The sequence below is a fragment of the Macaca nemestrina genome, chromosome 8 (genome assembly GCF_043159975.1).
Source record: "Macaca nemestrina isolate mMacNem1 chromosome 8, mMacNem.hap1, whole genome shotgun sequence".
In the NCBI taxonomy this organism is placed as follows: Eukaryota; Metazoa; Chordata; class Mammalia; order Primates; family Cercopithecidae; genus Macaca; species Macaca nemestrina.
Genome location: NC_092132.1, coordinates 146607888 through 146679230, shown reverse-complemented (window position 1 = coordinate 146679230; position 71343 = coordinate 146607888). Strand labels below are relative to the sequence as shown.

At 51.0% G+C, this 71343-nt stretch overlaps 1 long non-coding RNA gene and 1 pseudogene across 1 annotated transcript; both read left to right on the top strand.

The window, feature by feature from the left end:
• Nucleotides 1–19582: 19582 nt before the first annotated feature.
• On the top strand, nucleotides 19583–37430 carry LOC139355939 (uncharacterized). The gene is made up of 5 exons (XR_011607275.1): nucleotides 19583–19764; nucleotides 33227–33414; nucleotides 34153–34346; nucleotides 34760–35499; nucleotides 36160–37430. It is a non-coding gene; the product is annotated as an uncharacterized lncRNA (long non-coding RNA).
• A 5764-nt stretch (nucleotides 37431–43194) lies between these two features.
• LOC139355711 (uncharacterized) lies at nucleotides 43195–44577 on the top strand (annotated as a pseudogene).
• Nucleotides 44578–71343: the final 26766 nt, after the last annotated feature.

Below are 71343 nucleotides of genomic sequence, written 5' to 3'. Positions count from 1 at the left end.
AGGAGTGAGCAGCTGCACCCGGCCAGAGTAGCCATTCTTTTATTCCTTTTCTTTCCTAATAAAGGTGCTTTCACTTTATGGACTCACCCCGAATTCTTTCTTCGTGAGATCCAAGAAACCTCTCTTGCGGTCTGGATTGGGACCCCTTTCCAGTAACAAACTTTCTTAACCTCTCAGACCCCTCGTGTCTTCATCTGTAACCAAAGACAAAGCCTCCCCCGAGGTTGCAACAGTGAGGAGAGAACACATGGGAAACGAGGGGCAGAGAGTTGGTGTGCAGAACCAATATCACAGACTGGGTGTCAAGCCACTGTCATATTGGAAGTAATATCATGCTCTCCCCTACAAGTTATGAGGAACAATATCACAGGGGGTGTGTGCCTTCTCCGGTAGTGGGAGTAGTATCGTCATCTCTTCCTTTAGATGACAGGAACAATATCACAGGGTGGGTGTACACCCCGTGTGTTTTTGGAAGCAATATCATTCTCTCTTCTTCTAGGTTTTATGATTCATATCACAGGTGGGGTGTACACATCATCCACTCACCCCTGGATATCAGCAACCATATCACAGAAGAGGTGTCCACCCCCTTCGATATTGTCAGCCATATCATCTTCCTCCGCCTGGATATTAGGAACAATACCCCGGGGTTGGGGGCGGTGTACACCCACTGTGATATCGAAAGTAAACTCAGCCTCTTTCCCGTTGGATATTAGGAACTATATCACAGGTGTGTGTGCACCTTCTGGGATATTGGGAGTACTGTCAGCCGCCAACCCACTGAATATTAGGGATAATATAGGGGGGACAGGGTGGTTACATCCCCTGCGATATTGAGAGCAATATTCTTCTCTTTCCCCTGTACATTAGGAACCACATCACAGGGGTATGTACACCTTCTTCGATATTGGGATTAATGTTATTGTCTCCCCCAACTGAACGTCAAAAACGATATCACAGAAGGTATACACCCCCTGCGATATGGCCAGTAATATCATCGTCTCTACTTTTGGATACTAGGAACAACATCACAGAGGGTGTGTATACTCCCCAGCAATATTGGGCATAATGTTATCCTCTCTTCCCTGGATATTAGGAACGATATCCCTGGTGGTGGGAGGTGGAGTACATTAAGAACAACATCACTGAGTGGGTGTCCACCCCCTGTGGTATTGGGTGTAATATCATCCTCTCTTCCCCAGGATATAAAGAAAAACATCACAGGAGGGGTGTACAGCCACAGCCCCTGCGTTATTGGGAGTAATAGCTTCTTTTCCCACTCTCGATATAAGGAACAATATGCTAGGGTGGGTGTACATCCCCTGCGATATTGGGCATATTGTCATCATCTCCCAACGTGAATATTGGGCGTAGTGTCCCAGGGGAGGTGTATGCCTTCTTCCATATTGGGAGTAATATCATCCTCTCCCCTCAGAATTGTAGGCAAAATATCGAAGGGGTTTTACACTTTGTACGATATGGGCAGTAACATCATCCTCTCCCTACCTGGATGTAAGGAACTATATCACAGCCGGCTGTACACTTCTTGCCATATTGGGAGTCTTATCATCCTCTCTTATCATGGATGTTAAGAAAAATATTACAAAGGAGGTGTACACCCCCTGAGATATTGAGAGTAATATTATGCTCTCCCCTTCGGGATATTAGGAACTATATCGCAGGAGGTGTGTACAACCCCTGCGATATTGGGAGTCATATCATCCTCTCCCCCTGAATATAAGAAACAATATCACAGGAGGATGTACCCCCCCGTGATATTGGGAGTCATATCGTGTTAGTCGGAACAATAGCACAGTGGGTGTGTACAACCCCTGCGATATTGCCACTAGTAACATCGCCTCCCTCCCAGGATATAAGGATCAATATCCCAAGGGGGTGTACACCCTGCGATATTGGCGGTAATATCTTCCTCTCCCCGGCTGGCTATTAGGAACAATGTCACAGAAGGGGTGTACACCCCCTGCTTTATTGGAGTAATATCATCCTCTCCATCCCTGGATATTAGGAACAATATCACCAGGGAGTGTACACCTCCTGCAATATTCAGACTGATGTCATCCTCTCGCCATCTGGATATTAGGAAACATATAACAGGGTGGTGTACAACCCCTGCGAAATCTGAAGAAACATCACCCTCTCTACCTTTGGATGTTAGGTAAAATATCACAGTGGAGGTCCACGCCCACAGTGATATTGGGAGTCATATCATCCTCTCCCACCGTGGACAGAAGGAACAAGATGTCCGACGGGATATACCCACACTGCGGTAGTTTTAATAATACCTCTACCCCTGGCTACTAGGAATAACATCATAGAGCAGTGTACACTTTCTGCGACACGGGGAGTAATATCATCCTATCCTGGCCGGATACCAGAAAAAAGTCTATTAATTACTAATATTAATAAATATAAATAATAAATATTAATTGTAGATATTAAAAATCACAATTAAGATACTAAAATTAATACTGATTTAAAAAGTTGATGATGAGTATTAATAATTAATAATTAATAATATGAACACAATTAATAATAAAATAACATCAACAACTAACGTTACTTAAATCAATAATAAGTGGTATTGGCTATAAAATAATAATTATTAACAAATATTAATATTAATAAATGACATTGATATTAAAAATTAATCCTTGGAGTAGATCATAACCTATTCAAACAATTATTAATAATTAATGGTAAACTATTAATTGATAGTATTATTGATAATTATTAAAATGGAACCTTGATGTATAATAATTAACTATATGATTGTCCCCGACGCAATACACTGACAGTGTACACCCGTCTGTGAAACAGTTCATTATTTCAGGAGAGGGAGACGATACTACTCAGAATAGCGTCAACCGGCTGTGAGTCCACAATGGCTTCCAATAGCCAAGGGGGGGAGAGGGGGTGGCTATTGGTCCCCACCTCGCGGGGGTGGCTCACCCCCCTGCGAGGTGGCTCCCAATAGCCAAGGGGGGGAGAGGGGGTGGCTATTGGTCCCCACCTCGCGGGGGGTGGCTCACCCCCCTGCGAGGTGGCTCCCAATAGCCAAGGGGGGGAGAGGGGGTGGCTATTGGTCCCCACCTCGCGGGGGGGTGGCTCACCCCCCTGCGAGGTGGCTCCCAATAGCCAAGGGGGGGAGAGGGGGTGGCTATTGGTCCCCCACCTCGCGGGGGGTGGCTCACCCCCCTGCGAGGTGGCTCCCAATAGCCAAGGGGGGAGAGGGGGTGGCTATTGGTCCCCACCTCGCGGGGGGTGGCTCACCCCCCTGCGAGGTGGCTCCCAATAGCCAAGGGGGGGGAGAGGGGGTGGCTATTGGTCCCCACCTCGCGGGGGGTGGCTCACCCCCCCTGCGAGGTGGCTCCCAATAGCCAAGGGGGGGAGAGGGGGTGGCTATTGGTCCCCACCTCGCGGGGGGTGGCTCACCCCCCTGCGAGGTGGCTCCCAATAGCCAAGGGGGGGAGAGGGGGGTGGCTATTGGTCCCCACCTCGCGGGGGGTGGCTCACCCCCCTGCGAGGTGGCTCCCAATAGCCAAGGGGGGGAGAGGGGGTGGCTATTGGTCCCCACCTCGCGGGGGGTGGCTCACCCCCCTGCGAGGTGGCTCCCAATAGCCAAGGGGGGGGAGAGGGGGTGGCTATTGGTCCCCACCTCGCGGGGGGTGGCTCACCCCCCTGCGAGGTGGCTCCCAATAGCCAAGGGGGGGAGAGGGGGTGGCTATTGGTCCCCACCTCGCGGGGGGTGGCTCACCCCCCTGCGAGGTGGCTCCCAATAGCCAAGGGGGGGAGAGGGGGTGGCTATTGGTCCCCACCTCGCGGGGGGTGGCTCACCCCCCTGCGAGGTGGCTCCCAATAGCCAAGGGGGGGAGAGGGGTGGCTATTGGTCCCCACCTCGCGGGGGTGGCTCACCCCCCTGCGAGGGTGGCTCCCAATAGCCAAGGGGGGGAGAGGGGGTGGCTATTGGTCCCCACCTCGCGGGGGTGGCTCACCCCCCTGCGAGGTGGCTCCCAATAGCCAAGGGGGGGAGAGGGGTGGCTATTGGTCCCCACCTCGCGGGGGGTGGCTCACCCCCCTGCGAGGTGGCTCCCAATAGCCAAGGGGGGGAGAGGGGGTGGCTATTGGTCCCCACCTCGCGGGGGGTGGCTCACCCCCCTGCGAGGTGGCTCCCAATAGCCAAGGGGGGGAGAGGGGGTGGCTATTGGTCCCCACCTCGCGGGGGGTGGCTCACCCCCTGCGAGGTGGCTCCCAATAGCCAAGGGGGGGAGAGGGGGTGGCTATTGGTCCCCACCTCGCGGGGGGTGGCTCACCCCCTGCGAGGTGGCTCCCAATAGCCAAGGGGGGGAGAGGGGGTGGCTATTGGTCCCCACCTCGCGGGGGGTGGCTCACCCCCCTGCGAGGTGGCTCCCAATAGCCAAGGGGGGGAGAGGGGGTGGCTATTGGTCCCCACCTCGCGGGGGGTGGCTCACCCCCCTGCGAGGTGGCTCCCAATAGCCAAGGGGGGAGAGGGGGTGGCTATTGGTCCCCACCTCGCGGGGGGTGGCTCACCCCCCTGCGAGGTGGCTCCCAATAGCCAAGGGGGGGAGAGGGGGTGGCTATTGGTCCCCACCTCGCGGGGGGTGGCTCACCCCCCTGCGAGGTGGCTCCCAATAGCCAAGGGGGGGAGAGGGGGTGGCTATTGGTCCCCACCTCGCGGGGGGTGGCTCACCCCCTGCGAGGTGGCTCCCATAGCCAAGGGGGGGAGAGGGGGTGGCTATTGGTCCCCACCTCGCGGGGGGTGGCTCACCCCCCTGCGAGGTGGCTCCCAATAGCCAAGGGGGGGAGAGGGGGTGGCTATTGGTCCCCACCTCGCGGGGGGTGGCTCACCCCCCTGCGAGGTGGCTCCCAATAGCCAAGGGGGGAGAGGGGGTGGCTATTGGTCCCCACCTCGCGGGGGGTGGCTCACCCCCCTGCGAGGTGGCTCCCAATAGCCAAGGGGGGGAGAGGGGGTGGCTATTGGTCCCCACCTCGCGGGGGGTGGCTCACCCCCTGCGAGTGGCTCCCAATAGCCAAGGGGGGGGAGAGGGGTGTCCTATTGTCCCCACCTCGCGGGGGGTGGCTCACCCCCCTGCGAGGTGGCTCCCATAGCCAGGGGGGGAGAGGGGGTGGCTATTGGTCCCCACCTCGCGGGGGGTGGCTCACCCCCCTGCGAGGTGGCTCCCAATAGCCAAGGGGGGGAGAGGGGGTGGCTATTGGTCCCCACCTCGCGGGGGGTGGCTCACCCCCCTGCGAGGTGGCTCCCAATAGCCAAGGGGGGAGAGGGGGTGGCTATTGGTCCCCACCTCGCGGGGGGTGGCTCACCCCCTGCGAGGTGGCTCCCAATAGCCAAGGGGGGGAGAGGGGGTGGCTATTGGTCCCCACCTCGCGGGGGGTGGCTCACCCCCCTGCGAGGTGGCTCCCAATAGCCAAGGGGGGGAGAGGGGGGTGGCTATTGGTCCCCACCTCGCGGGGGGGTGGCTCACCCCCCTGCGAGGTGGCTCCCAATAGCCAAGGGGGGGAGAGGGGGTGGCTATTGGTCCCCACCTCGCGGGGGGTGGCTCACCCCCCTGCGAGGTGGCTCCCAATAGCCAAGGGGGGGAGAGGGGGTGGCTATTGGTCCCCACCTCGCGGGGGGTGGCTCACCCCCCTGCGAGGTGGCTCCAATAGCCAAGGGGGGGAGAGGGGGTGGCTATTGGTCCCCACCTCGCGGGGGGTGGCTCACCCCCCTGCGAGGTGGCTCCCAATAGCCAAGGGGGGGAGAGGGGGTGGCTATTGGTCCCCACCTCGCGGGGGGTGGCTCACCCCCCTGCGAGGTGGCTCCCAATAGCCAAGGGGGGGAGAGGGGGTGGCTATTGGTCCCCACCTCGCGGGGGGTGGCTCACCCCCCTGCGAGGTGGCTCCCAATAGCCAAGGGGGGGAGAGGGGGTGGCTATTGGTCCCCACCTCGCGGGGGGTGGCTCACCCCCCTGCGAGGTGGCTCCCAATAGCCAAGGGGGGGAGAGGGGGTGGCTATTGGTCCCCACCTCGCGGGGGGTGGCTCACCCCCCTGCGAGGTGGCTCCAATAGCCAAGGGGGGGAGAGGGGGTGGCTATTGGTCCCCACCTCGCGGGGGGTGGCTCACCCCCCTGCGAGGTGGCTCCCAATAGCCAAGGGGGGGAGAGGGGGTGGCTATTGGTCCCCACCTCGCGGGGGGTGGCTCACCCCCCTGCTGAGGTGGCTCCCAATAGCCAAGGGGGGGAGAGGGGGTGGCTATTGGTCCCCCACCTCGCGGGGGGTGGCTCACCCCCCTGCGAGGTGGCTCCCAATAGCCAAGGGGGGGAGAGGGGGTGGCTATTGGTCCCCACCTCGCGGGGGTGGCTCACCCCCCTGCGAGGTGGCTCCCAATAGCCAAGGGGGGGAGAGGGGGTGGCTATTGGTCCCCACCTCGCGGGGGGTGGCTCACCCCCCTGCGAGGTGGCTCCCAATAGCCAAGGGGGGGAGAGGGGGTGGGCTATTGGTCCCCACCTCGCGGGGGGGGTGGCTCACCCCCCTGCGAGGTGGCTCCCAATAGCCAAGGGGGGGAGAGGGGGTGGCTATTGGTCCCCACCTCGCGGGGGGTGCTCACCCCCCTGCGAGGTGGCTCCCAATAGCCAAGGGGGGGAGAGGGGTGGCTATTGGTCCCCACCTCGCGGGGGGTGGCTCACCCCCCTGCGAGGTGGCTCCCAATAGCCAAGGGGGGGAGAGGGGGTGGCTATTGGTCCCCACCTCGCGGGGGTGGCTCACCCCCCTGCGAGGGTGGCTCCCAATAGCCAAGGGGGGGAGAGGGGGGTGGCTATTGGTCCCCACCTCGCGGGGGGTGGCTCACCCCCCTGCGAGGTGGCTCCCAATAGCCAAGGGGGGGAGAGGGGGTGGCTATTGGTCCCCACCTCGCGGGGGGGTGGCTCACCCCCCTGCGAGGTGGCTCCCAATAGCCAAGGGGGGGGAGAGGGGGTGGCTATTGGTCCCCACCTCGCGGGGGGTGGCTCACCCCCCTGCGAGGTGGCTCCCAATAGCCAAGGGGGGAGGGAGAGGGGGTGGTGGCTATTGGTCCCCACCTCGCGGGGGGTGGCTCACCCCCCCTGCGAGGTGGCTCCCAATAGCCAAGGGGGGGAGAGGGGGTGGCTATTGGTCCCCCACCTCGCGGGGGGTGGCTCACCCCCTGCGAGGTGGCTCCCAATAGCCAAGGGGGGAGAGGGGGGTGGCTATTGGTCCCCACCTCGCGGGGGGTGGCTCACCCCCCTGCGAGGTGGCTCCCAATAGCCAAGGGGGGGAGAGGGGGTGGCTATTGGTCCCCACCTCGCGGGGGTGGCTCACCCCCCTGCGAGGTGGCTCCCAATAGCCAAGGGGGGGAGAGGGGGTGGCTATTGGTCCCCACCTCGCGGGGGGTGGCTCACCCCCCTGCGAGGTGGCTCCCAATCCTAGGGGAAGGGGGGGCTTGCCCCACCCGCGGGGGGCCCCCCTGCTCCCCCTGCGCTCCCATGCTTGGTCCCCACCTCGCGGGGGGTGGCTCACCCCCCTGCGAGGTGGCTCCCAATAGCCAAGGGGGGGAGAGGGGGTGGCTATTGGTCCCCACCTCGCGGGGGGTGGCTCACCCCCCTGCGAGGTGGCTCCAATAGCCAAGGGGGGGAGAGGGGTGGCTATTGGTCCCCACCTCGCGGGGGGTGGCTCACCCCCCTGCGAGGTGGCTCCCAATAGCCAAGGGGGGAGAGGGGGTGGCTATTGGTCCCCACCTCGCGGGGGGTGGCTCTACCCCCCTGCGAGGTGGCTCCCAATAGCCAAGGGGGGGAGAGGGGGTGGCTATTGGTCCCCACCTCGCGGGGGGTGGCTCACCCCCCTGCGAGGTGGCTCCCAATAGCCAAGGGGGGGAGAGGGGGTGGCTATTGGTCCCCACCTCGCGGGGGGTGGCTCACCCCCCTGCGAGGTGGCTCCCAATAGCCAAGGGGGGGAGAGGGGGTGGCTATTGGTCCCCACCTCGCGGGGGGTGGCTCACCCCCCTGCGAGGTGGCTCCCAATAGCCAAGGGGGGGAGAGGGGGTGGCTATTGGTCCCCACCTCGCGGGGGGTGGCTCACCCCCCTGCGAGGTGGCTCCCAATAGCCAAGGGGGGGAGAGGGGGTGGCTATAGGTCCCCCACCTCGCGGGGGGTGCTCACCCCCCTGACAATATCACCGTTTGCGTGTGCACCACCTGTAGTTCAATGAATGACATTATCTTCTCTCCCTTTAGCCCTGATGACAATATCACATGACAGAGGACACCCCCAGCAATATTGGGAGTAGTATCATTTTCTCTTCTTCTGGATAGTTGAAAAAATATGTCCGGCGAGTTGGACAACCCCTTTTATTGAAGGTAGTATCACCTCTCCCAAGGTAGGTATTTGGAACCATATCACAGGGGGCGTTTTGGCTTCCTCGATATTCGTCGCGAAGTCATCCTCTCCTCACTGGGTGTAGGAAACAATATGACAGCCGCGGTAGACACTCCCCTCGACTTGATGGTGTAATATCTGTGCCTGGTTATTAGAATCCAAGATGGACCCACAGCGTTTTTACGATTTTGTTGTAATGTCATGTCCCCCTCTAGACATCACGAACAGTATCAAAGACGTGTGTACACCCTCTCCAATATAGGGAGGAATATCATCCTCTCTCTGTCTGGCTATTAGTAGCAAAATCAAAGTAGTGTTTATAACCCCTGGGATATTCTGAGTAATATCATCCTCTCCCAGGTGGAAATTATGAACAGTATCACCGGTGGCCTGTACACCCCGGCGATATTGAAAATAATATCATCCTCTTCCCTCCCGGGTCATGGGAACAACATCACTGGGGGTGTACACTTTCTGTGATATTGGGTTTAACATCATGTTCTCTGCTTGGAATATTAAGGACAATATCACGGGGTGAGCGTTGTACATCTTTTGCAATATTGGGAATGAAATTATCCTCTCTCCCCTGCAAATTAGGAAAGATATCACAGAGTGAGTGTTCACCTCCTGCGATATGGGGATTAATACCATCTTCTCCCCTTCCGGATATCAGGAAGAGTATCACACGGGGATGTACAGTGTCTGCGATACTGGGAGTAATATGAACCTCTCGGCCTTGAGATGTTAAGAAGAATATCACAGGGTGAATGTTCACCCCTGCCATATTGGGAGTAATATCAGCCTCTCCACTCCATGGATATTAAGAACAATATGCCAGGCTGGGTGTACGCCTCTGCTCTATGGGGAGTCATATCATCCTCTCCCTTCCAGGATGTTAATAACAATATCACAGGCGGATGAACACAGCCTGCGATACTGGAATTATTATCATCCTCTCCCCCTCCGGATACCAGCAACAATATCCCAGAAGAGTTGTACACTCCCTGCGATATTGGGAGTGATATCATATGCTTCTTCCGTGAATATTAGGAGCAATATCACCAGGTGGCTGTCCATTCGTTGCTATGTTGGGAGTCATGTCATACTGTATCACCCTAGATATTAGGATCGGTGTCACAGCGTGAGTGTACACATTACTATGATATTAAAACTAATATCATGCTGTCCGTCCCTGAATATTAGGAACGACATCATAGGTAAGTGTACACCCCTTGCGGTATTAGGAGTAATAATATGATTAATTATTAAACATCAATGATTGATTTTAATAATTATCAATGACACTATTAATTGGATACCATTATTACTTATGGATAATTATTTTACATACATGATTATGCGCACTTAAAATTAATTATTAATATTAATGTCATTTAACAATATTATTAGTTCTTAATATTAATCATTATTTTATTACCAACATCTCTTACTATTGACTTAAAGCAATATTAATTGCTGATATCATTAATTATTAATAGTGATATTATGATTATTATTAATACTAATTGTTAACATTTTAACCAGTATTAATTTTTACTATCTTTATTATGATTATTAATATCAATGATTATTATTAATTTTTATTATATTTATTAATATTAATAATTAATAGATTTGTTCCTGATATCTGGCGGGGGAGAGGATGATATTAGTCCCAACATCGAAGAGAGTGTACACCCCTCTATGATGTTATTCCTAATAGCCATCGGGTAGAGGAGAACATTATTGAAACTATCACAGTGGGTGTATATCTCCTCGGTCATCTTGTTTCTTATATCCTGGGTTGGAGAGGATGATATGACTCCCAATATCACAGGGGTTGTAGACCTCCCCCGTGATATTTTCCCTAACATCCAAAGGTGGAGATGATGATATTTCTTCCAATTTCGCGATGGATGTGCACCATCCCTGTGATATGATTCCTAATATCCAGGGGGCGAGAGGATTAGTCTCAGTATTGCAGGAGATGTACACTGCCTAGTGATATTGTTCCTAATATGCAGGGAGGGAGAGGATATCACCCCCAATAGAGCAGGGGGTGTACACTCCTGTGACATTGTTCGTAATAGCCAGCGGGGGAGAGGAAGACATTACTCCCAATATTGCAGGGGATGTACACCCGCTTGGGATATTGTTCCCTATATCCTGGGAGGGAGACGATGATACCAGTGGCAATATCGCAGGGGGTGTGCACCCTTCTGTGATATAGTTTTTCACTTTCAGTGGGGGAGAGGATAACATGAATCCCAATACCGCTGAAGGTGTACAGGCCCCTGTGATGTAGTTCCTAATGTAGAGGAGAAAGAGAAGAATATTGCTCTCAATATCGCAGGGGGTGTAACCACCCTGCCCCCTGTATATTGCTCCTAATATGCAGCGGGGTGGAGGCTGAGAGTACTCCCAATATCCCAGAAGGTGCACATACACCTGTGATATAGTTCCTAATATCCAGCGGGAAAGAGGATGATTTTACTTTCGATATCGCAGGGGGTATTCACGGCCACCAACCCTGGGGTATCGTTCCTAATATCCAGGCAGGAAGAAGATGACATGGCTGACAATATCGAAGGGGGTGGACACCTCTTCAGTGGTATGGTTCCTCTTATCCAGAGGGTGAACGGATGATATTACTCGCAATAAAGTAGGAACCGTACAGCCACCCTGGGATTTTTATCCTTAATAACCACAGGGGAGAGGTGATATTACTACCAACGTTGCAAGGGGTGTACACCCCTCCTGTGATATTATTTCTTATGTCCAGGAAAGGAGAAGATGGTATTAGTACCAATATTGAAGGGATGGACAATATTGTTCCTGTCATCTAAAGGAAGACATGATATTACTACTCCCACTACCGGAGAAGGTACACACCCCCCTGTGATATTATTCCTCATAACTTGTGGGGGAGAGCATGATATTACTTCCAGTATGACAGTGGCTTGATACCCAGTCTGTGATATTTCTCCTAATTTCCAGTAGGTAAAGTATGATGTTCCTGCCAAGAGAGTAGTGGGTGTACAACTACCCTGTGATATGTCTCCGAATATTCAGGGAAACACAGGGCGACATTACCCCAAATCTCCCAAAAAGTGTACCCTCATTTTGTGATATGGTTCCTAATATCCGGAGGTGCAGAGGATGGTGTTCGTTCTCCTGTCGCAGGCTGTGTATACACAACCTGTGAAATTGTTCCTAATATCCTGAATAAAAGAGACTGCCAATAATGGACACACATTGCAGGGGGGAGTAATTGGCTATTACGATCCACATCGCAGGGGGTGAGGCACTCCCCATGATATGGGGAGTAATAGCAACCCCCTCTCCCCCCTGGCTATTACGATCCACATCGCAGGGCAGTCCAGGACACCACCCCTGCCCCAACCTTGACCGAGACAGTGAGTGTCATGGGACCACCTCAGGGCGGGTGGCAGCTCAGCTTGAAGGTATCCCTGCTGCCAAAGACCAACTGCTCCTGCTAGTTTGAATCTGGCCACAGGGTCTCTGTTGGTGAGACAGGTGACCATGAGGCAGACACCCTGAAATCTAGCATGACAGAGCTCAATGCCCCCATGAGAGGCACCATAGCACGCAGAATTTGCAGACATACTAGCGAAGGCCACAGCAGGCCCTGAGGGAGGAACAAGCTGACCAAGATCCTGGGGTCCTGCCATACAGCCTTTAAACCAGGGACTGGAAACTGTTTCCCTAAAGAGCCAGGAGTCAGTATTTTCAGCTTTGCCAACTGATCTTTGCCTCAAGAATGCAACTCTGCCATGGCTACACCACAGCAGCCTTCTTCAGGGGGCCTGTGAAGAGATGGGCATGACTGCACCCACATCAAACTTTACTTATGGACATGGAACCTTCTCAGTGTCATGAATTGTTATTTTTTTTTTATTTGTTCAGCCATTTGGAAATGTAAAATCCATTCTTGATTCACGGGCCACAAGAGCAGGCAGGTACGGGCTGCCCCTGGCCGACCTCTGGAATGAGCTTAGAGAAGGAAATGACAGGCTGGGCCAGCGCAGCCTCCTCACAGCAGATTCGCTGCAGGAGGGTCCGGCGTAGCAACCACTTCTCATCCTTCATCTTGGCTTCAAGTGCAGCTCAGGTGGAGAAAGAGAGGACAGAACAGGCCTCAGCAACAAGAAGGAAGGAGATGCAGGGTCAAGCAGCCATGTGGATCCATCACACTCAACATTCACACCAAGCAGAGCACAGGCAGGACCAGCCCAGGGGGTGCTGAAGTGGAGGCTCTCTGGGGTGGGGGCTCTCTGGGTGGGCAAGATTCTCTACCTAAAACTCAAATAGAAGATCTACACAGCAGTAGTTACAGAAAACACACACTAAGAAAAAGGCCAAAATAAAAATAGGACACCAAGTTTGGCCAACCGGGTCTCACAAGCCAGTAGGTAAGAAAACCCAGGAGGGCCCACCAGAGGGGCTGGGGGTGGGTTCCTGCCTGCAGGGGGCCTGGGACACCCCATTCCCATAGAGGAGGACCCAAGCTTTGGGGAGGAAGCTGTCGGAGTCATCAGTGAGCTGTTCAGAGCTGGAGCCACAGAGCAGGGGAGGAGCCCTGGCCACGTCCCTGTGCAGGCTCAGAAGCTGGGGTAGGGGCACACCCCCAGGGGCCGATGCAAACAGTGGACCGCGGGCCCTCCTCCTGCCCAGAGGATACTCAGCTCCCAAGGGACCACCAAAGTCTCGAAACCAGGGACACACCACCTGACCCTCATGCCCAGGCCTCCTGGACCAGGCAATGTCCAATACAGGCAGGCAGTCTGGGCTTGGGGCCAGGACAGGGGTGGACGGTCCTGCTAGGCAGGCCACCTTCTCCCTACCAGCTGGGCTGTTTGCACTGTAGTTTTGTTCTGGCAACATATTGCTACCCACTTTGGCCACACCAGTCCCCGGCTCCCTGGCTAGGCCCAGTGCTGTCCCCCGAAGTATCCGTGGGAATCTGCATCCCACAGGGACCCACAGCTCAGGGCCAACCTCCATGGGGACTCTTGGTTGTGGTGGTAGAGGTGGGGGGAGTTGACCTCCAGCCCTCCCTTCCTGGCCACTGTGATTTGTGGGGATCATTCAGTCCTGGCAGCTTCCTAGGTACCCCAGAAGGAAGAGAACAGGGTGGTCATGGTGGCCTCAGCCCCAGGCTCTGGGCCCAAGTGCAAGAGTCTTTCGCTTCTGGTTTGATCTGGGCGGTAACAACAGGTCAAGTCATTCACACAAGGATTGGCTTCAATATAACGCATCAAGGGACTGTGGAGGACACAGATCAGCCTCCAGGCCAGTTACACCTGGTGACTTCGCCAGTGCAGGCTAGGGAGTGGAAAAGCTGAGCCCTGACCTCCCCACCTACCCTGCCCACCAGATGCCAGTAGCGGCCAGGGATCCCTGACTTCAGGCAGAGGCAGACAGCACAGTTGCTGTCTCCTTTGATCCCATCCTAGGGCCCACAGGGCCTGGAGAAACCTGGCAGGGGCTGAGTTGGGAGAATCAGGCAGGGAGATGCCAAGTGAAGAATGTGAGGGACTGGGTATGAGGGGCACTAGGGCACAGGGTCTGTTTCCCCTGGGGAGGTGGCAGTGAGACACAGAGTAGCCAAGACTCCGCAGGCACCACCCTGCTGCCAGGCACGTGTGGTGCCCATACCCACCCCAATCGCTGCAGGAAGGTTCCTCATCAACAAAAGGGGAGGACGCACCCACACCCATATTGGCATTGGTGCCCACACACATCAGAGAAGAAAATTACTGCTGTGCTCAAGGTGTGGGGAAAGGGGCAATGTCCCCTTCCTCCCCATGGTGGGTCCAAAGTTACCCGCTCCTGCCAGCACCCCCACCCCCAAATCCACCAGCTGCTGACCTCCACCACAGTGCCATGCCACGTGCCAGGAACAGCTCAGCGGTACATCCCAAAGGGTGCTATCCTGGAGCGGCTGTGCTGGGCAAGTGACACGTTTTCTAGTCACAGAGGTTTTCTTTCTTTACCGCTCCTGGCCCTGGGCCTCGGTTTCCCCCACTGTGGCACACTGTAAAAATCCCATCTTAAAGGCTAGGAACCCAGAAAGGTCACGACACCTGGTGAAATGGGGGGTGAAACTCCCTGCCTTGGACTTCTTGCTCCAGGACTGATGTCCATTGGGACACGGCCAGGCCAGCATCCTGGGGAGGACTGCATTCCTTGCCTGGGGAACCTTGCTCCCAGTTAGGAATCACTGGAGTTGAGGTCCCTAATGGATTGGGGGAGGCACAGGGGTGGAATGGAGGTAGCCCCATCATATGGTCCTGTGTAGACCCCAGAAAACAAGCATTGAGTTCAGACTCTTGTCTGAAGCTGGCCACATGAAAGTATTTGGGCTTTGGGGTTTGATGAGGTCCTGGGGTCAGGGAACAAAGTGTTCTGGTTTGGACACGCAGGATATTCTCTGCAGCTCCCTCAGGTACAGAGTGTGTTGCTAAGTATATGCTTTTAAAAACCCTAGGAGGAGGGGAACAAAAAGGGCCCTGAAGTCAAGGGCATGGTCCAGTCTTTCCACCTCCCCAGCTGAAGACAGGCTGGAGGACAATTCTCTGAGTTTCATAACAAAGAAGAGAAAAAAGAAATCAAAAAGACCTGGAGGATAGGCAAGCCAATGAGGGCTGACTGGGATTACCCTGCCTAATCCTCAAAACAAGCTTTCCCTATCTGTCCTCTGGGCCAGGTGAGGAAACAGATCACAGTAGGACATTCAGACCCTGGGCAGGCAGCTGGCAGCCTGGAGCCCAGGAAGTGCAAACACATTTTTACTGAGGCGCATCCTGCACAGCCCTAAATCCATTAAAACTTGAGGCAATACAGCACATGCTTCTGTGAGCACAGGGTTGGGGCTGGGGTTACAGATTAACAGCATCTCAAGGCAGAAGAATTTTTCCTAGTACAGATCCAAATGGACTTTCTTATGTCTTCATCTTTCTCCATAGACACAATAACAGTCTGATCTCTCTTTCTTTCCCCCACACAGAGAGTGTCACCACTGTATGTCAGCCACTAGGGGACAGGCTTCGGCCACGCCATGCAGGAGACCTTTCAGGACAGACCTGAGGAAGGTGGGCAGAGTGGGTAGGGAGAGGAGGGCCTGGCCTGAGGAAAGAGCAGGCTGGGCCTGAGGTTGTCGGGGGCCTGAGGTTGTCGGGTGCCCGCATGGGCCTCTGGACAGCACCAGGATCTTATGGGACCAAAGGACAGGCCAGTGGGCCGTGTGGGGCCTGTGACTCTGAGTCAGCAGAGAATATGCCTGAATTACATCCTGATAGATGCACCCTGACTTTGAAGCTGAGGACACCTAAGGCATGGAGGTGGGGTGGAGGTGGGTGCAGAGCAGGGGATGGGGAGGGAGCCTGTGCCGGTCCAGGTCAGAGGTGGTGGCTTGGCCCCAGTGGCTCCAGATGCAATGAAGAGCCAAGAGGGACTTTCCTGAGGGACTTAGATGCCGGGGTGGAGGAGCACTGCAAGGTTTCAGCCTGAGTCCCCGGAGGATGCAGTCACCAGGAGCTGAGGTGAGGAAGACTGAGTGGTGGGGGGTTGTGCGGGGGTGCAGAGGCCTGAGCTCAGTTTGGCCCCTGCAGATTTGAGACGCCCACTCCATGCACAGGCAGAGACGGCAGGGGAGGGGAAGAGGCTGCAGCTCAGGTAGCCCTGGAATGTGCAGCCCGACATGCTGGGGCACTGGGTCCTGGTGCCCTCATGGCTGGGAGCTGCTTCCCTCCTGGGATGCCACAACTCCTTTAGGGCACATCTGCAGCTCCTGTGCCCACCACAGAGGGGAAGTGGGAAAGACTTCTGTGCCTATGCATGTTCTCCTTCACCTTGTCCTAGGCAGGTCCCAGGCAGCACCTCCCCTCCCAAGTGGCTCCCCTTGGCCCCTGCCCCTAGTGTTCACAGACAGACTCTCGAAGAGGGCTGGACTCAGCGGCTCACTTCTAATGCATAGAACCAGGCAAAAGAGATGGCAGTCTCTCCTGAGATTGAATTGGGGGTGGGGGGGCGCTGCAAGTTCTGTCCACTGGAACTCTCCCCCTGGCTCTTGAGAGGTGCTAGTTCTGGCAAAGCCAGTCACCTGCCCAGGGCAGAGGGCAGCCTGAAGCTGATGCCACGGAGAGACTGGGGCCTTCAGTCCAACATCTTGTAAGCAACAGAATCCTGCCAGCAACACAGAAGCGAGCGTGGAAGCAGCTCCTCCCCTGATGAGCCTGAGCCTTCAGAAGACACGGCAGCCCTGGGCAGACACCTGCTGCAGTCGCAGAGAGCCCCTGGGGCAGAGGGCTCAGTGAAGCCTGCACTCCTGGCCCCAGGAGTAATCATTCCTGTGGTATAACTGTGTGCTGGTGTGGCTGGGCCACAGTTTGGAGTAATCTGTCAAGGGACAATAAAGAACAAACACACACCTCAGGTCCTACTGGGTGGAAGCTGTACGGTCAGCACGGCATGTAATATCTTCCTCTTGAATTAGAAGATTCATTGCTAAGGCCAACGATTAAAAAAAAAATACCTCTAGTTGTAGCACCATTAAAATACATGACTTGCAAAAAACAAAACAAAACAAAAAAACTAAAAAAGAGCCATAGCTATTCTCTTCCATCTTAGCTACAGGAATATATTAATATATGTTAATTCCTTGACTGACTGAGCAGTGGGCCAAACGCATGAGAACAGATGTGTGAGGACCGTCAGTGACCACCCTGACCCCAGTCCTTACATACAGACAAACTGTTCAACATAAGCCGTAACCTTGGGGGTCTTGACACTCTAAATTTTATTGTTTTTAATTAACTATTTCTATTCCCTAAACAATACCTGTTCATCGGAGAGAAAAACAGCATTACCTATACTAAGCAAAAGAAAGGAAATAAAATGCTCAGAAACATTTACATGTGTATGCAGACTCACACACACACACTCACACACACACGCACAGGCTCACACTGTGTCTAGGACTGCCTTTTCACTTATTTGTATGTCCTGAACATATTTCCACGTCAGTAGACATTTATCCTCGTAGCAGTAACAGCAATTAAATATTATTACAGCGTCTATTTTTACCATCATTTTTTTAACTCATCATGTTTGAACTGTTAGGTTGTATCTATCGTTTTTTGTAATACAGGCAATTTGATGACAAATGACCCATCCCCTAATGTTCAATATAAAATATCAATTATATAAGGAGATAAGGGGTATTTGGCTAAAATAAAATTCAGCGTGCCCCACCTTCTCCACATGTACTATGCTCTAAAAAGGCATGAGTAATTAAATTACCCCTTCTATTCTCCAGCACAGATCCTGAGCCCAGCGGTGGGTGCGGGTGCTTAGAGCACCGGTCTCCTCTCCTACCCGCCAGAAGGCAAAGGCCACTCAACTGCCACCTTAAGACACCCAGGATTCTCCTCTTCTTTTTATTAATAGAATAAAGCTCAGGCTCAGTGCATGAGAGCAGCGCTCTCCGACTTTGCATTCATCAGAGTAACCTAGGTGGCCTGTTTAAAAATACACATTCCCTGGCTGCGCTCGCAAAAACTGGACTTCAGTGGTTTAGTGGGGGTGTGCATAGGCCAGGTGATTCTGAGGACCACGAGGGGTTAGGAATTGCCCCGTTAATTCTGGCCAAGGGAGAGATCAGACCATCCAGCATAGTCCGCAGCATATTTCTTTTCCCTCTTTTGCAATGAATATTTGATTGTCAGCGGGATGAGCCCCAGGATGAGGCACACATCCAAGAAAAATCCATGCCTCTCCATCTTTTCCCCAGGATTGCCCTTTGGCGAGACTCTCCTTTGCGACTGCTTCACTTTCCCCGGTTCATAGAACAAACCTCTTCTTAGTCTCTTTTGTTGTCTCTTATCTGTTCAACAAACACCCACTGCGCAGGACCATCCTCCGGTAAGCCGTCGAGTGGGGCCATTTGGGAGCCCTTCTTCGTGGGGTGAGCCCTGAAGGAACCGGGGCCCCATAAGCCCGTGCTTTTGTGGGGGTTGCCCCCTCTCCCATCTCAGGGTATCTGGCACCAGGCTGTTAAGCTGTGGATGGGCAACCGCACATCCCATTGGGTGTGCGTATTTCAGCACGTGGAGTTGGCCAGTGAAGCCGGCCGAAGTCGGCACAGCGTACAGCAGCGGGCCTGTCCGTGGGGAGGAAGGGTCGTCCCGCCTCCCCTCCAGGCTAGTCCTGTTGTGCCTCCTCCTGCCTCACTCTGACTTTCGCGCACCCAGGCGTCTCTGAGGGTCGCGCCCCGATACCCTCCTCCACCCCAAGGCTTCTTCTCCCCAAGGGCCAGGTTGGGGGCCCAGGAGCCCCACAGCCTCCGTAGACCCGGGAAATCGCAGCTTCGTCAAAGCTAAGCCCGCCGTGCTCAGCTTTTCCCACCACCTGGAGGATCCACTCTCCCTCAGTCCTTCCCGACCTCAGGCTGCACAGAAAACTTGGGGGCGGGGATCGAGGAAGCCGCGCCCCGAGGTTCCCAGCGCAGCCCCAGGAGGAATCCTGCCGGCAACAAGAAGCTGTGCGCGCGGCCGGGCGCGACCCTCCGCGTCCAGGTGGGGTCTCCGCGCCCCAATTCCACCCCGCCCCGCCGTCGGCGCTCCCCGCAAGTGCGGGGTTTCCACCCGTCCTGGCGTTCGCGCCCACTCAGGGTCTCCCTCGCCCCCCCGGGAGATGCTCCCCGCGTTCTATCCCGCCCCGCCCTGGCGCGCCAGGTAAACGATGTGACCCTGCCCCCCTGCAGTCTCCCCTCCCCAGGACGCTGCCCCTGCCCCCACTTGTGGTGCTCGGGGCATCTCTAAAGCCCCCAACCAGAGTCCTCCAACCCACCCGAGAGGCTCGCGCACCAGCAACGCGGCCCCACCCGCAGGGACCTCGCCCACCTGTGGCTCTACCCCTGCCTCTGCGGCCTCCCCCACCGCTAGCGCGGCCCCCACCTACGACGACCCCCGCGTAGGTCCTCCTGCCCACACGTGTCCCCCCGCCAGCCCCTGCCCCTAGCCGTGCCCCTGCCCCTAGCCGCGCCCCAGCCCCAGCAGCCGCTCCAGTGCGCTGGGGCCCAGCCCACTGGCGCTGGGGCGGAGCAGGGGCGCGGGCCTGGCGGCGGTTCCGAGTAGGGCGTGCGCGGGCAGGGTTCCCACTGCCTGCTGCGCAGCCGGACTAGCGGCTGCCCTCGGCCTTCTCGCCATGGACGCGGACGACTCCCGGGCCCCCAAGGGCTCCTTGCGGAAGTTCCTGGAGCACCTCTCCGGGGCCCGCAAGGCCATCGGCGTGCTGACCAGCGGCGGGGATGTTCAAGGTGCGCGCGCCCCTACCGGCGGCGAGGGAGGGACGGACGGAGAAGGGGAGAACAGGGCGAAGTGGATGTGGCAACGGGGCAGAAGAGGGGGGAAGCGATGAGAGGACCCGGGGAAAGGTGGGTAAGCGATGGGAAGAACCGAGGAGACGAGCGGGGAAGCGATGGGGAGAACTGGGGAGAAGCCCGTGACCCGGAGCGGCAGGGGTACCTGCGGGGCGGCCTGAGCCGGCAAGGCAGCCCCAGGGTCCTTGCCGGGTGGGGCGGAGGAGGAAGGGACATGGCAGTAGGAACCTCCATCCGGGAGAGAGTGAGCTTTCCAACCCCTCCAATTTATGTTTTAAATTGAGCCTGGCAGAGGGGGTCGCCTGGAACGCCCTCGGGGGTCGTTCTCCCTCAGAGCTGTAGGAAGGGGCTGGGCTTCCCTTCCGAAGCGTGGGTACAGCGCTATCACTTCCTAAGTGGCCCCCGCCCCCTAACTCCGCCCCACGTCACCCCCCAGCATGTCGAGGAAGAAACGGCCAGGTCCCCGCGCGCCTGCTGTCGCCTCATGCCCCGCGCGGCGTGGGTGGGGTCCCGGCTGGCGGCGGGGTTGCTCTGGGTTCCCGCCTGGCGTCTCCGAGGCGGTCCCGCAGCCCCTCGCTTTTCCGCTGGAAGAGTTTTAAAAAGGGTTTCCTGCGCTCGCATGTGCTGTCGCTTTTCGGCTCGTGACAAAACCGAAAACTAAAATGGGTCCCAGGCCCTCCCCGCCAGCCTCCGCGGACGGGAAGGACCAGGAAGCGGGGACTCCGGGACGTCAGCGGCGCCACGGCGCGGGCTCTGGGCTTCCCCTGCCCTGCAATGTAGAAGCGGCTCTCCAGGAGGGGCCCGAGTTTGGGCCCACGACGCGGGCGCGCCGGGAGGACATTTAACATTGACCGGCGGGAGGTGGTGGAGACTGCGTGCCCCAGGCCCCGGCTGCACGTGGGGGCGCCTGTGCCTGGACGGTGGAGCGCCCCGATCCTTGCAGCCCCTGGAGGGTAGATCTGCGCTTCCCAGGCGAACGCTACCTGGGAGCCTTAGCGATCGCACCGGCTGGAGACGCGACGCGCCCCGAGCTGGGTTTTGATTTTTATTTTCCCGGTTCCTCGTGCCATAGATGCGTGGAAAGGCCCGGATGGCGGATTTCCTCCCATTTCGGGACCGCGCACTGCACAAGGATGGAGCGGGGATGGGCCCCCAGCCCACGGCCCCGGTGACCTTCCCTTCACCCTTGAGCGCGCGGGGCGGGAGCGAGTGCTGTAGGTTGGGGCGCTGTGGGCGCCGCCCCGCCCGCCGCGAGCGCCTACGTGATGCCCGGCCCGTCGCCTCCTTGCGCCCAGGCCGGGACATCAGTATGCCTGGCGCTCCGCGAGCCCGCAGCGCAGCCTCCCCAGGCCCAACGCCCCCCGCGGGAGACCCCGGTGGCACCGCCAGACCCCGCCCCGCAGCCCGACCCCCAGCGCCCCTGGGAAGTGCTCTGGCGTTAGCGTTCTAGTGAAAGGACCCCCCAGCATCAGCATTCCTCCTGTAGGGTTGGATTCTCAGAGAAAGAAAAGGTGATGCAGCAGACGCTGGGATTGGAGAAATTACCAGAGTGAAGTGGAAATAGCCTGGCCAGCATGACTTAAACCGGCCCGGAGATGTGCGAGTACAAATGGAACCGCCTGGGGTCGGGATAGGACCCAGAGTGGCTTCTCAGTCAAAGGCCTTCAGAAGCAGAGGGAACATCTTGAGTGACCTTAGCCCGGCCGCGAAAGACAAGAAACCTTTTGCACGGGAAGAAGAACCGATCTCTGGAAGTCACCAGGGCGGGTGGAAGGTCAGGGGTTCAAGGTTATTTTGGAATTTAGGTGCTGTGCTTCCTGCACGGTGGCTCATGCTTGTCATTCCAGTGCATTTGGAGGCCGAGGCAGTAGGATCGCTTGAGCCCAGGAGTTCCAGAGCAGCCTGGACAACATAGTGAGACTCTGTGTCTACAAAAAATAAAAAAAATAAAGAAAAACACATTAAGATGCTGTATGTATTGGAAAATATTTATAGGTCATTCTTTTGAGCTCCATGTCCAAAAGCTTGCTAAAATGCTTGGGAGTTTGTATACAGGCATGTGAGATTAGGATACATTGGCAGAATCGCGGTGTTCTCTGTTACCCTGGTTTTGCCACCTGGGAGGAGTTACACATATTGAAGGTTAGTAAGTCCATGCCTCTTCTCTTCTGGGGAAAAAGGTACTTTGGAAACCAATATTATGTGGGAACGTGGCTTGGTTGGTACAGCCTCGGCTTAATAGGAGACAGCTGCCCTCAGCTCTGCAGGTGGCCTCAAATACGGTGGCCTCGAGCCCACATGGGTCACACCTGGGCTGTCCCTGGGGAAGCCCACCACGGCGGGTCACCTGGGCATTCTTTCCCTGGCAGAGTTGAAGTCACAATTTTTTTGTAGACTCTGTAAAGAGCTTTACCCTTCCGAGATATGATCTTGAACCTGTTGGAGCATTTGGACGCATTTCATTTAAGGAAGTTCACCTCCAGATGTGCTCAGAGGGCCTGGTCTTAGCTGCCACAGATTTACAAATTCTTACAGTAAGTAGGTTATTCCTCGAGAATTTATCTGTTGTGTCCCCATTCTTTTTGCCATTTTATTCTGATTCTATATTAGTACTTGATTTTCCCTGACGTAGAAGACTATTGCCTGTAGCTAGAGATCAGAGAACACATTCCCATTCAAGTATTAACTTCAGGGGAATTATCTGTCAGATTGAAATTATGGTAAAATTCCATATATTAAAATGACCATAGCTACCATTTGTTGAAAATATTTTGTATACTAGGAGCTTTACCATTCTTATCTCCAAGCCTAGATACATGATCCCAAGAGAGGCATGCCCTCATTTTGGAAGTGGGGAGAAAGACTCACAAAGAAAAATAACTTAGGTAAGGGCATGAGGTGCGTACGTGATTGTGGTAGGAGCAAAACAGATCCTAATTCCAAATATTGTACTCTCCCTTAGACCATGAAGAGTACTTATGTCTGGCTCTGTCACCCAGACTGGAGTGTAGTGGTGCCATCATAGCTCACTGCAGCCTCAAACTCCTGGGCTCAAGTGATCCTCCTGCCTCAGCCTTCTGAGTAGCAGGGAAGACAGGAATGCACCATCATGACCAGCTAATTGTTATTATTAATATTATTATTATTATTTCTGTAGAGACAGGATCTCACTATGCTGCTGAGACTGGCCTTGAACTCCTGGCCTCCTCTAGTGAGCCTCCTGCTTTGGCCTCCCAAAGAGCTGGGATTACAGACATGAGCCATCATGTCAGGCCTCCACCATGCTTTTCAGGGGCGTTTCTTAATCTAGTTAATGCTGAAAAGTGAGCAAAACCCAACTTGCTCAATATTACACAGATATTCTTTGGGTGATTTTGTGAGGGGAATGGAAAGTAACTTTTTATAGCGATACGAGTCAAGGTGGCAAAAATCATATTAAGGCTTAATACCAACGCCATGGGCTGCTTTTCTTCCCCCAGTAGAGTTCATATTATTTAATTATAAGATAAAATTGAAAATCTCTTTCCTATATTCCTGAGTACCCAGGCCTTGAATGAAGAAAGTATTTCTCAGGCTAGTTTGTTTTTTTTTTCCCGCCCCCTACTTCTTCGGGTATCTTGTGTCTCAGGCTGTGGGTTTTTTTTGTTTTTTGTTTCCTCCTGCTTCTTTGGGTATCTTCTGTTGTCCCAAGACATGTCTGGAAACTTAAATTGATTTTCGCTCACCCTAAAATAAGCTCCGCAGCTCTGGATCACGGACTGACCATGACTAAGTGCCCACCGCCACGTCACGCTGTGCCACACACCAAGAGTGACTCATTGTCTTCGTCATAGGTTGTGGCTTCTGCAGGGCCTGATGCCTGATGGAGCTGAGTGTACTGGGAAGTCCAGGTGCATCCTTAGGGTGGGCTGGATGCGAAAGCGGCGTCCTTTTTGCCTGTGGTGACATGAACATCAATACAGTATTTATAGAAAGTTCATGTAAATGGAGTAAGTATCAACCTTTCCAATCCTAGTGAGAATAGCTAGTGTTTAGTGACTCTCTGTTATGTGGCAGGCCCTGAGTGATGCTGGTCACTGACTTATCCCCACTTTACGCATGAGCAAGGGATGTCCGAGGTGTTCCAGCTTCCCTGAGTTCACAGAGCTCCGTGGTGTGGCCGGGCCCTGTGGCTGCAGCAGGGATGTTCAGGGCTGCGTGTAGCTGTGTCTTCGCTGGTGACCTTCCCTCGCCCAGCACCACGCCTGGTGCTTGACAGGAACGCAAGCGTTTGCTGCCTGCCTCCCGCCTGGAATCTCCACTGAGGAGCAGGAAACCAGGGGTTCTAGCTGTCTTCTTCATTCGTGAAGTCCTTTAGAGGAATTCAACCATCTCTAATCAAAATACCCAACATCCTCAGGTCAATATGTATAAACTGTTAAGACTTCGAGATTAGTACCTTAAAACCGAAGTCAGAAGTGTGCTTTCAATTGATTGGACATGCATTAAGTCAATGACACACATATTTATTGGACACCAGGCTTGAGCCCCACGTGGGCACCTTTGGTGTCTGAAGCAATATTCCTTGGGTGGTTTTGTGAGGGCAACAGAAAATGACTTTTTATAGAGATAGGAGTCAAGATGGCAAAAATGATATGAAGGCTTAGTACCAATGTGATGGGCTGCTTTTCTTCCCCCAGTAGAGTTCATATTATTTAATTTTAAGATAAAATGGAAAATCTCTGAAGCAATGCTTCGGAGCCCAGTAGGATGGAAGGGGAAACTGAGAACAGTGCCATTTCGCCTCACACAGCTCCGGCGCCCCTCACCATCCTGTGCACACACATTCTTCGATGGGATCTTTTCAGCGTAAAGTGCAGTAATTGATTTTGCAGAAATTACTGGGTCTGGGAGGCAGATGATGAGTGATAGTGTCACCCCGTGGCACAGTGGGAGATTTGTGTGATGGCATCATTTTCTATGAATGCAGACCGCTTTGTGTGCCATACTCGGAAGACCCTTCGCTAGACATTTTGTCATCTTTCAAAAGAAGCATGTTTTCCCTCTTGGTTACAGAAAACTAAAAGCTTTTGATACAGGACTCCGACCTTTTATCAGGGAGAATCGGGGCTCTTTAAATAACCTCTACCAATCGGATGGGCCGTCAGAAACAATTAAAATTAGAAAGATGAAGATACGGGCCGGGCGCGGTGGCTCAAGCCTGTAATCCCAGCACTTTGGGAGGCCGAGACGGGCGGATCACGAGTTCAGGAGATCGAGACCATCCTGGCTAACACGGTGAAACCCCGTCTCTACTAAAATACAAAAAAAATTAGCCGGGCGAGGTGGCGGGCGCCTGTACTCCCAGCTACTCGGGAGGCTGAGGCAGGAGAATGGCGTGAACCCGGGAGGCGGGGCTTGCAGTGAGCTGAGATCCGGCCATTGCACTCCAGCCTGGGCAACAGAGCTAGACTCCGTCTCAAAAAAAAAAAAAAAAAAGAAAGAAAGAAAGAAAGATGAAGATACGGTAACAACGTGGTCAGGGCAAACGTCAGGATACCAGATTGCAAGTTCACAGTTGCCTTTCTGCTAAGAACGTGCGGGTGAATATGGAACAGAGGGCCATGTGTCAGTAGTTGGGTTGCGTTTTGTGTTTCTTTTCTACAAGCCCTTTCTGGTGTTGTATTTGTGTTTATTAGAGAGTAGCTGCCCAGAGGCTGCCGTTTCCCTCCCCACTCCTCGGTTCTCTCCATCTTCACCCCCAACTCCCAGTCCTTTGTTTGGAATTGCAGTCATTGTGCTTGTCAGGATGGAAGAGGCAGCCAGACACATGGCAGACCAGAGCACTGAGAGGCAGAGACTTATTTTCTATAAATCCTGCCCTGGCCTTGCTGTCTCGAGTGCTGAGATAGGGTCTCGGTGTTTTCCTCTGCAGAATGGAGGCATCACTCAGTCTCTGTCTTCTCTCCCTGTCTCTTTCTTCACTCCCCTCTTCCCTAACACACATCTACAGTGAAAGTCTTCAGGAGGCAAAAGAGAAAAGGCTGGACTATGCTGGACCCCCCAACCCCAGGGCCCATTTGCTATCTTCCCAGCTTCCGTGTGCCCAGAGCCGCCTGGGGGAGCCTTTGGAGGTGCAGATCCTGACTGTGTGGGTCTGAGTGAGGCTCTGACTCTCATGGGGAGGGGGAGGGCGCCGGTGCTGCGGGTCCCCCTGGGGCCAGTGGGGTGGTTTGCAAATCGTGCAGATAAGCTTCTCCACTTCTCCAGGTTTCTCCAACATGAGATGCTCCCAAGAGTCCTTTGGGATTGTTTTCTGACTTTGACCAGGATTTTGACGGAGAAGATTCGTTAATATAGGACCCCTTGTCTTAACGTACATATGTAAATGATCTGATCTGAAGTTTTCTGATTGGAAAATGATTGAAAGGTTGGCATCCAGTAGCCTCGGGGAGTCATTCCTTCATATCTTTTCAGCTGTGTCTTACTACAATTAAGATTTTCTTTCTGTGTGTGTGGGGTTTTTTCAGATGGAGTTTCCCTCTGTTGCCCAGCTGGAGTGCAGTGTCTTGATCTGGGCTCACTGCAACCTCTACCTCCCGGGTTCAAGCGATTTTCCTGTCCCAGCCTCCCAAGTAGCTGGGATTACAGACTTGCACCACCATGCCCACCTGGGTTTTTTCTGTGTGTGTGTGTGTGTGTGTGTGTGTGTGTGTGTGTGTGTGTGTTTGTGTGAATGTGTATCTTTAGTAGAGATGGGGTTTCACCACGTTGGTCAGGCTAGTCTTGAACTCCTGACCTCAAGTGATCCACCCACCTTGGCCTCCCAAAATGCTGGGATTACAGGCTTGAGGCACCACACCTAGCCTTATTTCTGTGTTTCTGTAATCATTTCACACATTAACGGACCACCTTCGGTGAGTCAGGGCAGGCTTTAGGCAAAAGAACCGAGCCCTTTATGCCCCTGGAGCTCTCACTCCTGCGGTGAGGCGGGTACAATGTGCCTGTAGCTGGACCTGAGAAGAAATTTCCTGTCTTATGAAAGGGCCCAGGGAGCCTCTAGTTGGGGCCCTTTGACCTGACCCCACGGTGAGGGAGGAGTCGGTAGAGGAGGGTGGCCCAGAGGAGGACCTTGGATTTGCCTTAGGGGAACTGGGAAGCAGGTGGAGGGAAGCCGACTGACTGGGAAGCAGACTGACTGTCTCCGATAAGGGTGGCTCTGTGGAGAGGAGAGGACAGGAGGGGAGGTCATGAGTTTAGGGTCTCACAAGGAGCAGCCACAGATGGAAGCTTATGGGGTGGGGCATGTGGCAGGGCAGCCCTATGCCCACAGACACACCCCGCCGAGGAGACCCAGGGAATTGAGTGTGTTGGGGCGGAGGGTAAATGGGCACTCAGCTATTACCGCTGGAAGGCAGAGCGTGTGAGCTGCGGCAGACAAAGGCAGGTGGGGTAAAAGGAGAGTCTTCACAGCAGTGCTTAGAATAGTAGAAAGTGGGAAAACCAGCAAAAACCTATCAATAGGAGATTAATGAATCCATTATGGCACCTGGAATGGAAGGAATTTTTGTCAGCGTTTAATAAGGAGCTTTGTGCTGGTCGAAAGTCAGCAGGTGCACAGTACACTCAAGGGCAGTATTGAAGAGCCGATTCCAGAGCAGCTCTGCACAGCAGATCCCCCTTTGTCCAGAGGGGCCGTTTGCAAATCCAAGCAGATCCGCTTCTTGGAGGTTTCTCCAACGGGAGCATCTCCCAGGATTGGGGCCTGCGTGGGTGGCTTGTGTTATTTATGCAATTTTAAATTATCTAGTTGCCACATTAAAGAAAGGTGGGCTGGGAGAGGGGGACACTGGGTGCCATGACTCACGCCTGTAATCCCAGCACTTCGGGAGCCCAAGGCAGGTGGATCACTTGAGCCCAGGAGTTTGAGGCCAGCCTGGGCAACATGGAGAGACTCAGTCTCTACAGAAAATACAAAACGATGAGTCGGATGTGGCGGTGCACACCTACAGTCCCAGCCCCGTGGGAGATTGAAGTGGGAGGATTGCCTGAGCCCAGGAGTTGGAGGCTGCAGTGAGCTGTGACTGCACAGGTTCACTCCAGCCTGGGCAACAGAGAGAGACCCTATCTAAAAAAAAAAAAAAAAAAAAAAGGAAAAAAAAAACCACTTTTATATTCAGCCAACTATTTTGATAACAATCAGTTATTGTGTTGTTTAATATTTTACACCGTTTTCCATACTAAGTCTTTGAAATCCATTGTGTAAAGAATCTTAAAGTACATCTCCATGTGGACAGGATGCACTTGGCCAGCGACTCCTCTGAGGGACAGTGTGGTCACGACGATGGGTGGCGTGTCCTGCCTGTATGTAGAAGGTCCCCGTGTGGGTGTTTCTGCGAAGGCCCTGAGGGATGTGCAAGGGAGGGCCGACACCGTCCCAGCCACACAGAGGGCTCTCCGATTGTCAATGGCAGCCCTTCCTCCTCCCCACCCTCTTAACACCCCCCACCCCACTTGTTATTTTTCTCCTCAGTGCTTACGGCCATCCACCCCTGGGCATCATGCATTTGTTCACTGTGTTTCTTGCTTTCGGGTCTCTCCTGATCAGAACAAGCTCCGCCGGAACCATTTTGTCACGGATGCATCCACATAGCACCCGGCAGCGATGGCATTTGGAGGACCTGAGGTGGACAGTGGGCCGGTGGTTGAGTGAAGGGCACTACAGATTTATCTCAAGCCCTCCCCTGACCCTACCGGAAGACACGGTGGTCTGCACAGTCCAGATAGTCAGAGAGGCCCCCGGCTCGATGACTTTGACCCGGCGGGGGTGGGGAGGGGGGAACAGCACGTTGACAGAATCCCCCCTTGGTATCCCACCTCCCCATGCCTACATAATCCCTACATTGTCAAAGGAGAGACCCCTAGAAGGAGCTTTGGCAGCAGGAGTGAGATCAGCGCAGTGCAAGCTCATTTTCTGACAAACCAGTGGCAGCAGTCAGCAAACTGACTTTATTTCTCAAAAAGAATGTATGCATCGAAATTAACAAGTGAGTGATCAGCAGTGTGGGAAAATTCAGGAAAAGCAGTTCAGTGCTGTGAGAGAGGGCGAGGTAGGGAGCTTTAGTACTCCAGACAACGGAGGAGGTAAAAGGATAGACCGAGATTATTTCATTAGATTTCATCTATTCTTACTTTTTTTTTTTTTTTTTTTTGAGACGGAATCTCGCTCTGTTACCCAGGCTGGAGTGCAGTGGCGGAATCTCGGCTCACTGTAACCTCCGCCTCCCGGCTTCAAGCGATTCTCTTGCCTAAGCCTCCCAAGTAGCTGGGACTACAGGCGCATGCCACCACGCCCGGCTCAATTTTCTTTGTATTTTTAGTAGAGACGGGTTTCACCCTGTTAGCCAGGATGGTCTCAACCTCCTGACCTCGTGATTTGCCTGCCTTGGCCTCCCAAAGCCCTGGGATTACAGGCATGAGCCATCACGGCCAGCCTATTCCTTACTTTTTTTTTTTTTTTTTTTTTTAAATAGAGTTTAGATTTTATCAGAGCAGAATCCCAGGAAACTGAGATTTGTAAACTGGGAAATCCAGCTCCTCCAAGTAGCCAGGAAATAAGGGTGACCTCAGTCATTCTTGCTAGGCACTGGTGTGGGCCGGGGATGACTCTGACTCAAGGAAGAAGCGGTCTTGTGACTCTCTTACCCGCACTGTGGTTTAGTAAGAAGCTGTTAAAAAGTGTCTCATATGAAGAAAGTGGTTTAATAACTGGTCAGAGTAATGACCACGTATTTCCTATGTAACCACTCCCTCATTATCTCCAACTTTATCTTTGGTTCTCATGACAAGATTATCACTTCCCTGAAAACTTGGGGTTTTTGCAAATGACGAAGAGGTGTTTTTCCAAATGGTAAAGTTCTTCTTTGGTGGGAAGATGTTTTCTCCTGGAAATCCTTAGGAAAGTTATTCGGTTCTTGGGTTGGGCTCCCAAAACCAAACGAAGTTTGGTGCTGCGGTTTGTTTTTACTCTGCACAGGAGTCTCCTGGGGTCACCTTGTGTATCATGTCCAGCCTTTTTTTTTTTTTTTTTTTTTTTTTTTTGAGACGGTGTCTCGCTGTGTCACCCAGGCTGGAGTGGGGGTGGTGCAATCTCCGCTCACTGCCAGCTCCTCCTCCCGGGTTCACGCCATTCTCCTGCCTCAGCCTCCTGAGTAGCTGGGACTGAAGGCGTCTGCCACCACGCCCGGCTAATTTTTGTATTTTTAGTAGAGATAGAGTTTCACCATGTTGGTTAAGCTGGTCTTGAACTCCTGACCTCAGGTGATCTCCCCACCTCGGCCTCCCAAAATGCTGGAATTACAGGCATGAGCTACCACGCCCAGTGGGCTAATTTTTAAGTTTTACAGATGGGTTCTCACTGGTACCCATGCTGGTCTCAAACTCCTGGCCTCAAGCAATCCTCCCATCTTGGTCTCCCAAACTGCTTGGATTTGCAGGCATGAGCCACCACACCTAGCCAAACATTGATCTTTCATTTTAAACTTCATCTAGAGATGTGACAAAAACCAAATGAGGTATCTGTTAAAATACTTTATAACCCTAGTACAGTAATAGAGTAATCCAACTGACAATTTCACAAAACTCAATTTTTGTTAACAAGTTCAAGGTTATACATGTTAATAAAGATAACATTTATTCAACCAGAGGAGAAAGGTTACAATGACAGAATTTATCTTTTTCTTTACTATGTTGCCTGAGCTATGGTTAAGGTTTGGGGAACTAGTATCTTAAAGAACCTTCAGAAATGTCTCATTCTAGAAATTAGAAACAAACTTTATACTCTTGGGGTTGAGAGAATCCAGGAGCAATCACCACCCCTAGTGTCCAGATGCTACTCTCCAAAGGCCCTTCCCCACTAGCCACAGAAATCAGAGCTCCCTGGGAAACAGACAGTTGAGCCTCTGGAGCAGGGAGGGCCTGGCTGTGCATGCTTTAGGGAGGTGGGAGTGGGGGTGTAGAAACCAAAGAAGTGAGACCACAATGGGCCAACAGCTAGGGCAAATGTGGGCATAAAACTAAATTCCATCTGATCACATAGTCTCAAATATGTACGTGTACAGAAATATTTCTGTGAGGTCACAGGGGTACTAAAAAACAAAACAAAAGACTGGGGGGGGGAAGAAGAAAAGAAAGAACTCTCTTCCCCATGTTGGGCGCAGTGGCTTACACCTGTAATCCTAGCACTTTGGGAGGTCAAGGTGGGCAGATTGTTTGAACTCAGGAGATCGAGACCAGCCTGGGCACCACGGCGAGACTCTGTCTCTACAAAAAAATATAAGCACTAGCTGGGCATGGTGGTGCACACCTGTAGTCCCAGCTACTCAGGAGGCTGAGGTGGCCCAGGAGGCTGAGGTTGCAGTAAGCTAAGACCATGCCACTGTACTCCAGCCTGGGGGACAGAACCAGACCCTGTCTTTAAAAAAAAAAAAAAAAAAAAAAAAAGACAGCCTCTTCTGTCATCATTAGAGGTAGTTCCTGCACCACCCTAACTCCTCCTCAAACTGGACTTCCCAGGGAGAGCAGCCGCCCCTGCCTTTTCCACAGAACCATATTTCAAGATAACCCGACAGCTCCAGCTGATGTGGAGCTCTTCTTTGAAGAAGTCCAGCAAACGAATGAAGAATTACAGAATTTGAAAACTTCACAAACTCTAATAAATGATTCAGGCAATACTCCTCAATGAACATGAAAACCATTAATAGGTTGATGAGAAACTCATTATCACAGGACACCAGAAACTCAAGTGCACCAGCTACTCCGTGGCTGAAGGGAGAAAGCAGATCTTCACAAGACAGTGGCTGACTCTCAACATGCACCCCGCTGGCGTGAGACCCCCAGTGGAGGCAAGCAGGCCTCACAGGAAGGTAGGATGTGGCCATCTATGCAGAGCTCCCCACGAAGGACTCTGCTTCAAAAGGCGCAGCCTGACTCAAACTAAGTCTTTGGATCTAAGTTCCAGTTCTCAGGAAACACAGGAACATGGCACTCAACACCACACAGGAGCAGCCAGGACACCTGGAAAGTGAGAGCGCCCGGAGGAAACCCGGCCTGCACACTCCTCTGCCGTCCGAGAGGGTGCCCGGGAGAGACCCGGGCTGAGCAGCTGTGATCTGTGGGACCCTGTGCCACAAACACTTTGAGGCCAACTAGAAAATTTGAATATGGAATAAGAAATAGGCAGTTTTAAGAAAGTATGTTTTATTCTATTAAAACTGAAAATGGCATTAGCTCATGTAAGAAAGAATCCTCATGTTTTAGGGTCACAAATTCAAATATTTAGGGGTAAATGATGACATTTATAATTTACTTCCAAAAACTTCACAAGGAAAAGGATATCTATTATGTGATAAGTGTTTAGGGGCTCATTATCCTAGTCTACTTTTCAGTATGCTTGAAAGTTTTCATAATTCTTTTTACTAAAATAATTTTGCAAATATGTTTTTACATTACCATTTATATGTAAATTATTAGTGTTTTATATAATACATATAACTATATTATTATGATAATGACCTTATATTAGTGACATAAGAAACAAGCGATGAATCAGAAAGTGAGGATGTAATTAAGGTTCTGTGACTGCGTCCACTATCAGAAGAGCACTTCTCCGTGCCAAGGACAGGCTCGAAGCTTCACACACCCTGGGTCGGAGTGGGCACCATCCATGCACCCCCACTCTCCATGCAACAAAGCTGGAAGTGAGGCAAGAAGCTGGGGGCCAGGACCCTTCTCTAGGGTTCTCTAAACACCGTGTTTGTAACCACCATGCTGAGCCCACTGAAGACTATCATTGTAAATGTCCAAAATCAATGTCCAAGTAAGATAGGCAAACTTAGGCCAAGAATCTTACCTACACTTAGATATTTCTTAAGCATCGCTAAATGTGAGAGAAGCCATGTCATGAAAATATAAGAACACAAACAAGTCAACTTTTCACAATCCACCATCAAACTTTTCCAACAAAATATTACCTAGCATTGCTTGGGTGATCGTGAGTGGCATGAAATTGCTTAAGCTGCTCCCACGTAAGCTCCGGGATGCACAGTGGGTCACCCCCAGAGACCACTGAGTACATGTGGTGGGGAAGAAGTCTGTTTTGAAGGTGCTGGGAGAATATCCTCTCATTGTCTGTCTTGAAATGTGAAGTAAATAAATAAGAATATGTACATATAAACTAATACACACACACTACATTACTTACAATATAGCCAATCGATCACATTCTGGTGCATATGTCTGTAATACTCTGCAAATAAAACTGTTCTAAAGGTAAAAAAAAAAAAAAAAAAAAAAAAAAAAAGAGACACCCCTGCAGGCATTGTTTAACACTGTATTCAATCACTCATCACCCATGCAACAGGACCCAAGGATTGAGAACAATGGACTTTTTGATGTGTGTTGCAACAAACTCATAGCCGAGGGCTGTAAATCGGAGGGATCACCAGGTCTGCCTACCAGTCACCAGGCAAGTGGGGAGAAGCTGTCACCCCAACTTGAGTTTCAAGAAGACTCCTTGGAAGAAAAGACCACCAAATTGAGAATGAAAAGGTAAGAAATAGTTCACCAGCTGAGGGGGGCTACAGAAATCAGAGAGCAGGCCACCTGTGAGCCTCAGGGACACCAGCACAGGCAGGTTGTCAAGGTCACAAGGGGACATGAAGACATGGGCCCAGGACAGCAGCTCTTAATCCAAAATGGTCTCAAGACTCCTTTACACCCTGAAAAATTAACCCATTTATGCCTGAGGTTGCAATTTTTTTTGTAAAAATCAGACCTTGGCAATGACCTTGAGCTGTAGGATATAAATAACTCCCACAAGCTTAGGATTCCAATAATGGAACACTAGGCACAAATGGGTTTTAATGAGGACCCAAACAGCTTTTGATTATGTAGGCTTTTTTTGCCTGTGTAGGTACCTGTGTGTGTTTATATAATTTTTCTATATTCTAAATTAAAGTTGATTAAAAAATTAAAGTATTAAAAAATACTTATGCATTAAGGTAAGCCATCATTACATGTTAATATAAATATGTTTGAAAAATACTTCTCATAACAAAGTAAAACACTGACTACTTAGAGTGATGCTGTGTTGCCTTTTTTGCAAATCTCTGTAGTGTCTGGCTCAGAGGTGAAGCTGGACTCCCTCATCTGCTCTGTATCCAGCTTGCTGTGTGTCACACACCTCGCCACGCAGCCTCTAGAAAGTACACCATGTACTTGGGCAAGAATGAGTGTAAAAGACAATGTGTTGATAGTGGTATGAAAATAGCTTTTCTCTCGCTGCAGATCATACACGGGGGTCGTCAGACATGGTCTGAGACCTGCTGCGAAGAACAGCAGCCTGGCCCTGCTACCCCCTGGCTTCTGCTCACAGCACTGACCCCAGCTAATCCAAGAACATGTCACCTATAATGAGGATATTGAAGAAAAATCAACCATCTTCCAGATGTGTCTATATCATGATACGGTACATGGGTAAGGTAAGCTGAACACAACATAAAAAAGAAAACTTACAAATGCTCCCTTCATCTCATTAAAGATGACTCCTTTAAAGACCAAGGGCATCTGGGGGTCGCTGGGGTTCTCATATTCCAGGCGCCATCCTTCCTGCCTGAGGACAAATAATAATAAGCTGACAGTGACTCAAATACTAAAGTCTGTATCAACTAGTTAATCACTCATGACATACCAGAAATCCAGCTCACGTAAACCTGGGGAAAAGGTCTCATCCAAATACACTGAGAGGAGATTCTGAAAGTCCTTGGGATTTTGTGTGGAAAATGGATACAGAGTATAATCACTAGCTCGGTACAAATGAAAAGTGAAATTGTAAAATTTAACAGATTTCTACTAAAATTATTGAATCTTAAGCCTCATTTCCCCTTTGTCCTAGGACAGTAAGTTGTAGCTATTCTTGAGATGGGGCAGTGGCTCCATGCTCTGGCCCCCGACCCCAGCAGCCATCCCAGCTCATCACCCTGAGTGCCGGCTTTCCCATCCCATCTCAGGATCTGCACTGGACGGGCACCAGGTCTTTCTTCAGCGAACATCTAAACTCTCTCAAGTGTCTCCAGAGACTTTCACATGTCTACAAAGATGACCTCATTCTGTAAGAGCATGGATTTAACTTGCTCTACGATGTCACTCCTTCACAGAGTGCACTGTTCATCGTCACCCTATTCACTAGCGTCAGTCTTACTAAAAGTCAAACATCAATGTTAGTGGTAACTCTGGAGGCCTGGCATTGTAGCGATATCCCCAAGAGAAAATTGTTTTGAACCTTTCTGGGAAAAGTTCACGTACGTTTTATTCAAACACTAGTTTTTATAACCTCGCTACCATGTGACTTTCCTGAAGGATGAAATTTCTGACGTCCTTCAAGTAGAGAGAGAGAAAAATTTTTCTAGAACATTAATTGCCCACTCCTCTCATCCCTTCTCAGAAACTAACTGAATTCCAGTGGGTGTGCCTGGCAAACCCAAACACGGTTTTCCGTTCAGGATGCTGGTCTCACCTGTGAAGGCGTTCATGAACGTGGAGAGGGAGCGGTTCAACATTTTGAAGAAAGGGTCTCTGCACGGATATTTCCGAGACCCACAAAGGACGGTGTGCTCAAGAATGTGAGGAACACCGGTACTGTCCATGGGAGTGGTGCTGAACTTCACGCTAGGGAAGAAGGAATGGCATGCCAGGGAAGGGAGAGGAACAGAACGCTAGGGAAGGAGAATGACTAGAATACAAAACGTTCATCTAAGTGCTGCGGAAACAGTTCCCAGATGCATCATCACCTCAGGCTACTAGAAATCATCATTCTGACACCACAATCCTCCAACACGGGGTTTCCCAACTCTAATGTAAATCATTGATTCAGACTAAAAATTGTATTTTGATGAGATTGTAAGTCCGTGTAAGCTTTTCCTTATTTTTCAAGATGCTCTGTCAATAAAAATACTAGTGAGATGATATTTAAACCACGTAACATACAGTCAGTGCTTTAAAACAAGCTTGTCTAACCCACAGCCTGCAGTCCGCATGCTCAGGATGGCTTGGAATGCATCCCAACACAATCCCTACACTTTCTTAAAACATTGAGGTCCTCTATTTATTTTTTTTTAGCTCATCAACTGTCCTTAGTGTTAGTGTATTTAGTGTGTGGCCTGAGACAGTTGTTCTTCTAATGTGGCACAGGGAAGCCAAAAGATTGGACATCCCTGATTTAAATAAAACGTTCAAGACCATGTTCTTACAATGCACCACATACCTGAACAGATTATTCGTGTCTTCTCTGGCCAGGTGTAAATACTTGGCTCCTCTGTCATCGTGGCTGAGCTTCATGGCCGTCAGGAACAGCTCGGGAACAGATGTCACCTGAGTTAACCAGAAAAACATGAGCAGTTAAATGTAGACAAAATAGCCTGTGAAATGGTGACCTTCAACACACTGAGAAAACTGGCTTTTCTGCCTGAAATTAGATGATGCCGGGAAGCCAGTACTTCAGAGCTGGAGAGAACAGAACCATCCTGTCCAAGTCCCTTATCCTACAAACAAGGAAAGTAAGACCTAAAAAAGGCAGATGAGAATGTGTGTGTATATATGTATATTTTTGAGTGCTTATTACTGGCTAGGTATTTTCCATTTTTTTATTTTTTAAATTTTTTATTCTTTTTTGGCTAGGCATTTTCTAATCATGTCACATAGAATCCTGTGACGGAGGTATTCTCATCCTCATTTACAGATGAAAAAACTGAGGCTCAGGGTGATGAAGCAAGCTGCCCGAATCAGAGCCAGGATTCGCCCTGGTGTCTGCCCTTCCCACGGTACTGTGCTGCACCTAAGTCCTAAGTAACACAGCACCCTTTCCAATGCCTGCTGAGTGCCTCCTGCTTTTGTGTACTGCACCTCAGTAACACAGCACCCCTTCCAACATCGGCTGTGTGCCTCCTGTTTCTGTGCATAGAATCTCCTGTAGTGCGAAGCACGGGCTTGCAGGAGGGGCAATGCTGGAGTGGGCTAGCCGGCGACAGCGGGGAGACGGTCCAGGATCAGTCTTTGCTTCTCCTAGTTTGGGATGGATTCTCGGTGGTAGCTGTAAGCACAAAGCTGGTGCTTCCAGAACAGCTGGAGGGGCTGGGAGGATAGAAATGCCCCCCAAAAAGATGAAAGACTCCCCACTCCTGGGGCAGGGTGGAAGATCTTCTCCTACCTTAGGCAAGCCTCCTGGTACGTGTCCATATTCCTCGGTATGAAAGAAACTGTCTTCTCTTCCAGTCAGGCCAGCCGGCCCTCTCCCTCAATCACATACCACTTCCCTGTGATCACCACGCCACTTGCCACTCCCTCCGTCCAGGTGCCGTGAGTCACCTGGCCAAGCGCACACAGCAAGTCACTGGCAGAGGTGAGACCTCGGGTCTCCTCAGCCCAATCTAGGGAGCCTGCCATCCAACAGTCATGCATAAGCGGCCCACTACGACCTGCATCATCTACCGCTGTTAAATTCCTTGTTTCCAAGCGTACCGTACTTTGTATCAGATGATCAATGCATTTAAAATCAGCAGATACAGTGAGATGTCTGCTTTCTAATAATATATAGCTTTAATAATAATAGCTTTCATGGTAGCTATTTCTCAAACAAGAAACATGACTTATCGTAAGTTACTATGGCTGGACGCAGTGGCTCACACCTTTAATCCCAGCACTTTGGAAGGCCAAGGTGATATGGTTTGGCCTCGTCCCCACCCAAATCTCATCTTGAATTGTAGTTCCCATAATCCCCACATGTTGTGGGAGGGACCTGGTAGGAGGTAATTGCATCATGAGGGCAGTTCCCCCATGTTATTCTCATGACAGTGAGTATGTTCTCACGAGATCTGACGGTTTTATAAGGGGCTTCCCCCTTCACTTGTCATTCTCTTCCATACCACCCTGTGGAGAGGTGCCTTCCACCATGATTGTAAGTTTCCTGAGGCCTCCCCAGCCATGCAGAACTGTGAGTCAATTAAACCTCTTTACTTTTTAGCTCATTCATTATAAATTACCCAGTCTTGGGTATTTCTTCATAGCAGTGTGAGATTAGACTAATACACAAGACAATAGGATTACTTGAACTCAGGAGTTTGAGACCAGCCTAGACAACAAAGTTTCCACCTACACCTACACCTACATACACACACACACACACACACACACACACACACAAAATGAGCCAGGCGTGGTGGCACCTTGTCCCAGTTACTTGGGAGACTGAGGTGAGAGGATCGCTTGAGCCCAGGAGTTCGAGGCTGCAGTGAGCCAAGATCATGCCACTGCACTCCAGCCTGGGTGACAGGGTGAGTCCCAGTCTCAAAAATAAGTACATTTCTATAAAATTTGAAAAACAAAGGAGAAGAATCTACCACTCTGGGTGAGGCCCTTATTAATACTAGCCAGTACTATAAACTCAGGTGTCTGCCCGGCCTTTGCAGGATTTCACAAATGCACTAAGTCTGTTGTCAGGACTCCCATGCCTGGACCTTGCCTGGAACCCCCTAGTCACTTGTCTGGCTCCCTTTCTGGAGCCCTGCCTAGAGGCAGCTGCTTTCTCACACCACCCTCTCCAGCTCTTCCCTCTCCCCCCAGCAGCAGCAGCTCCCACTCCTCCTCCCGCCCTTGTCCTTGGCCCTCCGCATGGCATCCACCATGTGCCTCCAGTCACAGCCGCATCAGGCTTTCTAGACAGTAAGCTGTTTGTCTTTTACATTTGCTACAACATCAAGCATAGCACAGAGCCAACAGCTGGCCAAATATGTGAAGTGTTGTCATTTTTAGTTACTATGCTAAAAAAAAAAAAAAAAAAGGAAAAGGTTTAAGCAAATAACAAAACAAAAAACAAATGAATCCATTTTAATATAAACCCAAGTAAGTATAGGTCCACAATTTCTTCTTTATAATTTTGAAACCCAAATGGCTCAGAAAACTGAAAGATTCTGCAGAAGTTTAGAGCAAACTATTTGATGGCAAAACCTGACTGAACAGATCAGGGCACTGAGTCTTCGTGCTCACACTCAGCGAATCATCAGGTTTGGTGGCAGAAACTCTAGTGTGTCTAGGGTTTCTAGAAGGGCGTGCTATGTTGGGCGGGGCTATGCAAGTGATGGGAGGAGCTTAGTGAGGGGTGGCTCTTTGCAGGTGAGGAGTGGAGCCTAGTAGGTGGGGATGCAGGTGAGCTGGGCCTTGAGGAAGGGGCTTGCAGGAGATGGGGTGGAGCCAGTGGGGCGGGGCTGCAGGCAAGCTAGGCCTTGGGGGCGGGGCTTGCATGCGAGAGGCGGGGCCTTGTGGGGGCAGGGCTGGCAGAAGAGGGTGGGGCTTGGTGATGGACCGGGCTGTTCAGCTGAGGGTAGTGGCCTAGTCGGGGGCTGCCGGAAGCTGGGCCAGGTGAACCTTGGTAATCCTCTCTGGCCTTGGTCCTCTGGCTCAGGCTGTGCCCAGCAGGGAGGCCGGCCCGATCGAGCTGCGGTCTCCACCCTGAGAGCGAGGGCTCCTTCCCCCAGCGCGGGTTAAAGCACCGTGTGTCCACCTGTGCAGTGGCTGGTCCCCATGTGACCTGGAGGGCAGAATCCCTGGGTCCTGCCGCTGGTCCGGGGTGTCTGCTTCCCCTTCCTGCAGTTCCTGGGAGGGTCTGTGTGTCCAGGGGGCTCTGATCCCTGCCTCAGGACGACGGGTGAGGGGTCAAGATCGCCCACTGTGGAGCTGGCCCGGATCTTGGTTCTGTGGATCCTCGCTGTGTGGTTCTGGAGCAGTTCTGTCCTCAGGAGAGGGATCCTCACAGCTGCCTCTTGGTGCTGTGAGAAGAATTAATAGGACGACCCCCGGGTACCTGCTCGTAGCCCTGGGCAGGGCCAGCCCTGTGTCTCCACCAGTTCCTTCCCTCTGTGCTCCCCGACACTGTCACATCGCCAGCCTTTATTTCCTTTTCCTTGGACCCAGGCAGCGAGTGCCCCGCTGGCCTTGGCAGCCCCTTCTCTAATCTATCATCAAATCACTTCCTGATGGACAGCACTGACCAGCCATTGGCGTCACCAAAGCCCCACAAAATAGAATCCAACTTTCCTATTAAGCTGTGCAGAGCTGTCCCAGCCCCACTTCCCACAGGCTGGCCTCATTCACCATGGGATCCGTGGTTCTCACCTGGGGCTGGGGGTGCCCCTGGCATCCGGTGGAGAGTGTCAGAGATGTCCCTCCAGGCCCAGTACAGTCCCCCAGCCAGTGGCCGGCAGACTGCAGCACCCAGCCTGATGTCCCTGTGGCTTCCGGTTCCCTGAGGCCAGCTATGCTTTGCTGCCTCTTCATCCTTTCAGACGGGTGCCCTCTCTCCACCTTCGCTGGTTAGCAGTGTTCCATCCATTGGAGCTCAAAGCACTGCCTCCCGGCAGGACAGCCCCTTCTCCTGGCCTGCCATCTGCCTGTGCCCGGTGGTCTGTGACATGTCCTCGAGGGCCCATCAGAACGAGGCTCCCAGCGACGGAGCGGTTCCTATTTGTGTCTCTGTCCCACCTTCTCTGGTCCTGGCACCGTGTCCTTTGCTGACAGAGGTCTTGGGTTGATTGTCAGCAAAGCAGACAATCTATATGGCTCTAAATGGCTGTAAACATGCTTGATTGGAGTATTTTAAAAATAATTGGATATGTAAACATTTGAGTGTAACATAGGTGGATTTTTGGGCTAATGGTCTTGTTCTTCAGGGAATAACCACAGGCCCATCCACAAGGACCATTTCCAGCTGATTTATGGAACACTGTTCTACCTGGTTAATTTTCAACGTTATCTCAGCCTGAGAGGTAGGTCAGCATGTGACGAAGATCACTGGTTTGAATACTAACCTGCTCCTTTGGAGCTACACCTTCCATGCCTCTGTTTCTTCCTTGGTTAGGTAGGAAAGGTATGAGCTACCTCAGAGTTGTGAGGCCTGCATCGAGTGACCACATTAAAGTGCCAAGAACTGCACCCAGAATGTTGGTACTTAAAGACCTTTAAACATCCCGATGCTGCATTTTAGTACCCGGGTAAAACAGCAAAGTTATGACAGATGCAGACGCAGACCCTCGGTGAGGTGGGGGGCTGATAGCAGGAGGTGGATCACCGACCCTGGAACGAGGGCATGGTCTGTTCGAGGCTGAACGAAGTGCACATCGTTGCGTGTACCACGGAGGTCCCTCTGGTGAATTCCTGGAAGGGTCCCTGTGGCTGAGCCGTGCAGTCTTTCCGTGACGTCCGGCAGGAGCAGAGCTTTCGGGTGCAGCCTTGCTCTTGTGTGCATGGCCCTCAACTGTCTCAAAAGTCTGAGGCTTAAAGCAGGCTTGGGGTTTCCTTACACCTCACAGACATCTAATTTGCCTGGCAAACATGTTTTTCTTGGGTGTAAAGGTGAAGGAATAGGTGTACTAATTACTGCACTTCTGGGTCAGTGACACTTGGTTGAAGACACTATCTGCCCTGGGTGGACATCTCTGGGGTGGTGAAAACCGGTGGCTGGATGTCACGGGGTTGCCAAGAAGATGCCAGCTTTTTCCTTTTTCCTCAGTAACAACACCCTACTTTGTTTAGGGAAGCAGCACACCCAGCTGAAAATCCAATTCTCTTGTACGGCGGAGCGGCTGGTGACACAGGTCCAGATGCTGGGATGCTGATGGGGGTTCCTGGAGTGGGAGGTGTCGGGAGGCTTTCTCGACCCACAGCAGCCCTGAGCCCTTGTCCGGCCTTCTTGCCTGGGGCATGATGCCTGGAGGGAAAGCAGCTTTGGGGGCCCAAGTGCCAGAAGCCAGAGTCTTGGCCTGTGGGGCAGGCCTGGGCCAGGCTCCTCAGAGGATGTCACAGAGCTGCTGCCCATGCGGGGACCAACCACCTCTGAGCCCCATGCAGATTTTCCTCTGTAGCCGAGTGAAATGCTGGTACGGCGAGTGAGGCAGTCAGAGGCACCTTTTGTGGAAGGAGGACAAAGCTGGAGAGAAAGAGGTTTTCCTAAAAGGTCCAAGGCGCTGATACTTCGTTAGGGATAAGTCCTAGGAGTGTGGTTGCTGATGGGTGGAAAACTGTAGCCAGAGAATAAGTGGGAATAGCCCTTGTTGGTATTTAACTGATTCGTTCACGAATGGTCTGAACAGTTCTAGTGAAAAGAACATTTTGGACACAGAAGTTTTCATCCTGCCTGACAAGCAGCATGATGGTGGGCTGTTCCATCCTTCCTGGGCAACAGTGAGAGGGTCTCAGGCCCTTCTGGCCCTGTGCTGGCATTTCCCCAGGGTGTGTGTCCCGTCCCGAATAGGCTGGAATGCCTCTGGGTGCAGCTGAGCCTCTTGAAAAGGGAAGAGTCATGTGACGTGCTCTGGGTGAACAGGAAAATGAGGGAGGACAGGAAGAGGGGCCTGGAGGTGAGGAGGATGGTGAGCAACCTGGGGACAGGGGACGGAGGGTAATGCCGGGGACAGGGGATGGAGGGTAACACCACTTCTCCCGGTGCCTTTGGGGTATGCTGCCACCTCTCGCACCCCAGAGTGAAGTCAACAGGATTCTGTCCCCAGGAGCCCCAAAGCCTGGCAGCTGGGATTGGCCCAGTATGAACCACCGTTCACTGGCTCTGCACCCTGGGACAGGTTCCCTGGTGTTTCCACCCTGGCTTCCCATCTGGACAGTGGGACCCTGAGTGTCAGCTTCACAGCTGCGCCTGGAGTCCTGGACTCCAGCGTGTCGTCGGCACTCGTTAGCGTTTCTTTTGTCGTGGTCCGTGGATGAAGTGGCTCTTTCTTTGTGTGTTCACAGCCCTCCTGCTCACTTTACCTTCTGGGAACAGTTTTTAACATAGCTTCGTATGTGGGGAGGACTCGAGTGATTAATCGAATGTTTCGTCAGGTGCGGTTCTTCTGTTTCCCAGTTTTGACACAACATTTGGTGAAATTTCCAGGGACTCCTGTGGTCAGCCTCACAGTTTCACTCTGTCACTTTCTAATGCAGTATTCTTTGGGAGTCTTTTCAATTAAGCACCATCATTTAAAAATAAGTTTTATAATATGCAGTTTCAGGTTAATTCTTTACCTTTGTGTCTCAGGCAGTGGCTCTCCACCTGTGAGTAGTCAGAAAGGTTCACGCAGTTTTCCAGGGCGACCTTTGCATTTACTGGAACTATTAAGAACTGTTGCCTGCTTAGGCCGTGATTGACACGCAGTGCGCGTGAGGCCATGCGTGGCTTAGCGTCTTCTGCAGGCTTAGAGGTCACTTTCTGTTCTTCCCCAAGCCTGCTCTGCTGTGCCGAGTGTTCACTGCGGGCGGCGGTCACACTGTCTGGCACAGGACACCGAGGCCACAGGGCGGACTCCACCTAGTGGAGCCTGCAGAATGGCAGAGCCTGGCCTCCTGGCCGCCCTTCAAGGGGAGCAGAAAGCGCAAGCCTGTGATCAGAGCTGTGCTAGCCCAGAAAGCCTCCGAACAGGTTTAATTTAGGAATCAGCTCCTACCAGCTGCCCATGTTTAGGATGTGTTTGAGATTTTGTGATTTTTCCTGCACTGAAGCTACTGGGCTGGCTCTGAGTCACCGTCATGGGACTTCAGGTTGCCCCGACGGGAAGCGGTGGAGGAGGAGGGCCGCACAGAGGCTTGCCGCAGTGATAATGAAGGGCTTATTGCCTCTTGGAACAGCGAGTTCAAGCTCTTGGTAATTGTCAGCGTAAATAGTGACCCGCTGAGGACATGGCTGTAATTCAGAGTGGCATGGTTGATTGTCATCATTGATATCAGGTACCTGCCTGTAAAATGATGGTACCCATAGTGCGGCTCCAGGAGGGCAGCTCCTGCCAAACACACGTGCTCCTGGGCCCCTGCAGCCAAGGTCGTGCTGCCAGCCAGGCCTGAAGCGGTGGGTGCAGGGGGTCTTCATGGCACTGAGGGCCTCCCTCATTTGCTTGTGGGGCCCAGCCCTCTGTCCCTCCAGGTCCCCATTGCGGCTCCTCCCTGGGTTCTCACAGCCCCATGCACACCTCCGTCTTCACAGCTTCCGTAGTTTTCTAGTGGGAGCCCCACGTGGGCGCCTGGGCAGGGATCGTGTGTTAGTTGAGCTCTCTCCAGCCATCCCTGGCTCATGGCTCAGCAGGTCCCTTCAGATGAGTCAGCCAGCTGTGTGGCTGCATGTTCAGGATACTTGTCAGGGGCCTCCCTCAGGTCAGAGCAAGACCTAGGCTCACCTCCTCCGCGGGACTTTGGAGCCTGCCCTGGAGAGACTCCAGCCACGACCAGAGGGGCCGCCCGGGTCCCCGCGGGCTGGTGGGAGTGACTTCTGAGCCACTTGAGGCCCCACTTTGTGTTCCTACACCCCACAAAGCCACTTAAAGCACCATATTCTGGTGCCGTGTGCCTCTCGAGTGTGGCACACAAGCCTGGACGGGGATCTGAGCGGGCACTGCCTTCCTCAGGCTGCACTTGTGTTTTGGGGCCCCTGGAGCACTCCTGCCTGTGATTCTCACTGCTGTCTGGGCTCCCCTAGAGGGTCTCACCCGCAACCTGAGGGCCACATTGGCAGCCACCGAGGAACCGGCAGGTCCGGCGTTGGTCCCACTCAGTCCTTCTGGACTTTGGTGACAGAAGAGACAGCAAAGCTTCAGCTGGGAGCCCCAGACCTTCTCTGCTTGGGACCCGGGGACTGAGATAGCACAGATCCTGCCATCCACGTGCTGGGGGCCCCCCTGTGCAGCTCCCTCCTCTGGTCAGGGGCCGCGCCCTTGGGCTAGGCAGCTCCGGGTCTTCACACTCAGGGGCTCAGGGCGGGTCCTGGATGCGGAGAGAAGGAAAAGGATGGCAGTTTGAGCCCAATTGTGTTGGCTTCATCTTCTGCCTCTTGTCCCTAAATACAGTTGCAAAGTTTTCCAGATGAAAACTCAGAAGGGATTTTTAATGACTGGAATCTGTGAATTCCATGGAAGCCAAGTCTGTCCTCAGCTGGTCACTGTTTATGCTAACAGTTATAAACAGCATGAACTTGCTGTCCTGAGAGGCAACACACCCTCCATTCTCTCTGCAGTGCAGCTGCCTTGGTGGGTGGAACATGCCCCTCCTCCCTCCCTCTCCCTTCCTCTCTTCCTCCCTCCCCCCTCCCCTCTCCCTCCCTCCCCCTCCTCTCTCCCCCTGAGCCCCCCCCCGTCTCCCTACCTCTCCCCTCCTCTCTCCCTCCCTCCCTCCTCCTTCTTCCTGTCTTCTCTCACCTTTCTCCCCTCACCTCTTCTGGGCGAGGGGCAGAAGAGAGGAGACCTCCGGAATCTTCTGCTTCATCCAAGCAGCTTGGGGGCAGCATCAACAGCTGCAATTTGGCTGCTGCAACAGGTGCCTCAGGGCAGCCTTTCTAATGGGAATCCTGGAATCATGTCTTTCCTTAATGTGTCCTAAAGGCTGGAGGACATGAAGTGAAACAATGCTCCATGCTCAGTCCTGTGATTTTGTGTATTTATTGGACTTAATTTGAAATTAAACTAAATGATACCCAAGGTAGAGCATTAAAAAAAGTAAAAAACAGGCTATGGTGTTTGAAAAACAAACAAAACTTTGGTTTGTTGGTTTGTTCTTAGACCTTCACAGGCTCCTAGGTCACACGTTTCAGTTTCTCAGCGAGTGACTTTCTCTCTGGAAGCCATGTCAGCCTCTTGTTTGATGATGTCAGCCACAGCAGAAAGAAGCACTCTGTAGACCCTGTGCTCAGCACCTTGGCATGAGCTCCTGCCATCTTCTGTTCATGCTCATCACAGCTCTGTGCAGTGGGCGTCCTCCTGATCCATGTGGGAGGACCGAGGATGGAGGCGGAAGGGTGGGTGACGGCAGAATCACATGAGGGGTCTCTCCTGAGGTAGGGAGGGGAACCGGCCCAGGACCTCAGTGCCCATCGCGTCCTTCCTCCTCCTCCTCTGCCTCTCTGTGACTGTTTGACTCAGGCTGCAGGGACAGACATGAGTATGTGCAGAGCGTGCGTGCACCCCTGGGGGTGTGTGTTGGTGTTGGTGGGGACAGATGTGTAAAGAGCGTGTGTGCACACCTCAGGGGTGTGTGCTGTTGTTGGCATGGACAGACATGAGTATGTGCAGAACGTGTGTACACCCCTGGAGGTGTGTGCTGGTGTTGGTGGGGACAGATGTGTACAGAGCGTGTGTGCACACCCGGGGGTTGTGTGTGCTGTTGTTGGCACGGACATACGTAAGCATGTACAGAACATGTGTGCACACCTGGGGGTGTGTGCTGGTATTGGCATGGACAGACGTGAGCGTGTACAGAGCATGTGTGCACACCTGAGGGTGTGTGCTTATGTTGTTTTGTAAGCGGCAAATATGTGGCCCTTGCGTCGGGCGGCCCTGCACCCGTGCTGAGTCCATCAGTGGCCCTGGGGTTGGAGTCTCCATCTCCCCAGACAGCACTCGAGTGTCTTGAGGTTTCAGATTCTTCCTCTCTGGGTACTTGGGCCTCCTCAGGACCAAACATCAGAACCAGCCAACTGGAAACTGCGAGAACGTTCAAATCCATCTTCAGTAGGGAAAAACAAAAGCAATTGGAAAAATTTTCCAACATGACCCCATGGTTAAGCCGTTAGATACTCCAGCCAACAGATTGAGTCACTTTAAAATTCACACCGATTAAAATGGTTTTGAGAGTTGCAGAGTTTTACCCGTAAACCTTGAAATAATTGAAGCGTTCTACTCCACTTGCTTACTAACTAGGGGTGGGGATAACTTTCAGTCCAAAGTAGCAACCTTCTAAATCCAGCTTAGATGCGAGGCTCCCACTGACACAGGAAGAGACAGTGGTCCTTGTTCATTCTCCTGTGTTCACATACTTTGTCATTTTTTTTGTATCCTGATCATCACTTCTGCTTTTCCAATTGAAACTAAAGGGAGTTTAGTTCTGTTTTGGAGAAGCTGTGATTAGTGGTTTCTTTTCATGGTTTGCTTAATCTCTTAAGTCTGGTGCTTACATTTACCCAAATGCACATTTCTTTAGTAGGACAGTGCAGTTGCCCAGGGCTTCTTCCTCCATATCTGCTCCCCAGGAGGCCCCCTAGGAATGGGCGCTGGAGATCCAGCCCCTCTCCGTGTGCCGTTTTCTTTGAGTCCAATGTAGGTTTGGCTCAGAGAAGAAAACAGGCCTCCGGGTTAGGTGCCTCTGGCTGCTTGCTTGTGAAATGTTTAATTTTACACATTGATAGTTGTAGCTCGCAGTATCACTGCAGTCATAAGAACAAGAAACACTCCCATAAAGTAGATAGGCAGAAAAAAGCCATAAAATTTTAATAAAGTGCAAATAAAATGATGTTGTAAGAATGTACAGTGGGAAATGCTCTCAGTCCAGCCAGATCGGCTGCGGCGTCCTCCTGTAAATACATTCAGCCACGTGTGGCCCTGATCGCAATCACTACTGTGAATTGTGATCCAGAATGTTCTTGGGGGGCTGATGCCTGGACTGTGCCAGCAGCTGAGTCTGATTGGGTGTCACAGTGGAGATGTGCTTAGTGCGGCCAGCTGGGCTGAGGGGTGGCCACCCATGCACTCGCCACGTGCAGTCGTTATTCTGGTGATGGAGTTGCACGCGGCGCGGCTTGTCCACCTGGGCTATTTAAAGTACCGGGAACCCAACCGTGGGCGGGTGCCTCCTGATATGGGAGCTGTCTTTTTTATCCAGGGCCCTCTGGCGCGGCAGACCCCGGCTGCTGGTCCCTGAGCCCATAGGGAGGCACCGGAGGGCTCTGTTGGGCCATGGAGATCCCCGAGCAGGTGGTCACTCATTGCTTGTGGAGTGGTCCATGGCCTGTGAGTTTATTCCCGGGGTCTGTGTGGGCAAGATTAACCAGTTCACAGCTGGGCACTTACACAGGTGACACTAGTTAAAGTGGAATCTATATTAGCTTGCACGGGCATGCGTGAGGAGCTGAGAGGGTGGGGGAGGCTTGGCCCTAGCATTGGAGCCCGGGTTCCTGATATTTCTGCCAGGGCCCCTGTGGGTCCTGAAGACAGTAGGTGCGATATGGACCAGGGGATGCGGAAGCCTCTAGAGGCTGTGGGAGGAAAGGAGACGGTCGCTTCCCCAGAGCCAGCCCTGCCGACACCTCGACGTTAGCTGGTGGGACCTGTTTTGAACTCCAGCTTCCAGAAACGTGAGAAAATAAGTCAGTGCTTAGGGTGCTAAATTGGGGTGATTTAGTGGAGAAATAGAAAACTAGCCCACGAAGGTGCACGCATTGAAACGTGCTCTGTCCCGGTGTTCACAGTGGTGTGAGGGGGATGACATCAGGGTTCGGGGAACTGTGCAGTTTTACTGAAGGAAGGGGGCTCGCCACGCCTTTCCTCATATAAATGAAGGTATATATGCCTGCCACACTGCCCAGGAGACAGGGACTGGAATTCTGACTTTATTTCTTATGGGAACCAAGCCACAGTCAGAACACAGTGAGGGCTGAAATGAGGTTCCTGTAGCCTGAACTGGGAAGATGAATCGCAAGTAGTTTGTTTTTCTACACAGACCTGTCCTTTCAGGTTTTGTTAAGTTCTGGAAAAAGGGAGAAGTCAGGCACAACTCGGCAAGGGACAGTGTTTCTGGAGGTGGGGCGGCTTCAGCCTGAATGTGGCCGTGTGGCTGGGAGGCTCAGAAACTGCCCTCCAAGGGCACCCATCTGTTCCTTATTGCACTAATACCTCGTTTACAGAAATCCACAGAAATTCCAGAGAAGTGCGGGAGGCCTCTGGTCTGAATGGGTTTGTGTGGATCAAGGCCATGGGGTGTTGTCCCAAGTGCTTATCCTGATGTGGCAGAGGATCTGTTCCCAAATAATTATTCCACAGCTTCAGAGCCTATATCTGAGTGATAGTCTTTTAACTTTGTTGCATAAAAGCAAACAAAGTATGTCTTGAGGGTCTAAAATTCCATTTAGTAGTCACGGCTGTAAACTCATACATGGGGCTTTGGGATGGAGTGAAAACCACCGTCACCTGGCGTGGACGCTGCGTGGTATTTTTAGCGTGGTGGCCTGCTGGTGCCTTGAGCTCCATCTGCAGCGTGAGCAACAGCTGTGCATTTGAGACATGTAGGCAGGTCAGCTTGCTCCTCCAGGGGCCTGCGGGGATGCGGGTGAGGGGCCTGGGATGAGGCCACGTCAGTGGGAAGGAGCTTGGTTGTGTCAGCAGATATGTCTGCCTCTACAGGCCCGCAAGCCAGCCAGAACCCAGTTTTCCTTTGGTCATCTAATGCCAGAAAAAAACCTCTTAGAGATTCTTGTAATTTACATTAATGAACTATTTGACCATACATAAAATGTTATAAATGCATGAGGTTTTACAACTTAGCAGATGTGTAACTCACATGTTAGGATTGAATCAAACTGTTGAAGATATTTGCTTCACTTGAAGGTTTTTAGCATTTTATGCGCAAACCAAATGCCAATAGCATTTTGAAAGCGTATTTTCGAATTTTAAACACAGTGGGACAGTGCTGGGTCTCTGGGATGCTGGTGAGGTGGACGTGACCTCAAGTTCTTGGAGCTTGCAAGCAAGCAGGATTCCTAAATTGTCACACCTGCAGTGCTGGAAGTCAAAGTGGATTTCTGTAAACGAGGTATTAGTGCAATAAGGAACAGATGAGTGCCCTTGGAGGGCAGTTTCTGAGCCTCCCAAACACCGCAGGAAGAAGCGGGGGACGGGGGGAGTTACCCACCAGAACCTGGATGGTGGAGCCAGGTTTGCTAGTGGTCCTGCGTGGCAGGTCATTACGTGCAATAAGAAACAGGCGAGCGCCCTTGAGGGCGGTTTCTGGGTCCCCTTCGCAACCGCAAGTGGTAGACGCCCCAAGGTGGGGGATGGGGTGGGGTTCAGTTATCCACCGGAGCCTGGATGGTGGAGCCGGGTTTGCTGGTGGTCCTGCGTGGCAGGTAATTACGTGCAATAAGGAACAGGTGAGCGCCCTTGAGGGCGGTTTCTGGGCCCCCTTCACAACCGGAAGTGGAAGACGCCCCAAAGTGTGGGGGAGATGTGGTGGCCGGTTATCCAATGGGGCCAGATTTGCTGGTGGCCACTGCGTGGCAGGTCACTGAGTGGAGCGATGGGAGGTGAGTGGAGTGGGAATAGAGGACATACCCTCCACAGCTACTGCTGGGAGTTGGCTCTGGTGGCAGAGGGGGCATAGAGGGATTCCCATCAGGGGCAACACAGCTGGGGTCCCACGTGTGCTGGATGCCGAGGTGTGGCAGCATGTGATCTCAGTCTCCACAGCCGCTCTGGGACGTGGATTCAGTTACCTTCCCATCTCACATTTGAGAACTCTCAGGGGCTCACATCACAGCCGGGTGGGGTGGAACTAATGTCTCAGGCAGGACGTTGGCCCCAGAGCCCAGCTCTTACACCCCCTGCTGTTTTCAGTCCACCAAACTTCTAGAGAGGCGGGTGTGGTGGTGGGGGGCGGAGGTCGTGCATTTCAGGGGGCAGCTGAGAAACCAACACAGTAGAAGGGGGGCAGGAAATAAACCAGGCAGGAGACACAGGCAGTGCTTGGGAGATCTGCGTGGGGTCTGGGGGTCACCTCTGGGCCTGTGAACCCTGTTCTGTGCTCCCGGCTTGCCCAACCTTGGCCCTCAGACACATGCTGCGCACTTCAGGTGAAATTTCCGTCCCTCGCGTAGTGCGGGCATCTTTTCTCCCTGGCTTTGCCTCTCCTTAAATCACAGAGTCTCAGTGGGGATGGTGGGGTGGTTGGTGGTCCATGGAATTTGCCCTCCACCTCCCCATCCTTGTCCTGTCTGGCCTGTTACCTGAATCTGTGTCTCTTCAGAGCCTGCAGATGTGTGGAGGCCACGGCAGCCTGTCGCTGACTGGCCTCTCAAACTTTTGTATTCATCAGAATCATGTTAAATGATGATTCCCAGGCACCCCATTAGACTCTCTATGCCAGCCGGGCGTGGGTACTTTGAGGAAGGTACAGAGGGTTGCTGGGCTGTTCCAGGAGGGAATTTGCATTTGTAGAATGTCCACTGTGCTCCTTCCAGCACTCTATTTTCCACACACATGTGGCATTAAACCTGGGAGACCTCTGGGTGCTGTGCTGGGTAAGGAAGCCCCGGCTGGACGAGCGGCTGCTGGGGCTCGGACTTGATTCCTGGGCTGGGGGCTGCGGGCTTACTCTGTTCAGTGGGTCTGCTGATGGGATGCCCTGGGAAGTCCTGCTGTGCACTTGGGGAGGTGCAGAGACACGCTCAGGAAATACAGACCATGGATTTAAAAATTCCTGCTGGAAAATCTTTTATGAGCAAATTTGCATCTGACTGAAGACAATCATTGCTTGAATAATTGGATTGTTTACAAAATTGGTCCTATGAACAAACAGATTAGTTTTCATTCATGCCTTGTCTATAACGTAAATAAGCTATTACAGCAACCTAAATTAACTTTAAATTTTGTATCAGATTGCATTCCAGATTACAAATGGCTGCTTGATAATCTAATTGATAAAACGGAGGAATTTGGTACTTGGAACCCAGAGTGAAGAGAACAGAATTGCTTTGGTTTCTTAAAAGCATGTGACAGGGGTGACCTGGGGTGAAGTGGCTGGAGTCATTACACTCGAGGAGATGATCTGCCCCAGCTTTTCTCAGCTGTCTTCTGGATAAAACAAAAGGGCGATAAATGTGGAAAAATTCAGTACTGAGTTCGTCTATGCCCTGAGCTTCTCATATGGTCATTAATGTGACCGGGCTGTATCTGTGAAGCCTCCATACAGGCACAAAGGAATTAGGCTACAGTAAGACAGCCGGCATCCTCTGGCGTCTGGGCCACGTGTCATTTCCTAAAGCTCTTTTGGGTGAAATGACAGTCGCAATGTCTGATGTTCAGAGGAGTGTAATCTCACGTATGAGATGCAGATTTTTTTTATGCTTTTTTTAAAATTATTATACTTTAAGTTCTAGGGTACATGTGCATAACGTGCAGGTTTGTTACATATGTACACTTGTGCCATGTTGCTGTGCTGCACCCATCAACTCGTCAGCACCCAACTACTCGTCATTTACATCAGGTATAACTCCCAATGCAATCCCTCCCCCCTCCCCCCTCCCCATAATAGGCTCCGGTGTGTGATGTCCCCCTTCCCGAGTCCAAGTGATCTCATTGTTCAGTTCCCACCTATGAGTGAGAACATGCGGTGTTTGGTTTTCTGTTCTTGTGATAGTTTGCTAAGAATGATGGTTTCCAGCTGCATCCGTGTCCCTACAAAGGACACAAACTCATCCTTTTTGATGGCTGCATAGTATTCCATGGTGTATATGTGCCACATTTTCTTAATCCAGTCTGCCACTGATGGACATTTGGGTTGATTCCAAGTCTTTGCTATTGTGAATAGTGCCGCAATAAACATACGTGTGCATGTGTCTTTATAGCAGCATGATTTATAATCCTTTGGTTATATACCCAGTAATGGGATGGCTGGGTCATATGGTACATCTAGTTCTAGATCCTTGAGGAATCGCCATACTGTTTTCCATAATGGTTGAACTAGTTTACAATCCCACCAACAGTGTAAAAGTGTTCCTATTTCTCCACATCCTCTCCAGCACCTGTTGTTTCCTGACTTTTTAATGATCGCCATTCTAACTGGTGTGAGATGGTATCTCATTGTGGTTTTGATTTGCATTTCTCTGATGGCCAGTGATGATGAGCATTTTTTCATGTGTCTGTTGGCTGTATGAATGTCTTCTTTCGAGAAATGTCTGTTCATATCCTTTGCCCACTTTTGGATGGGGTTGTTTTTTTCTTGTAAATTTGTTTGAGTTCTATGTAGGTTCTGGATATTAGCCCTTTGTCAGATGAGTAGATTGCAAACATTTTCTCCCATTCTGTAGGTTGCCTGTTCACTCTGATGGTAGTTTCTTTTGCTGTGCAGAAGCTCTTTAGTTTAATGAGATCCCATTTGTCAATTTTGGCTTTTGCTGCCGTTGCTTTTGGTGTTTTAGACATGAAGTCTTTGCCCATGCCTATGTCCTGAATGGTACTACCTAGGTTTTCCTCTAGGGTTTTTATGGTATTAGGTCTAACATTTAAGTCTCTAATCCATCTTGAATTAATTTTCGTATAAGGAGTAAGGAAAGGATCCAGTTTCAGCTTTCTACTTATGGCTAGCCAATTTTCCCAGCACCATTAATTAAATAGGGAATCCTTTCCCCATTTCTTGTTTCTCTCAGGTTTGTCAAAGATCAGATGGCTGTAGATGTGTGGTATTATTTCTGAGGACTCTGTTCTGTTCCATTGGTCTATATCTCTGTTTTGGTACCAGTACCATGCTGTTTTGGTTACTGTAGCCTTGTAGTATAGTTTGAAGTCAGGTAGTGTGATGCCTCCAGCTTTGTTCTTTTGACTTAGGATTGTCTTGGTGATGCAGGCTCTTTTTTGGTTCCATATGAACTTTAAAGCAGTTCTTTCCAATTCTGTGTAGAAACTCATTGGTAGCTTGAGATGCAGATTTTAAACACCAAAGCCAGGAAGCTTGGTGGGAGTGGCCGTCTTCCAAGTGGTTTTCTGTGCTGCCATGGACGAGGTGTGGATGTGTCATCTGTTGGTGGGATCCACTGGTGAAAGAGCTAAGCAAACCCTTATGGGGGGGGGGCGGTGTTTGTGAAGCTACATCTCTTCTGGCATCCCAAGTAAATACATTTTGTAAAACTTGTGAATTTAACCCTGACGCTAACCCTGAGTGTTGAAGTCTGGTGCAGTGTCTTGAGCCCTCTTCTGCATTGAGGGTGAGTGACTGTAAATGACCGATTCCTCAGTGGTGAAAGTTCAAATTTAGCTTCCCTGAGGAAGCCAGACCTCAGTCACCCGTGTCTCCATTGTAAACACTGCGGCCCCTACGCCGGTGGCTGCAAGTTTCCAGGTCCTCCTTGGAGAAGCAGCCGTGCGGTGCTTGGTGATTTGATAACATCAGCCACCTTCTATCTTCTGTCTAATCACGGTACAAATGATTCTCCTACAAGGAAACGGATCTGGTTTCTTCCCCGATCCATGGAAGAAGCAGCCCACCTAGGGACTGCACCGTCCTCTGCACATTCACAGCGAAGTCTGTCTGTCTGTGAGGAGTGTCATGTATGTCGTGGGAATCACGGGAATTGCCTTAATTCTTCCTCTTTTTGAGGGCTCGGGAAGCTCTGCCTGTTTTACCTGGGACGAGCAGCGGGTGGTCTCTGGCTGCTGTGGGACTAGGGCTTGGGGTGCGTCTTCACATCCGGTGGCCTGTCGAGGTGGGCATCATTGTCTTTTGCTTGTTGGCTGAGGCAGTTGTGATGCCATGGGGATCATGCTTGTGTCAGAGGCAACCCCATTCTTTCCATACACACCTCTCCTGCTGGAGTGCCTTTCCTTATGATGATATGTTGAATTAGCTTGGAGAATGCAGAGAGGCTCTGGGCCTCTCCTTCCCATTCTTACTCCCTGGAGCTGTGATGCCCGACAAGGGAGCCCATAGCCAGAGGCTCCTTTACATTTAATTAGAATAAAGATTTGATTACATAGCTAAACACATTTGAAAAGAACTTCACAGATTAAATTCCAGATTCAGCCCTTCAGGCCCAGTGGCCACACTTTGGGGCTCAGCAGCTGTAGGTGGCTGTCGTCTTTCAGTGTTGGCTGAGCAGATTGGGACGTTTCCAGTTCAGCAGGCAGTTCTCTTGCATGGTTCTGCCTGTGGTGAAGGCACCTTGGCTAGAGAGCCTCGTGGGGATGCCTTAGGCCTCTGGCTGCAGCCAGGCTGCACGGTTCCTGTGCCCCGGGTCCTCTGCAGGCCCAGATGGATCCCACCACAGAGTCAGCACTGCTAGACTTGGGTACTGTGTGTAGACAGCAGAAGGGCAAGTCCGGGCCTTGCTGACTGGCCTCCTTGGCCAGGCTCCCGTCTCCAAGTCTTCAGGGGAAATGCATCCACCATCCACACCGTGCACCAGAAGAAAACTGCAGGCTTCTCTGTGGGTGGTGAATTGAGATCATGCAGAGTGACTAGGCTTGGGCCCCTGGGCAGCGTGGAACCTGATGATAGCTTTAGGTGGAACCTGACGTGCCTCCATGTGTACATGGCAAAGAGAATGCAGTGTTGTCAACTTGAATCTAAATGTGCTCCCGTTTTGAGGTGGAAGATTCTGGGATTATTGGCCATTGGTGATTGTCCTGCTGTGGAGTACTTTGAATGCAGGCACTGGTTTAGGATAACCCTGGTTTCTTGGTCCTGTATGTGGGCATCCCTGACTATGCTGGGCTGGAGGAAGACAGGGTAGTTGGGAGGGTGACAGGAGGTCAGTTGTTTCCAGCTGTGGGGAGTGATGCCATCAGATGGCCGAGATCAGGAGGCTGGTGGCCGGGGGACCAAAGCGGAGGTGCGAGGAAATGCCATGTTTCCTGGGGCGTGGGGAGGACCTGTTGAACTCTATTCCTGGGCAACAGTTCTTCCATTCTCAGGAATCTATGCCATTGTAATTGAACAGGAAATTCAGTAATTGCTCTAATCACTTACTGTTAAGTCCCCATCCCACTTACCATGAATTAGCAACAGTGACAACAGTTTGCCTGGTCAAGCCCTGCCAAGAAAAAACCGTGGAACTGGTTTTAGTTGCCTTGATTTCCTTCCAAATCGGATTCCTTAGCGGCTTGTGTCCCCACAGCTGGTGCAGTTCCTCCTGGGCCTGGCAGGCACATTCCAGACATTCACACCTCAGCTCAGATGCAGGCGTGCACATTATTTACAGAAAATCACACTGTGCTGTGATCGGCTTGAGCTGACGTTTTCTAGGTGGGAGGCGGAGGCCGAGGACCTGTGAGGGACTGTCCGAGTTTCCTCTCATTGAGTTGGATCAGGTGCACATCTGTTCTTCAAAAGTTCTAATGGGATGAAATTAGAAATATGAATTTTTAAAATTCACGTGTTATGAACTCTGTTCAGTGATTTCCTCTGAAATGAGAGACTATTTGCAGACAAGGCGGTTGGCCTGCAGCTCTCCTTAGAACAGTCCTAGACCTCGATGCCATCCTATGGTCTCTTCTTGGATGTGGGGTGCGCTGCTTGAAGCAAAACCAAAGGAAAGAACGTGGTCAGTGAGCATCACCACTGCAGCCAGCTCAACGCGCACACCCACTGTGAGGGGGGCCGGATCACTTAACATTTTAAATGCATTTAACACTAAACCAGCAAGTCAGCCAGTACTTTCTGTAACCAAACTGCCTGGCTCATGGGAACCTGACACTTGACTTTTTGGAAGAGAATACTTGCTTCTGTGGAGTGTCAATATTTGTCTCATTTCTTGAGACTTTGCTCAAAGTGATGAACATGTGTAAATTTGGACCTTTTTGTGTAAATTGGGCCACAGAGCTCTCTAGGCACAGTCAGGGGAGTAAAAGGCTGTGAAAGATGCCACCTGATGTGAGCCATGGCCAGGCACTTTGGAACCTGGGATCCCATCTCCAGCCTTTCAAAAGACATAGAGGAATATAAAATGCAGATGGGAGAGTTCATATTTTGGGCGTCTCTGTTCTTTTGAAATCGAAGTGCAAAGATAAAGCTTCGCCTTGAGGTCTTACCCCATATTCGTTTTTCTCCAGAGGTTTTAAAATTTTCTTAACTGCTTTTTTCTCCCCCAATCCTTGGGGAACTTCTATCTTCATATCTTCTTAAAAGATATGGTTAAATTGAACACTGAAATTTAAAAACATGCTTTCATATTATTTTTCTTTTAACGATGTATCTGACATTGGTGAAGAACTAAGTGGGTGTATTGGTTTACTTTTTTTTTTTTTTTTTTTTTTTGAGACAGTCTTGCTGTGTTGCCCAGGCTGGAATGCAGTGGCACGATCTTGGCTCACTGCAGCCTCACCTCATGATTCACGCCATTCTCCTGCCTCAACCTCCTGAGTAGCTGGGATTATAAGTGCCTGCCACCATGGCTTGTTCATTTTTGTATTAGTAGAGACGGGGTTTCAACATGTTGGCCAGGCTGGTCTTGAACTCCTGACCTCGGGTGATTCGCTCACTTTGGCCTCCCAATGTGCTGGGATTACAGGCATGAGCCGCCACACTTGGCCTGGGATATTCTTGATTGTAATTGTAATAGATCCCTTTAATAAAAACAGAACAACAACAAAAAAACTGTCTGAAAAGTCTCAAAATTAAAGAGCTCGCTTGGACAGGGATTTGGACACCAGTTGAATGGCCCAGCATAAACCATAGTTACATGGGCCACTCGGCCTGTTAGATCCTTAGGGTATTTGAAGTGGTGGGGATATTTGCATTTCTGCCTCTGGATATCGTGTTAGTATGAATTCGACTAGTGTTTGAGGGCCAGGTTCAGATCCAGGAAAACAAGAGCCCGTGCTCTCACGGCACTTCTCTTCTATGTGTGTGTGTGTGAGGAAAATAGAAAGCATAAGATATTTTTTTCAATGAGCTGGGAAGATGGAAAAACAAGCTTAAGATGTTTACTTGTTCAGAAGAAGGAAAGTGCAAGGAATACTCAGCTTTGCTGCTGCTGAAGGAGGCCCCTGGCAGAGGCTGTTTTAGAGGTAGGGTTTCTCTGAGAAAGGTGGTAAGAGGCAAATAGGATGCCCCATCTGGTTTGCCAGAGATGGGGAAAGTTAATATCTCCAAAACAGCCTCAGCATTCTGGCAAAGGCTTGGGAAAATCAGCTAGGGTGTGGGACCCTTGTTGGCCGCTGGGTAGAAGGAAAATATTGCTGGTCCTGAGGACTGTACTGTTCTTCCACTGCTATAAAGAACTACCTGAGGCTGGGTAATAAGGAAGAAAGGTTTAATTGGCATACAGTTCTGTGGGCTGTACACGCTTCTACAACTGGGGAAACTTACAATCATGGTGGAAGGTGAAGGGGAGGCAGGCATGTCTTCACATGGCTGGAAGGGGAGAGAGAGTGAAGGGGAAGGTACCATGCACCTCCAACCAGATCTCAGAATTATCATGAGGACAACACTTGGGGGATTGTGATAAACCATTAGAAACCACCCCCATAAGTCAATCACCTCCCACCAGGGCCCACCTCCAACACGGTTACAGTTCAGCATGAGATTTGGGTGGGGACACACAGCCACACCATGTCGGGCTTCCCATTCTTCTCCTGCACTTGCTTCGCAAATGGTTCTGTCATTGGTTTTTGTTTTTGTTGATACATAATGTATGTACATATTTTCAGAGTGCACGTGATATCTTGATTCATCCCTATGTTGATCAAATCTGGATACTTGGGATGTCTTTCACTTGAAATATTTTTTCCTTGTGCTGGTAATGTTCAAATTATTCTCTTCTAGCTGTTTTGATAATACACAGTAGATGACCCACTGCCATGCCCCTGTTGATTTGTCAATAGTAGGTCTTGTGCTCCCATTAGGCTGTGTGTTTGTGCTTGTTACGAGCCTCTGCCCATCCTGCTTATGAGTGGGCTCTGCTGAGCCCTGTTGACCACCCACTCTTGGCCTCCATGAGATCTGCTGTCAGCTCCTGCTTATGAGTGAGAACACGCGCTGTTTCTTTGCTTGGTTCGTTCGCTTAATGTAATGTCCTCCAGCTCCATCCATGCTGTCGCGGATGACAAGGCTCTGCGCTGTGTGGTGGAGTATTGCTCCTGTGTATGTTTGGGCCACATCCCCTTCATCCCCTGTTGATGGGCACTCAGGTGATTCTGGACCTTGGCTGCTGTGGATGGTGCTGCATTGAAGCTGGGAGCAGTCACTGGCTTCATATTCGGGGGACGTGAGCCACTTTGATGTTCTCAAGCAGCCATTCCCCCACAGCCCTCTGTGGAATGCCGCATTCCTTTGTGCCCATGGCTTCCACTAGGATGAACCGTTGGGAAGGGGCTTTGAACGCTTGGGTTTCTGTCTTTGGTACCCCGCTGCACTGACCAAGCAGGGGTCCCAGTGACCCTGGACACCACCTCACATAAGGTCCAAAGATGTAGTTAGGTTCTTTTTTTAACTCAAAAAAAAAAAAAAAAAACGCTTTTGACCTGGTTAAGCTATAGCATTATCAGTTAGTGTGTTTCATATTGGAAATGTGTATATTTTATTTTCTAAGAAGGAAAGAAATTCTGTTAAATACTCTAACCACAGATTAAATCATGTCAAGGAAAGGTAATATTTTGGGGGAAAATTGTCCCTTCATGTCAAAGATCAAGGAGGTGACTTACATTATTTCATGAGTTAATTATGAAATCTTAAGTGGTTTTGAGAAGACGAGCTGTGGATGCTGCAAGACATGAGACTGATGCTGATTTAATGTCAGTCAGCCCTGACAGAATGTGGCTAATATTTAAAGCTTGCTCCAGTATTGCTTGACAGATTGTAAGTTAATGCAAAGATCTGTTTAATGCTTTTATTATACAAAATATTATTGAGAAAAAGTTTGACAGCCAAGGGACAGCCTTCAACCAATTTCTTCCTAATTTCTATCACCAGAAAAATTTGTCCTGTTAATTCCAGGATTTACTTTTGAAAAGTTCCTGTAAGGAGAGCAGAGGTATTGGTGGTTGAATGGTGACTTGAATTTAGGTGAAGGTCGTTAAATATTTCATAGTCATGTTTGTGTTGGTGGTTTTAGCAATTTTATATTAAATTTAGAACTGCGAGTCAAACCAAATGTGTTCTTTTGCTTTTGTGATACTCCTTTGTATGACTATAGTGGTAAAGAATGATAAAATGTGTATAGGGTATTTTCTCTGTGTAGATGTTAGGATTTTTAGGGAAACAAATTAATCATTCTTCTAATAGACATTGTGCTGTGTGTTGGGTCCTTTGTATATTAGTTGAATTACTATAATGAGGACCACTTGAAAGTACGTTTCTATACAAGATCTTTTATATGCTGCCTTGTGTTATGCAAAATCCTTCATCCTCTAAGAAGACTAAGTAATGGGTTGGAGGAGATGTTTAATTCCCCATTAGGTCTATTCCGAATGCCCAGAATTGAATGCAAGTATGAATTATGTTTTTGAAGTGTGGTGTGTGTGGTGGACTCCTTTTTAGGTCATGGGAGGGAGATAAAGCAAAGATCAGATTTGCTGATGAACATTTGTGCATATTCTAGTGGAGAAGTCATATGACTTGACTGCACCTGCGTACTCTGATTTTGGTGTCATTAGTGTCCGTAGCCACAAGCCTCAGCCGCCTCTGGGATCCACCCTGAGGGACTGTGGTGAGGGTTATTGCAGAGTCATATGTGTTAGCAAATGGCACAAATGGCCTTGTGGGCCTACTTTGGCTTTGTTTGAACCTGTAGATTGTTAAACTAATTTTAGTTTAACATTCTGAGGATTATAAATTGATTCTTGTCTAAGAAGAGGTTTCTGTTGTCTTTGAAGACAGGAGCCACAATACAGGAGGTCCCTGGCTCACAATGGTTACATTTGTGATTTTTTTCCAACCTTGTGATGGTGTGAACTAGTCATATTCAGTGCATTATTTGGCCCGAGATGGGCTGCCTCTGGATGAACCCGTTGTAAGTTGAAACTATTATGTCAAATGCACTTTCTATTTAGGATATTTTCAGCTTACGTTGGGTTTATTGGAACAGTTTCATCCCATGGTAAGTCAGGGAGCATGTGTGCTCATAAAAGTAGAGACGATCTCATAGATACCATTAGGTATAAAATCTCTGATGTTACAGAGATACGATGAAAACAATCAAGTGGGACTTGGAAGCCTTGGAGGGACTCACATGGTGGCTCCTGGGATGCAAACGTGAGCGCCACTGGCATCTGGATGTGACGTCTGTGCCTTCTGCTCAGCCCAGTGGGTTATCAGCTGCTCTTGAGGGCAGAGAGGTCCAGCGTTCCTGTGTTTAGGTGTTTGAGCTGCCTTAAGAGGCTAGCTCAATTCTCACTGGTATCTTCAAGGCTTTAGGCCTTCTGAACAAGCAGGAGAGAGGATGACTTTGTAGAGCTTTGGAAATCTCAACGGACTTCAGGGCCATCCCCCTTGGCAGGAGAGAGCCCCACTGGAGGCGAGCAGGGTGCCGTGCAGGCCTGTGCTGGGCCCAGGCATGTAGGGATGTTGTGAGGGCCACAGGACACAGATCGGTCTTGGTTCACAACTGGTGTCGATGGCCACGCAGCATTTGTGGCAGGTACATGAGTGCAGGGACGTGGGTTTTGGGGTGTGGGTCCTGGTTGCCTAGTTGCTTGGAAGACCCCTATTCAGACCCCAGCCTGAGTCACCGTGACAGGCCTCCCGCTTCACACACCACACGGAAGCCGTGGTGTCGGTCACTGACGCCCACCAGATGTCAGAAATGCGTGTGTATCTTCCCTGGTCTCAGGATGGGTCTTGTTTTGAGGTTATAGTAAACGTTCTTTAAGAGGGGTTTTGAATATTTGTTTGTTTGCAAGGAGGCAGCAGGGAGTGCTTGAGCAGTGACATCCCCTTCCCAACCAATGAGAATTCAGATCACAGCAGGTAACTACGGCAGCGGGGCGGGTGGCCAATCCTGAACTGTGGCTATGGCTGGAGTCTTGCCCCGAGGACAGAGCGTGCTGGGGCCTCGGTGGTCCCCTGTGGGGTGTGTGGAGCGCATGAACTGGGTGCTGCTGGGCCGTGACTGGCTCCCCAGCCTGGGGTTTATGCAGGACTCGTTCTGAAGACAAGTTGGAACCCAGGAAGCAGCACGAGAACGGGTTTGTGCGTTTCTGGATACTTGGTGCTTCCTAGTCTCAGTCGCTGTGCAGGCTCTGAGGGATCTCCCAGGAAGACTTGCACAGTCGGCCACCGGGATGGATGGGGCTGCAGCGGGTCTTGCAGGAGCTGGAAGGTGGGGGTGAATGTCTCACAAGTGGGACCTTTCAAATGGGTCCAGCAGGATGCATCTGTGGAAATGGTGCCACCTAATGCAGGGCTGCGGCCAGCAGGGCCTGAAAGGCTTCAGCGGGCTCTGTTTCTACTCTCTTGAGAGAGTCTCTGCACGGTTTTCCTTGTTTTTTGTCTGTCTGGAGGCTGCTTCCCCCTTTCTTGGGCTTACCTAGCCTTCTGAGCTTCCTTGTTGAGTATGACAAAGCCCTGAGAAGGCATTTTTATCGCATAATTATGTTATCCTGGTAGTAGGATAAATGATCTGCAAATGTGGGTGACTCAGTAGCTCTGAGGGTGTTCAATATCCAAGACAGAGGTGGGAATGAAATGTTCAGGCAGGCATCAGAGGATCTGTTCTCTGCTTCCCACTGGGGCCCTGGTTTGCTGACAGTCTTCACACACAATCCAAAATGGGGATAATGAAGTCTCACGGATTCAGCTTCAGCTGAGAGCTGCCTCCAGCACAGTCTTGTGTGAGTAACAGTTTATATGTTTGGTGTGAAGGGCGGGCCCCAGTTGATCTTATTTGTGGTGGTGCTTATGGTGGCTTTCCATAAGGAATGTAGACTTTATTAGCTTTGGCAAGGAAATCCTGAGTAAATCTGAAGAATGTTTCAGGAAATTCTGGAACCTGCAGTGAATCTGGAATCTGTATGAAATTGAGATTTGGATTCTCATGATTTCCTAATGCTACCCTGAAGCCCAGTAGTTGAGATAGTCGTAGAGCTTCAGTTATGCTGTCCAGTTCCCCATTTTAAAAGGAACACGTTGATTTCATCTAGAATGTTCTGAGCTCTGAGTGCTGCCGGCAGAGTGACCAGCTCTCTGTGTCAGAGGGGAAGCCAGGGCTGCGCTCATGGCGTCGCGGCAGCTGGGAGCTGACCCTGGACCTCAGGCACCTGTGATGCTGACCATTTGCTGTAAACTCCAAGGGTGCAGTGGTCTCCTTGGCGCTTTACAGTCTTCTGAAGCTTTTGATGTGTCTGCACTTTATAGATTTTTCAGAAGTAGACAGCCTTTTCCCACACCCTTGGGCTGAGTTTTGTCAGAGGCTGGTGTGTGGGAAGCACCACACCCACATTCTGACAGGGAAGACTCTGGTGCCCAACTGAGGTCAGAGTGGAAATTTGTTTTTCCTTCACTCCAGTGTGGTCCAGCTGCTCCCTGCTTGGTCAGAAGAAAATCATGCTTATCCAAGTCATAGGCAAACCCGCTAAGTCAAACATTTGTCTTTTTTCTTTAATATACCCATTTCATTTATATGGGGCAATAGATAGAGAAATGTCTTTTAGGGAAAAATTAATTTCTTTAATTACAAAGAACTTTTTGGATAAAAACTGTAATCAAGAGGCTATTTTTGTAGAAAGAGTTAGTTAAATACTATAGTTGGAAAGCTCCTTATATTTGATCTTAAACTTGGGCCTGGTGTGCGTGTCCGCACGCTCGTGCTCATGACACCAGGCTCAGCTGTGAACTACAGGCACTGGTACATACTTTCTGGTTGCTTTTTTGAAAGTCTTATTGCTTGGCCTCTCCGACTCAAATGTTGAGTTATGTTGATTCTGTTCAGAATGTTCATCCCTCTGTCTAGGGTCCAGTCGTCTTTCAGGGAGGAACCGTCTTCCTCATCTTTGTCTCCTACAGTATTGTATATTTAATAGTCAAATATTTATAGGTTACATGGGTGACTGATCTGTTCGTTAGGAAAACAATGCCAATTTTCACATCATTATAATGGACTTGTTAAATGATTATGTTAGTATAATGAAGTTTACATGGCAAAAGAGGCTTTGCAGATGTGACTGTAACGGACAGTGAGATGGGGGAGGACCCTGGGTTGTCCAGGTGGGGTCCAGTGTCCTCACATGTGCCTGGTTGAGAGGGAGTATGAGGGTCTACCTCAGAGGAGGAGACATGGGAAGGAGATAGAGGCCAGAGGGCTGTGGGGCTGAGGGCGGTGGGGGTGGGAGGGTGATGCAGGGGCCGGAGGGGCATGGGTCCAAGGGTGGGGCAGGGGCTGGAGGGGTGCAGGGCTGAGGCTGGGGCAGCGGTCGGAGGGGTGTGGGGCTGTGAGCCAAGCTGCATTGTGGTCTCTATGAATTGGGAGACTCCAGGCAGGAACACAACCTACTTGACCCCTTGACTTCAGCCCTGGGACTCCTGACTTCCAGGGTTGAGAGGAGGTTTGCATTTGTGGTAAGTTGTTGCAGCAGCAATAGGAAGTTAATGCATTGTATCTGTTCTTCACTTCCAAACCTTTGAAAAGTAACCCTGTTGTATCGGCCTTTTGTGTGCTCTAAATTCTAATGAGATGGTTTGTAGGAAATAATGGACACAAACGATGACAGAACACAAAGTTGGACAGAAGCGGTGTCTTCTGTGGTTCTGTAGTTTGGGTCTGTGAAGTTAGATTTCGGTCACAGAGTGTGTGGTCTCGTTCAGTGTATACCGGAAATACTTGTTCAGAGCTCCTGGGGGAGTGATCTTTAACACTGTTAGCATTAAAACTTCAAGCACATCAGGGACAGAGTTCCTGAGTCAGTGTTAGGTGACCTTTGAATAAGAGTTGGCATGTAGAATCTGCCCACTTTACTAGTATCAAGCAGCAATATCTTTTTTTTTTTTTTTTGAGATGGAGTCTCGTTCTGTCACCCAGACTGGAGTACAGTGGGACGGTCTCGGCTCACTGCAACCCCCGCCGCCTGTGTTCAAGTGATTCTCCTGCCTCAGCCTCCAAGCCTCAGCCTCCAAATTGCATGATTTATTTTCCTGTTTTATATACTTAGTATATGAAACCTCTGCAAACTTTATTAATACAAATGACATGCCAGAGCTTATGAGAATCCAGCATTTTCCCATGCAAATTAGTAGTGATGTGGAATTCCTGGGCTGGTTTGGTTTTATAAGACGTAGGGGAGAATTCTTTGCCTAATTTCTGTGGAGCTAACAATTGTTAATCACCCAGCACTCTTACCTCCCCCAGCAGCTCAGGTGAGGGGTGTTACCCCTGCTGTCAAGAGGCGGGAGACTGAGGCTTAGATGAGCAGGTGACAGGTTACTATCCAGCCCCACCCACCCCATAGTTTCCTGCCATGGCTTAGCTGTCTTCCTGTGAGAAAGGACAGACAGCTTGGTGCTGGGTAGAATTCCTTGTGAACCCTTTTCCATCCTTCAGGAAGTTCTTGCTTTACAGTGGTGGCTCATGGGGAGGCCTCTGGCCCACTGAGAAAGTGACTAATGTAACATTACTGTCTCTGGCTGCTGTTGATTGGGTTATTTGTGAATAGACATTTATTGCTCACAGCTCTGGAGGCTGGGAAGTCCAAGGTCAAGGCACCTCTGCAGATCTGGTGCCCCAGGGCCTGTGGCTCACAGACGGCAGCATCTGGCCAGGTCTTGCGTGGCAGCAGGCATCTCATCAGGCCTCACATGGTGGGGGAGCAAGAGGGGTCCTTCAGGCCTCCCAACAAGGACACCAAACCCAGTCCTGAGAGCGGGACCTCCCAAAGGCCTCACCTCTTAATGTATCCCATTGGAGATGGTTTCAGCATGAGGTTTTGGGGACATTCAGGCCAGAGCCATTGCTCTGGTGCCGTGTTAGGGCTGCCATGGCATCATTACTGCAACAGAGCCGCAGCCTTCTCATCTGCATTTGCTGCAGGAGGAAGACGCAGGTGCCTGTGCAAGTTGGGGTTTGGTGCAGGAAGTGGAGACCCTCTGGGAATCTTAGCAGTAGGAACTTAAGGGCTTTGAGAACTGACACCTTAGGACTGTAGTTTTCTTCAGACTGTAAAAACCTTGGTGTGTGACAATACTGAACATTGCCTGAGCCCTGTGATCCTGTAAAACAGTGATTGTTAAGACATTCTCCTTCCCCACAACTACGCCCCCACGTTGTTTACTGCAAGAAGCCCCTTCCCATGTGGTTTAGGCTGACTTGCGAATGCCCATTTACTGAGGACAAGCCCAGGCACAGACCTTCAAACCCCCCCATCTCTGCCTTATAAGTGATTAACTAAACTGCCTGTTCCCACTGATCAATCAGGACAAAACGCTTGTTAGCCAAATCTTGGTTCCTCCTCTTCTCTCCTTACCCGAACCTGAGGCCCCTCTGAGGAAACCTGATCCCCAATCAGCCACCCCATCGCTTGCTTCCCCAACCACTTCCTCCTGGCCTTGTTTCCCCTTCCCTGTGAAGGAGGGAGCAGTTCTGGCTGCTCTGAGATGCTGGGAGGCCTGCCGTTGGAGCAGTGGGCACCTCCCACCTTGAAATGATTCTTCGTGGTGCAGTTGCACCTAGGTAGGTGGACTTGTCTTTGTTGCCTTCCACAGAGGACGGTTAGGGTGGGCAGGAAAGAATTCTCTGCTATAAGTCTGCATTCCAGGCTGTTTCCAGAGGTGGGAATTCTCATGCCCTGAAGTCTGGGAATGAATTTCTAGTTTCCCAGCTTCAGGTGGAGTTGAAAATGAGTGAGGCAACCCACCACACCCATCTGGAGCCAGGAACTAGAGCCATTTTTAAAGTGTCAGTTTCTCTATAAGATTAGCAAAAAAATGCACTCAGCACATTTCTTTCTCATATGCATTTGGCCATCTAAAATGGGAATGGTGGTTTTTGAAGCATGGATGTAGTTTTAAATTTTGAGTATTATAACCCTTAATGTAGCTTGTTAAAATGTTGACCTGATTATCTGGAGATTTACTAAACCTTTGGAGTGGTAATAATGAGTTGATCTATATGACTTTGCTTTCTAGGATGCAATGAAAGTACTATAATTAAAACCTCTGCAGTTGGGTCAGCAGGCGATTGGCCAAAACGAATTCTGCCTTTTGGTTTTCTTTAACGAAACAAGGAAGTAGAGTGTAGGCTGAAGTGGCAAATTCATTTCAGAGCACGCCAGAGCCCTCAATGATAGAGCAGCCTTCTCAGGTGAACGTGTAATGTGCCGTGAGTCTTGGCAAGCCTGGCTACTGATGTGTGCACGTGACACCACGGAGCCACACCTAGGAAGATGTGGTTTCTGTAGCAAGATTTGGAAAACCAAAGTGCAACTTAATTATCCAACTTTGTTACAGAAAGAGCTTTGACCAGATGGCCAAAGACTTGATTCTCTTATGATCGAGACTTGGTTATAAAATTGCCCTTAATTGGTGCCAATCAGTGTTGGTCCACAGTGGTACTCCTCCAACCTCACTGAATAGTTTGGAGACTGATATGAGACTGAAAATCTCCTTAAGGTGAAAAGGGTTCTGGGGCACCCGGAAATATCCGCACACCCGTGGCCATTCCCCTTTAAGGTGGAAAGGACTGCTGGGTCACGCGGGAGCATCTGCACACCCGTGGCCGTCCTCTTTAAGGTGGAAAGCGCTGCTGGGTTGCCCAGCAATATCCGTACACCCGTGGCCATTGTGGCTGTCCCCCTTTCTGCTCAGTCACCTCTGTGTTTCCGCATTCAGGCTTTGGGACACTCATGAGCAGCTCGTCCCCTGGGCTGGTGAGGAAGGGGTGGGAGGTTGTTCTGAGGCTCTGTCACCATCTGCCCTGTCGTGAGCTGGGCAAGGCAGCGGCAGTGACCCCGGAGGAGTCTGGTCAGTGAGGGCTCTGGCAGGAAGTGCGAGGCTTGGGGTAGCTGTGCCAGTCGTAACCAAATGTCTTCCCTCTTATTTCCATGATTCCTTCTAGTTCTGCTCCTTGCACTACAGAGTCTGTGTATCTATAAATACACATTAGTTATGATACAGGTGCCTCTTTCTCCTCTGGGGCTGGGCCTGGGGAGTAAAGTGCAAGACCCCCTTACTGCTGGATGCCCACCAGCACGAGGCACTGCCTGCCCTGCTAACTAATGCCTTCAGCGAGTCCTGGAAGTCCCCTCCTGAGCACCTGGCCTGTTGACAGTGTACACGGGAGACAGATGAGCTCCGCTTGCCCCACCCTGAGCAGAGACTGGGGAGGCGGCAGCAGCAATGTCCCCCATGGTGTATCCTCGGTGCATGGAGGAAAAGTCTGTTCATGCTTAAAACAGCCCATCCTCTCAAAAGCAGGGAGACAACCATATTTCCATCTGGAATCTTAAAAAAGGGCCCTTCTCTTTGAGAGAAGAACGCGGCATGTATGTGTGTACCTCCTTTTTTTTTTTTTTTTTTTTTTTTGAGACGGTCTCCCTCTGTCCGCCAGGCTGGAGTGCAGTGGCACGATCTCAGCTCACTGCAAGCTCCGCCTCCTGGGTTCAGGCCATTCTCCTCCCTCAGCCTCCCGAGTAGCTGAGACTACAGGCGCCTACCACCACACCTGGCTAATTTTTTATATTTTTAGTAGAGATAGGGTTTCACCGTATTAGCCAGGATGGTCTCGATCTCCTGACCTCGTGATCCACCCGCCTCAGCCTCCCAAAGTGCTGGGATTACAGGTGTGAGCTACCGCACTGGGCCGTATGTGTGTACCTCCTTACAAGTCTTGCCCGACCTTTGCATTTAAAAATTATTGAAAAACTTAAGGATGTAACTGACAAGAACTTAATAGGTTTCTCCAAGTAAAAATTTGGAAAAGTTAAGTGAACCCATAATGTGTTTATTAGTCCCACACTTGGATTTTAAAGGTGGATAAAACATCTCCCAGTTCTTCAGCCTGATTTCTGTGGAATCATGAATGAAACGTGCTGAAGTTGCCGTGCGGATTTTGTTATGTGGCGGTGACAAGTGGGGCTGGTCACTAAACAACTGGTGGGATCCCTGTTCTTTCTGTGCTCCTGTTGGACACTAGACACGTGCTTGGCTGTTTTCTGTGTGTTGTGTGGGCAAGATGAGGACAGAATTTTCAGAAGATCCACACGGTGGTATCTTCCCCCTTTTCTGTTAAAACGTGTCTTCTGCTGCTTCTACATAGACCGTGTTTCTCTTGCCTGTCTACGTAAACGCTGTTTAACAAAAACTGTGTTGTAGACATGTGAAGCTGAATTCCACATTATAAAGCAGATAGAGATGACTGAACATTGTTTTGTGGAAGGAAGGTTTAAAATGATTTTTAGCTTTTTCTCTGAAAGAGGGAATAATTTTAACTTTTTCCCTGATATAGGGAATAATGAAATGGGAAAATAATTAAATTTTCCCATGTAATTGTTAGATTATATTTAATTATTTGTTAGATTATTCATGTATTGCAAGGGAAAAAGGAACCTAGATCACCTCATGCACCCAAATGAAAATTTAAAGGGTATGGGCGAATTCATTTGAACTCTTTTAATTTTTTTTTTTTTTTTGACAGTCTCACTCTGTTTCCCAGGCTGGGTGCAGCAGTACAATGACAGCTCACTGCAACCCCAACCTTCTAGGCTCAAGTGATTCTCCTGCCTCAGCCTCCCCAACTGCTGGGATATACAGGCATTAATCACCACACACAGCTTATCACCTCTTGGAGACTAGCTTTGAGTTTGGGCATTCAGTGAACTGTATTTTGGTTAATTCCCAAAGTTTCTCACTGTTTATCTTTAATTTGCTAGAAATCTAAATGTATTGTGAAATGCATCACATTTCCTTAGCATTCACGGATTCCCTGTTAATGGGGCAGAGACGGAGAAGGGCAGAAGGCGTTCGGACATCAGGGTTGCAGTTGAGTGCTTGTCCCGAGCACACTGGAGCTCTGGGCTCTGTGGCCCCACGGGGGTCCTCTGTCCACTGAGGGGGCCGGGTTACCTGGAAGGTCCCTCCAGCCTCTGCGATTTTGCCCTGTTCAGGTTAACATCTCGTCGTTGTCCTGGGCAGCATTGCCTTTCGTTCACTGACCCACGACTGAAAAGCTGGTCAGTGGCCAGTGCTGCTTCCTTCAGCTGGGAGGTGGTGACGTGATTTCACTTCCATGGAACTTGGTTCTTGGTGTATTAAGGGTTCAGTTGTGTCTTGATTTTTAATCTGCACCTCTGAATTGGTCTTTTGATTGCAAAGAGATTGCTTGCTGGATTTGTTTCTGAATATTTCTTGGATAAGAGAAGAACCTCGCTTATCTGTGTGTTCCTTTAATGTGTTTTTGCAGGCATTTAAATGGGTGTCTTAGCCCTTAGCCCATTTTCTGTGTGTGGTGGATTCATTCGAATCATTTATGTGAAGTATCTCTTCCATTAAGGCCAGAGGACGTGGGGTGCTGTCTCCCTAAACTAGGGGGAAATGGCATTGTTCTGCCCTCCTCCCTGGGAACCCTGGGGTTTCCAGGTCTCTGGACTTGGCTCCCACACTGCGAGAGGGGCTGTGGCTTCTGGAGCCCGTTTTGTGCGGGACTGACTCCTTTACTTGCTTTATTCCCCACCGTCTTTGCTGCTTTATGACACAGGGATGAGGGAGTCGGGCCCGGGGGCCACACCTGTGCCTGAAAGGCTCGATGCAGAAACTCCTCATGGGAAGGATGTTCCTTGAGGGCAGCTTGGAGTCTTTTCCTACTTTTAACAGAGAAGTAGCTATTCACATGGTTTTATTCTGCTAGTGATGTTTCAGAATAATTGCTGTAGAGTTATGAAGATGTCCCAGACACCCATGATCCACTCCTGGCCAGTGCCGGGCATTGTGCTCAGATGCCTTCAGACAACATTCAGATGCCAAAGATTCTTGCTTGGTTATTCTCAAACTTACGAGAATCTAAAACAGGAGCCACGGTGTGGATTTTCTCTTGAGCCCCCATGCCTTTGTTTTGTGTGTTGGGAATGAATGACTTCATCAAGGGGAAAGAATCAGAGGAAGGAGCCTCTGAAGCTAGGGAGGGGGTGGGGGGGCCGGGAGGCAGAGGGAAAAGGAGCTGTAGGGGGAGGAGCCAGGCTGGGGCTTCTCCCCATGATGCTCCCCCACCCCTGGCGCAAGGCCCCAGGGAAGGATTGACTTTCCCACAGGAAATGTGTATGAGGATTGCGTGTCTGTTTCGTGGGCTGGCCATTTGGATTGAGGGAATGTCCGTGTTGTGATTCCTTATTGATTCGAATGTTGAAAAGCTTTGTGCTCAATACAGGGGTCTCTTGGTGCGATGGGAAATGTGATCGCAGCCGCCTTCGGGGTGGGAAGGGCCCTCGAGACCCTCAGTGGTGGCCGGTGCCGGCCTTAGCCTCCCTGGGTGAGCTGCCCTCAGGGTGAGAAGGGAGGTCCTTGGTGGTGGCCGGTGCCCGACCTTCGCCTCCCTGGGTGAGCTGCCCTCAGGGTGGGAAGGGAGGTCCTCCGTGGTGGCCTCTGCCGGCCTTCGCCTCCCCAGGTGAGTGCTGCTCCATCCCCAGTGTCTCCGACTCCTTGCCTGGCACCTTCCTGGTTGAAGGCCGTGATCCATCAGCCTTGTCCACGCATGTCCTGCAGACTAGTGCTGACTGCAGGTCCCGGGGTGGTCAGAGGAGGCCAGAGGAGGCCCTGGTGATGCGAAGCTAAACGTTTAATGGTGGCGCTGCTGAGTGCATGAGCCGCGTCAGCCCAAGAGTCCGGGTAGGAGGGAACCACGGGGTGGAGGGAAGACTGGACAGATGGGTGCTTTCCTCGACCCTTGGGAGCATGGCCAGGTCCATGCTCAGACCTCCTGGTTTCTCCCATATTTCCATAAATAGCAAGGGAAGGACTCGGGGCACCCAGGGACCTCATGGGTATAAGCTGTGTCCTCGCGTGGCC